General features: G+C 37.7%; 1 protein-coding gene across 1 annotated transcript; it reads right to left on the bottom strand.

The window, feature by feature from the left end:
• Positions 1 to 14382: 14382 nt before the first annotated feature.
• On the bottom strand, positions 14383 to 58461 carry gfra1b (gdnf family receptor alpha 1b). The gene is made up of 9 exons (XM_007259179.4): positions 57816 to 58461; positions 56415 to 56723; positions 55531 to 55614; positions 29331 to 29682; positions 28469 to 28578; positions 27039 to 27173; positions 22713 to 22894; positions 18384 to 18428; positions 14383 to 17450 (listed from the first exon to the last, which is right to left on the bottom strand). Exons 1-9 carry the CDS (start codon positions 57853 to 57855, stop codon positions 17307 to 17309), a joined length of 1401 nt encoding a protein of 466 aa, XP_007259241.2. The 5' UTR covers positions 57856 to 58461; the 3' UTR covers positions 14383 to 17306.
• Between the last annotated feature and the right edge of the window lie 13628 nt (positions 58462 to 72089).

The raw sequence follows: 72089 nt of genomic DNA, 5'->3' as shown, positions 1-72089 counted from the left end.
CCAAGTCATATTTACACACTGTCCTGTAGTGATGCTCTCAGGATGTGTAGCATGTGTCACTTGGGGGCTTCCTGAGATAAAGTAAAGGTCAGAGTGCTGTAAGGAACTTTACACAGCTTTTAAAGGGTCTGTGACAGATATATCACCATGGGCTCTTGTAGATCAAAGAGGGTGTAAAATTGCATTATCATCTATTATACTGTCAATACATCAGTGTCTAAGACATAGCAATGATCTAGTTTAATTATCTGGCAGTAATTTTATTGGACAATTTATCATCCAGAACATTTTATATTGTGATGGGTTTAGGTAAACACATCGTGTGTATATGTTGGGATGTTGAGAAAAGTCTTGTCAGCTAGAGTACCTTCACTGCAGCATCTTTTTGAGAATGCAATTGAAATGCCATCATCTTTTGTGGAACTGTATTTTACCCATAGGCTGAGTAGTCGGTTATTTTTTCCTGTGAAGTGAAATGCACTCGTGGTCAATCACAGGAAGGCTGCTACATAATAGTTTTCTCTCTGCCTCAGATTTTAGAAGCTTTTTTTCTGCCGTGAGGACATTGAATATGTACTTAACTTGTCCTTTGTTCTGTTTTGTTTTCCAGTGGATAACTTTGTTCTTTTTACTCATTCCAGCGCCTCAACCTTGGAGGAATTTCAGATCCGGCTGAGCTTGCTGTAAAGACAGATACTCTGTCTGAGTCTTCGTTCCCCTGCTGTCGCTTCTTTCTTACATCTGGGAATTTTTGTGTGCTGATTGCAGAGGACCTAAACAGAGCCTGGTCACAAAGGCCTTGCTTATCCCTGTGAGTTCAAATGGCCCAAAATGAGCATGCAGGCCGTGCAGCAGAATACTGTGTGTTCAGCCGCTCTCGGGCTAGCAATTACTTTCATTTGTAGGAACAAGGAGTCCCCTGTGAGCTTCAGCTGTCCTCTGAGTCATGTCTCCTGTCTCAGCTCCATGTCCTACAACAGCTACTAGTGCTCAGTCTTTACTACAGATTGGGTCTGTTTGGAGCGGCGGATTACAAGTAACTGGATGCTCTGTTTTGCTGTGTATGAGACGTACACTTCTTCTGAACTTTAGTGAAGTATCTACTGGACTATAGGTACAAATATCAAATCAAATCAAATCAAATTTATTTGTATAGAGCTTTTTACAACTGGTGTTGGCACAAAGCAGCTTTACAGAAACATGATTACAGGACAAAGAGTCAGGCAAAAGATTAAACATAGAAAATACATAATACAGAACCCCCAGTGAGCGCGGAGGCAAGGAAAAACTCCCTCAGAGCTGCAGGAGGAGGAAGAAACCTTGGGAGGACCAAGACTCACATTAAAGGGGGGACCATCCTACCACTGGTCAAATGGCTTTTAAATTAATTTTAAAAAGTCATAGGTTTTATATATTCTGGTGTATAGCAGCTCCACTAATGGCTTATAGAGTAAGATGGATGATGAGCAGCTGATCTGTGGTGGTGGATGGAGAAGAGCTGACTTCAGAAACTTCCAGTCTGGCCAGACAGAGGACATGAGAGCCTGAGGGTCCAACATCCATCGGAATCGGGTCAGACAGGTGGGCAGTCAGTAACTCGGAGGAAGGCAGAGAGATGGAATTAGTTTTGACTGGATTTATGTAAAACAGAGAATATAAAACATTATCAGAGTGTGGATAATGACTCCGGCAGGACTGAATAAAACAGCCTAACTAAAGGCAGAGAGCCAGAAGGTAACATAGACATGGAGGCATCCACCCACTCCACCGTCCACAAACCTGAGTGACCGTGTGCAGTGGGAGAACAGCAGCACCAGCATCTCAGTTTACCACAATTCCCTCTGTCCATGAACCCCTGAATCTGCAGCCTTATCTAAAGGGAAAAACATTAATTACCAAAAGCTAAACTAAACAAGTAAGTTTTCAGTCTAGACTTAAAGATTGAGACTGTGTCTGAGTCCCGAACATATTCGGGGAGATTATTCCAGAGTTGAGGCGCTTTATAAGAGAAAGCTCTTCCTCCTGCAGAGCTCCTCTGAATTTTAGGAACTACTAATAAACCAGCACCCTGAGATCTAAGTAATCGCGGTGGTTCATAATAGGAGATGAGGTCTCGTAAATATTCAGGAGCGAGCCCGTGTAGGGCTTTATACGTTAACAGGAGAATTTTATAGTCTATGCGGAATTTGACTGGAAGCCAGTGCAGTGCTGATAGTACTGGACTAATATGCTCAAATTTTCTAGTTTTAGTAAGGACCCTGGCTGCAGCATTTTGAACTAGCTGAAGTTTATTTAAGTTACTGCCGGAACATCCAGACAGTAGCGCATTACAATAATCTAGCCTTGAGGTAATAAAGGCATGGACTAATTTTTCTGCGTCATGCAGTGATAGGGCATTTCTTAGCTTGGCAATATTACGGAGGTGTAGAAAAGCTGTTCTAGTAACATTAGATATGTGTTTATCGAATGCTAGATCTGAATCTATAATAACTCCAAGGTTTTTAGCTGCTGAACCAGGTGTGGCTGAGAAGTCGGCCAGATTTAGCATTAAGTCTGATAATTTATTTCTAGCAGCTTTGGGGCCTAATAGGAGAACTTCTGTTTTATTACTATTTAATAGGAGGAAGTTGTGCGACATCCATGATTTTACATCTTCTACACAATCCTCGATTTTCTTTAATCTCACTCTGTCATCAGGTTTGGCTGATATGAAGAGCTGAGTGTCATCCGCATAACAGTGAAAATTCACATCATGTTTTCTAATAACTTTGCCCAGTGGGAGCATATATAATGTAAATAATAACGGTCCTAATATAGAGCCTTGTGGAATTCCATATCTTACCTTGGTATAACTGGAAGACATATCATTTAACCTCACAAACTGATAGCGATCGGTTAAGTACGATTTAAACCATGCTGAGGCAGTTCCGGTTACACCGACCATGTTCTCTAGTCTTTCTAAAAGGATAGTATGATCTATTGTATCAAAGGCTGCACTCAGATCGTAGAAGTACGAGTAGGGAAACACAGCCTTGGACGGCGGCCGTAAGTAGATCGTTTGTTATTCTAACTAAAGTTGTCTCAGTGCTATGATAAGGCCTAAATCCAGATTGAAAATTTTCATAGATTTGGTTTCTTTGCAGGTAAGAGCAAAGCTGTTGGGCTACAGCTTTTTCTAAAATCTTAGAAATAAACGGTAAGTTTGAAATAGGTCTATAGTTAGACAGTACACTAGGATCAAGATTTGGTTTCTTGATCAGAGGTTTAATTACAGCTGTTTTAAAGGCTTTGGGTACATGGCCCAGGGTGAGCGAGGAGTTTACTATCATTAACAGAGGTTTAATTATATCTGGCAGTACCTGTTTTAATAATTTTGTGGGAACAGCATCAAGTGTGCAGGTTGTGCTGTTTGAAGAGGAGATAATTTTCTCTAGTTCTAGCTGTGGTAGTGGGTTAAAGACTTCCAACCTAACTTCAGTAACAGGGTTTTGTTCTAGATCAGCCAGACCAGATGACAGAGAGGATGTAATATTTATCTGTTTAATTTTATCCCGAATGTTTTCAATTTTACTATCGAAGAAGTCCATAAAATCGTTGCTGGTGTGAATGGCTGGAATCTGAGGTTCAGTACCTGCCTGGTTTTTAGTTAATTTGGAAATAACACTAAAGAGAACTCTAGGATTATTTTTATTTATCTCGATCTGTGAGGCCAGATACGCTGAGCGGGCTTTATTAAGTTCTTTTCTATATTTTACAAGACTGTCTTTCCACGCAGAGTGAAACACTTCCAGTTTAGTTGATCGATATTTACGCTCTAAATTTCGTAGTGACTGCTTTAAGTTTGATCATTGTACCACGGTGCGAGCTTTTTCTGTCTCTCTATTTTGTGTTTAAGGGGTGCTACAACATCTAAGGTAGAGCGAAAGGTATTTTCTAAACCTTCGGTTAGTTTGTCTAGTTCTACTGGGTCTATAGGAGAATATATTAGAGTTGATTAATCTGGAAGCTTATCTGTAAATTGTTGGGCTGTAAAAGGCGTAATTGAACGTTTTACAGAGTAGCTAGGGGATGTACATATATTATGACTGAGATGTAATTTATCCTATTTATACTGGACTAGTATCATGTACCGTGACTTTTGCCATGTATCATAGAAGCTAAAGAATTTAAAACAAAATTATGGGACATGCATGTGGGTCCTCCTGCATGCAGTGGGAATACGATTGGCTTGTCTCTTCACATGGACAATTCTATAACGCCACCAGTCACAATCATTAAAACTCAGTGTACAGTGTAAAGGGTGACCGTGTCAAAGTATACGTGTGACACTAGGGATTAAGGAATGTTAACTGCTTGCACAGCTTCAAAAATGAAATAACCCCCTCTATGCTCAGGAGCACATTCGCCGGTTCGAATCCTGTTCATGTAGCTTGCCATCGGCTACCAGAGCCCAGAGAGAGCACAATTGGTCTTTTTTCTCTCTGGGGGGGTAGATGGCTCTCTCGCCTCATCATTCCGAAGGGTGATGTCCGCAGCACGAGGCGTCTGTGAGCTGATGTATCGGTACTGAGTCGCTGCGCTTTCCTCCGAGTGTGCTGTGATGCTACTCAGCAATGCTGCATCAGGTCGAAAAGAGGCAGTGGCTAACTTCACAATGTATCGGAGGAGGCATGGGCCAGTCTATACCCTCCTGGTTTTGGGGTATTACTAGTGATAGGGGGAGTCTTAATAAGTGGGCTGGGTAATTGGCTGTGAAAATTAAGAAGAAAATGGGATAAGTTTAGTTAGAAATAAAATGATATATATATATATATATATATATATATATATATATATATATATATAAATAAATTCAATATCCCTTCCATCTGGCACCCACTAACAGCTCTAGCTCCTCCTCAGACAATTCATGGCGTCTCATCGTAAGCACATGTAAACAGTGTTCCACCTCACTCAAAAGATAACACCTCACAACGTATACGTGTGTGTGTTCCTAAGCAAGGATTGATCCTAGTCCTAGACTAAAGTTTACTTTCAATAGGAAATTACCACTCAAAATGGAGTAGAGACCAAGACTAAGATTAATCCCTGTTTGGGAAGCTGCCTCTGTGTGATCAACTACTAAATAATATTCAATGTTTTTCGGCATAATGTGGTAAGAATATCGAGAAGATCTGGATCTAGTTGTAGAAATGAACACCAGTGTCTTGCTAGTGATATTCAGCTTTAAATAAGGGGCTGTCATCCACAAAGAAGTCTTATCCAGAGGATTAGGGCTGTTGAAAGTTAGAAAGGAAAAGAACAGTTAAGTGTCATTATTATAGCAGAGGTAGGAAAAGCCATGGGAGTGTTACACTGGGAAGAGAGGGAAAGAGAAAAGATAATAGGACCCATCACCAAGCCTAATCTGCATAATGTGAATGTAGATCCACTGCTGAGTTTCTGTTGTTGATTAGTGAGTTAACAGTGGCATTTAGATGGGATCTTGAGTTCAAGATCTTTGAGACCCTTCTATACTACAAACAGCTTTTTGGAAAATCTTATACTGCAAGGGTAAGTATGTGAACCCACTCATATTATTTTCAGGGCTATTTTTTATTATGCCAAGAGTTAATGCTGATAAAGTGCACTTCCTTTTAGGAGAAAAAGCTCTTTAGAATAATTATATACTTTTTTTATATAAAAAAAAAAACATTTCAGCTCCATCACATATCAGAGACAGTCACCCCTAGAAGTAATGCAAGGGACACTAACAGCTCAGCAGTGTATGTGCAGGACATCCTTCGGCCATATGTGTTGAATTTCGTGGCAGGGCATCTGGCTGGCATTCTTTAGCAGGATGATGCTCAGACACACACAGAGCAAGGGTTTTTTAGGTATGTCTAAGCCAGACTTTAATACTTCCCTGGCCTGTCTGGGCTCTAGATTTTTTGCCAATCAAGGATATTATGAGATCAGCTGAGATGCCAGCTAAAGAGAAGATCTGCATGACTCCATGACTCCAAGCCCAAATATCCAGGCTAAACAAGTGTACCAGAGCCTTTCAAATATATATATATAATTCTTGGTGTTTCAGAGATGCCTTAAAGTACAGTTACTAAATATGACCATGCCAGTTAATCTTACTGTATTAAACTGAATTGATGAAGGGGATTTATAGTAGAATATTAAGCTCTGAACAAATGCTCTGAGATTAAAATAAAGCCTGTAGAGGTGAAGGAAAAGTCTGTTTCACAATCATCCATGATCCACCCATGAGCTCCTCTCAACTGCATCCCTCCACTTCTTCCATCATCCTCCACTCACAGTTCCAGTTGGAGCTCTGCGAAGTGGGAATTTCATCATGGCTGCAGTCGGGGTGATTGCAGAAGAGTCGTGGCATGTCGGTTGCATTTCTCTCTATTATTATTGCACTCTAGTTCTGTTTTTTTCTCTGCTCTTTCCCTCTTCTGGTCTCTTTGCTGTGAGTGTTCAGTAATTGTCGCCTGATCTTCTGTGGCTTAGCGCATGAAGCGGCAGCAGCTGCTCTTATCGCACATATGAAAGGCTTTCTGTGAGTCATATAAACACTGTCTCCCGCTTCTTTTTGTTTCTTCGTGTTCCAAGTCATTTTGTTTTTCTCTGTCTCAGTTGCCTGCAGAGCATCGTTTCAATTTTTATTTATTTATTTACATTTTTTGGAAAGCATCTCTTTCTTTATGTATCTTTTGCTGTCTCCATTTTTCTCTTTCAGACTCTTTTATCCCACCTTTCTCACACTCAGTCTCCAATCTCTTCCCATTTTTCTCCCTCCCTTATTCCATTCTCTTTCTCCTCTTTCAAACTCTTCATCTTCTCCCATCTCTCTCTTTCCTGTCCTTTCTCCTTCCTGTCCCCTACCTCTTCTTCCTCTTACCCCTCTGTTTCTCTCTCTACCTGTTTTTCTCAAACACTCTCTCTCGTTCTTTTCTGTCTCTATCTCTTTCTCTTTTTCTTCTCTAGCCCTTACATTTTCTCTCTGGCACTTTTCTCTATCTTTTCTTAACAGTCACTCTCCTCTGCCTCTGTCTGTCTCTCACCAAGACTTTTTATCTCTTTTTATTTCACTCTTCCCTCCCTTTTCTCTCACCCCCTTCTCTTTTCTCTCTGAGAGTTTTCTCTATATATATAGCCACTCTCACTTCTTCCTGCTTTCTCTTCTCTTCCTCTGTCTCTCTCTTTCTGTCTGTCTTTACTCCCTTTTCTTTCTTTTTCCTCTCCTTTTGACTCTCTCCTCTTTGTCTGCCTCATATTCTACACTCCATCTCTTTTATCTCAAACACTCTCCTCTCTCTGTCACTTCTCCCTTTCTCTCTCTATCTCCCACAATCTTTTTTTTCTGTCTTTTGCCTTAAGCACTATATCTCTTCCATTTCTCTCTCCCTAATTTTGTAATTATGCTCTCTTTTTCTCCCATCCTCTCTCACTCCTTCCCACTTTCTCCTCTCTTCCTTTCTTCTCTGTCTACCTTGTATATCCCCTCTCCATCTCTCTCTCCTCTCTGTCTCTCTCTCTGTGTCTCTAGAGAGAGAGAGAGAGAGAGAGAGAGTAAGAGTGAAACCCTGTCTCACCTTCTAGTTAGAGTTAGGAGGAGAGGGCTCGTACATTGTCAACATTATCAGTGAGTCAAATCATTATCCCGGCTTATTACCTGTGCCCTTCTCCAGCGCTGGAGGAAATCATCTCCGCTCAGACACTCTCCGCAGATCTTCAGGCCCAGATACACACACCCTGACATTTACTGCACACAATAAGATAAAAAAGCCAGGTAATAATGTTGGAAGTGGCACTTTTCTGTGAAATGGTAAAGGTGAGTGGTACGACGGAGGCCTCGGTGGAAAAAAAAAGCTTTCAGTGAAAAACAGTGGGCGATGTTGTCGGGCGCCGAGTTCAGAGGTGAAGTAATTAGATATAATTTCCTCTCTCATAGCAGACAGTGTGCTCTGATTACATTGTCTCTTCTCCTTGGCTTCTATCCTTTATTTGAAGGAAGTCATTATTTCATGGCGGGTCTCTCTCTCGCAGCACGGCGGTCTTATTGAACGGTTATCTGTGAACAGAACGGACACCCTCCTCATAACATTATTCATTTATTTGGTACCATATCATTTTGCTTTTCATTGGCTTTTGCAGCTCATAATGTGGCGTGATGCTGATCTCTGCAGCCGTTTACAATGAGGCATTTGGATTCCTCACAATAGACCCTCTGATATCATATTAAATCTTGCCTCACTTTGTGTTCCTGCTATATGAATTCTATTTTTTATCCTAATTGGTCACCTCTAAGTGTTCCAGGTACGACTTTTTTATATTTAGTTTTCCCTTGATTTATTTTAGCAAGCTTGTAAAGGTTTTGGTCCCAAAAATAGATGTAGTCTTTTTCTACAACTGTTGCCTTACTTCTTATTATCTCTTGTCTTACTTCTTATTATCTCTTAACGTGCTGCCTCTTTATCACTGATGTATTTAAATGTCCTGTACTTGAATTGGCTACTCTACATTTGCTGTGCCTTATTCAAAAAGAAGTGAAAAAAAGAACCCAGCTTTGTAGCTTCAAACACTTATTCTATGAGTTGCAAATTATATTATTCAGCACATTTTGCAACACAGCTAATTAACTAACTAAACTAAACTATAGTAAAACTAACCAGTTTAAGCTTGCTATGTAATAGAGCAAACCAGTTTTTACGGCTGTTTAACCCCAAAATCCTCATAACAAGAAGAAAGTGTTCACCAAAAAAATAATAAAAATCAAGGCAATAGCTAATATTAGCCAAAGTGCCTAACTAGGATGTTGACTTCTGATAAACTGAGTCAATCACAACGCTCACTTTCAGCTCACCCCAATACTCCTCAGCCAATCACAGCTGCTGCAAACAGTCAGCAAACATATGCTTGTCCTTTTAATTTTGTTAAATGTAGATGTTTAAAGTCCTTCTTATTGCAGAGAAAATGCTACATTTCACAAATTATGTGAAATATTTGCCAAATCAAATAAAAGTGGAAGCCTTGTGTTTTCAATTCTTTCATTTTATTTTATTCATATCTTTTTTTTTATTTGTTCATATTAAGTGATGATATATGGTCTTATACAGTTATTTATACACATAGGCAATACAAAAATGTTAATTCATAATGAATTAATTTAATTTAAAAACGGTTGCTCAGGTGTTTTGTGGGTGTGGCCGAAGAAACAGTGATGGCACTCCAAAACCTTTAAAACATTTTATGTGTAGCATACTGTAGTGTATCCTCTTCTGGAGGAAGAAGCTACATGGAGGATCTTTTTTTATTAGATTTTTTTTGTTTGTTTGTTTCTGGACACAGCCAGTAAAAACACTTGGTCGGGGAAGACTTGCTTTTTTAGCGACACGACCCAAAGCGGACCACGGAGGAGACGATACAGCCCTGTCCCAAATCAATCCACGCGCCCTGCGCTGCTGTCCTCCTAAAGATTCCACGCTCTGGTGATGTCAAGGGTGCGTGGTTAAATTAGGGACACAGCCAATTTATCCACCTGTAGCCCCCGCCCTAAGGTACCAAACGCCACAGAAAAGAAACAGGACAAAAGAGAGGAAATTCCTGCGCTGGGTCTTCATTAAAGCAGCACCTGCACAACTCAGGGCACTACGTGTAAGTAGCTGCAGTCTAGTTTCTTAAACACACTTTATTTCCTTCAGTAAATCACTAACATAACTTTTTTAGACTGTTCTTATTTACCATTCCACCTTAAGTGTTGCTGTGGCGACACACAGTCTTCAGGCGGAAGGTGCATTTTTAGAGTCTTTTTTTTTTTTTTTTTACCGTCTTCAGCTTTTAAGGTGGAACAGAAAAGTACAGGTGTAGTTTTCTGTGGACTGTTTGTAATTTCTGCATAACATAAACAGAAATATATAAATATAAATAACTCTTAAAGCACTTCACATCTTCTACAGGTTCAGTGTACCGTGTGCGCTGTTGTAAGGTGGAATTAAAAATGTAAACATGAACTAAAAGCTTCAAACTCTAGTGGCTTTAGTAGTGAGAAATTAGCTGCTAATATATCAGTAATTCTACAGTACACTTTAATTCAGGGTTTCTGCAGGTATTGGGAAATTAAATTCAAGACTTTGTAGGACTTTTAATACCAATATTAAGTTTACATTATTTAATGTAAGTTTGTAATCATTGTATTTTTTAGCAAACAATATATTTTAAACAAAATTAACTTGCATATCAGATTTAACACTACAAAATGCAGCGTGCTAAAATAAAAGTTAGCATTTTTTAAACCCTCAGGAAACGAATTTAAGAAATTTTGTAAATAAAGTTAAGACTTTTTAACTCTCTATAGCATAATGTCGTCAGGCAACCAAACAGTTTTTGCTTATTACACCTTTCCATACCATTGAAAATATTAATTGAAAAGACAACTACAAACTAAAGCAGTAACGCATTTTTATCTAGCTTTGTGTACTTTATAGCTTTTTGCTAAGTAAAATGTAGATTAAAAGTGCAGACTAAAAACTCAATAAGACTAAACAACCATGCAATATTTATAGCCTATAGTCCTTACTAATGAGAAATAAACTTTACATTATAGTAAAAATATCATCATCAGTTGAGGACGAGCCCTCAATCGTGAAAATTAGTTGCTATCTTGGAAGGGTATTACATTTGCTATTAATGGGGCATTATTTTAAAGATAGAATCCAATGATCTTCTTTTATCACAGGTGAGAGTGTAGCCTTATGAGGAGATAAGAAAAATTTAACAAAAAAGTTAATTTTGCCAGAAAATACATTATTTTAGAAAGGTGACAATATATATCTTTTATATTCTTAATACATTTTTAAATTATTTTTGTAAACTTAGGAGAATAGTGTTTTGTTTTAATTGTTGCTTTGTGCAGTTTGACAACTTTTATTTTATTATTATTTTACTAAGCACGATGAAGCAGTGGTTCCCGTCTCTGCTCCTGGAAACCTCCTGAAAAAAAAAGGATTCATGTCATTAAGGGTTAAGACATTGTAAGAATCTGCAGTGAATCAATACACTGATGTATAACCTTGAAATTAATAATTTTTTATTTTTTGTAAAATACGTAAAATAGTAAATAAGTTCATCTTTATGACAAGAAATCCACTTACAAATTTAGATTTCCGATGGCCTCTGTCTTTAATTTTACATGTCTAAATTGTGTGTGTTTTGCAGGATTGAATAGCTGTTAAATTTGCTGTATAACAAATTGTTTATTGACCCCTAAAGGTTATTGTGTGGTATGTACTACATTAACTGATGGATTTAATGGATTTATCATTTATGTACTGTAGACATTGCAGTAACCAAGCAAAACACACTTGTAAATAATGTAAGACTTTAGTTCACTGAAGCATTTGGCTACACTGTACTGATTTCCCTTTAAACCCTGAAGAAAAACTTTACCCCTCCCCCCTATTGTCATTATATAACTCGCACCCTGGTTTAAATAATCTAAAACCAGTTACGAGCTGGATTATTCAACAGGGTGGTATGTTCTGACAGTGTTTACATACTTTATCAAACTTTATTCACATAAATGAGGAGAAAAAATGTCATTATCCATGCTGTGGTCTCTTTAATAAATCCTTGACCATTTTCTAGAACACATGCTCAATCATTATGTCTGAGGTAATGGCTACCGGCTGGTGTTAAAAAAGGAAAACGCCACGCCTCAGTCTGGAGTTCGGAGTACGTGACAGGGACAGGGACGGGGCCGCGTCCTTGTGTGTGTTATTGTCCCCGGTGGAACGAACTGATGTGATCAGACTGACAATCATGCCGTGTCCCCTATTATCACTTAATCCTGCCTGCTAGGAGTCCTGAGTTAATACAGGCTGATAAGCAGGGCAGACACTGAGGTAGCACTCAATCGGCAGCCGTGCAGGTGGACATCCCAGGTAACACAGCCCTGAGGCACAGAGGCCAGCAATACTGCAAAACTCAATCTATCTCTGCTCCGGCCCTCATCAGTCTGGAAAGGCCAGTTCAATAATGCTCTGAATCAGGCTTAAGGTGTGGCTGCTGAGAAACAAGCACATTTCACGCTCATGCTGCTTTGTGATACCATGTTGCCCCAGTCATTTGAATGTCGTGAGCTTTTCCGTTAAGGTTAAGTGCATCTTTTATGGGACAAAGTGACTTATATTTTCATTTTTTACTGCACGCTTATGTCGCCACATCTAAAACAAACAGCTCTTTAAGCTTTTTACAGCTGCAGCGGAGGAGCGAGAACTTGAGTCATCCGTCAGAGTGATAGGACGTCACTAAAACCAACACAGCATTTATGACATCCCATTTAAGTGTCAGCTTAAATGTTCTAAAATGTAATGTTCAGAAAATAGCACATAGTATCTGACAGGCTTTACAGTGTTTGATCAGTGGTGCCTTCATTTCTCTCCAGAATGATACGACCAGGCAGAAATGGATATTAGTCTTTCACTTAAATCAGTGCGCTGGTGGCTTTCTTCCAGACTGAGCAGATGGGTAACAAGCTAGTAAATTAGAAATTTGTGGGTTCAGAGTTAGCTGTAAACAATGTACACAATGTATACAAGGCTTTGTCAGGTTTACAAGAAAAGAACAGTGAAGGTAAGCCGTGAGATGAATAGCCTTAGCAAGTCACTTAGCATATGCAGGAATTACCCAGAATATTCAAATTAGTGCTTGGAGGTTAATCACATTAACTTGATTAATCAAATTGCTGTTTTAATGTGATTTTCAAGATGCGATAATCGTGATTGTACATGTTTGCATATAGAAGCTGCAAGAGGGAATTTCAGTAGATAGACGTTTGCTTCTGTGTAAAACCTGTAAAGAACTATTTTATGTGGCAGTGATTTTCTCTTACTCTTTTCCGTACCTGAAACACAAGGAGGTTATGTTTACACAGTGTTTAATTTAAAACTGCTGTACAGTTGAAATTCTTAAAAAAGGTAACAAAAGCTTTTGCATCACTTTCAATGGTGCTGTCTGTTTGCAAATAAAAAACTGAAGTTGTTACGTAAGAATGAAAAAATTGAATCCTAATTAAGAACCGCTTATATATTTAAAAAATATTTAGACCATTTTTTTTCTTACAATAATGCCCAGCCCCAATTACCGTACTTTTTAATCACTTTTCGTTCTCTGGAGGAGAGCTAGAGCTACCCAGCATGCATCTATAAACTGTGCCAAACATAAGAGTTCCAGCCTAATAAATTAAACTAATGTCAGTTTACTTATCAGATTGATGGATTTAGTTCTGGACTTTGTATCAGTCATTTACCTTTTTCTTGATAGCTCCATGACCAGAGATGCAGCAAAATGCGAGTAAGCATTTAAGTGCTTACATTCATACTTAGTGCCCTGCATGTAGCTACAGTTACAAGTTACAGTATAAAAGAAGCCAGTATTTGAGATAGGTAAGTTATAACCTCTTTTGCTTTGGCCTTGTGTCTGTGGTAGCTGTTTAAGCTTTTGTCTTTTAGTTGTAGACTAAAGCAGCTGTTCTTGCAGTATATGCACTTCCCATCCATCCTTTATGACAGGGTTCTGGGTTTGATTCCCCAATTCACCAAGCCACTGTTGAGCCCTTGAGCAAGGCCCAAAGGCAAGGAAGGGTTTTTGCATTCAGTGCACGGATTGGTTAAAGGATGAGGCCAAATTTCATCTGTGTCCAACACAAATGATGAATGTGGCTTTCTTTGTCTATAGCACCTTCAATGTGATTGCTACTTACTTGATTTGATTTATAAAATGATTGCCTTCTATGCCTTATTCTTCGACCCATTTTGCAAGAATGTGGTTTTCATTAGGTCCTAAGTGGTACTTCAAAGTTAAGATTCCAAGGAGAAATAGTAAATATTTTGGAAGTCAGTTTGGTTGGATTGAAAAATGTTAAGTCATTGTTAAACAAACCTCTTTACCACCCTGCTATCTGATTTTGTGATGATTCACTTCATAATGTGACTGCTTACTGGAGTAGGACTGTAAGAACTGTAATAATCATAACTAGCACTGGAATAATATTGTTTATTGTATCTTATCAGATAGCATCTCAGTCCACTTAGTTGCATCAACAACACTATAGTATTCCCAATGCTTTTGATTGCATCAGAGCTTTATTGTTAAAAGGCTTTTGATAATGGGCTGGGTGTATGTATGTTTTAATAATACTGGATTTTCTTTTCAGTGAAGAGACAACAGTGTTCATGGTGTGTCAGTCTCATGTACTGAACTTTCATTATCCTACTATATACCATGGTAAATACAGTTTTTTTTCCAGTCTAATGCACCATTATCTACTCACAGTTAACATGTTTATAATAAATGAGTAGGATTTAAATGACATCACAGAGATGAAAGTTACTTCTGACGTGTTTAATGTATTCTTCAGCCCCTTTACATTTCTTACAGCCCTGTAATTCTTGAGTTTTTATTGATTTAATTACTTTTACAGTTAACAGTATCACAACAATGCTAGAATGCTTTCAGGGCACCTCATTTAAAAGAGAGCGAGAGAGAAACCATGTTTTACTTACTGTACATCACATTTTACATATAGGTACACTAGATTGAATCATCAACCTTTGTACACTGTTCAACACTCATGTTCACTGTTAAAACACATCAGATGATATTGTACACAGCAGTGGTAATATTACGGCTATAAATGTGCTAAGTTTGTAAGAAAAAAAATTAGGCTGGTATTGTACAAGCAGGTGGTCAAAATGCTGTTTTCCCCAAAAAAATGCAGTTGATGCTGAACAGTCTTGGCTTAACAGGAAATGCCACTTGACCCACAGTGAATGAACCAGAAGTCCATAAAAATAGCAAATTAACCTAATTATACTGCACTCACTAATGTGTTCTTTTGTAGCAAGGGTGGACAAGCTTTCCAAAATGCTGGAAATAGTCCTATTTAAGCTAATGGGTGGAAATTTTGAACTGCTATGTTTAATTGAGTTTCTAAAAATGAGTTTTCTAAAACAGACACAGGGTAGTAATGGCAACACATTTCTCACCATGCAAATGTAAAAAAAAAAACATGCACTGGCATGCCAAAAGTTATGGGATAGCTGTCGGTAAAAGTGTATCATGCAGCGCTACCTGCAGGGGACATCCAAACCTGTATATGTTGTGAGGTGTTATCTTGTGGTTAAGGTATAGAACATTGGCTAGTTTCCTCATGACAAGGAGATGTGAATTGCAGTTAGATTGTAAATGAGTCCTGATAGTTGGTTTCAGATCGATGAGGCATTCTATTTATGAAGTTGTCTGGAGGCTGAATATTTGATTCAACTCTATCCACAGTGTCACATGTGAACTATATATAATCATGTCCACATTTAATACAAGAGGCCCTACACACACACATCCACAGGTCAGTGCAGCATTCTTTAGCCCTGCCTCATAATTTTTGCCAACATTATAACTATATTTCCACAATTTAATACAAATAAATGATGACATAGTGAAGTGACAAATTAGAGAAGTCTAAATCAGGGGTGCTCGGTTCTGGTCCTGGAGACTAAAGATCTATCTAATTCACCTTAGTCTAGAACATTCACATGTTCCTAAAGGCTTAGTTAATTACCTAAAGTGTAATTAGTGGGGCATGTAACCTCTGCAAGGTGGGAATGAGAATGAGAAACTCTAATCTAAATGATCAAATCCAACAAACACCTTAAGCTTATCATTAACAGAGACTTACACACCATGTACAGCCATGCAGTCCAGCAAATTTTAACACCTCCACAAGAAACTAACATTAGGCAACTTTATCGCTTCATCACTTCATCATTTTGTCACCTCCTCCATTGATTATATACATTCATTTACTGGTAGAAGTATAAGTTCCTTGAGGAAGTTTTAGGGGTTCTTCAAGGACCATAAAGGACCACCCCCAACCAAGCCACTACCTGTTCTCATATCAAACGAGAAGTACAGAAGCTTGAAGACCAGAACCAGTCAGTTCAGAGACAGCCTCTTCCCCAGGAACGTTTAGCCCAAAACACACCTTAAACTCTTCTTATCCATCTTACTACATCTATACTACATCTCCATCCCTTATAAACTCATTATGCACTCAACATGGTACCTACTTACAGACACACTGCACCCACCAACACTTTTATCCCATACACCCTGTCAAATACTTGGATTCGCATGCATTCAGTTGTCTATATTTAGATGGCAGTGTATACTTCTGTATATGTATTATTTTTTTATAGCATTTCTACACTGCAATTATGTCTGTATAGTGTAAGTTATGTGTGAAATTGTAGGTTTCTTATTTCTATTTGTACCTATTGTGTTTTGTTATTGTGGGTTTTAACTACAGTGACCTAGCACCTGTGTACATCTGTGTTAATGTGATGACATTAAAAGAGTTTGATTCTATTCTGCTTGAAACTGTGAAACCTATACTTTCTTGAAGGTTTTTTTAAAGCACCTTAAAGTGTTTCTCCACAGTTTCAATTAGAAGAACCCCAAGAAGTTCCAAAAGGAAATTATACTTTTAACAGTGACGGTAAAACTCGTCCTAGAGTTGCTACAAAAGAGCACATTCGTATGCAGCACATGAATGGGTCATTTCTGAAGGTTCAAAACAACTTTGTCTGTCTGTCTGTCTGTCTGTGTTTTTTCTCCCACTGTGTGTCCTCACCTTGTGTCCTCTGGCTCTGTATGTATCAGCCATGCTAGAGGCAGATTGGAGAGACAATGCTCGAGACAATGCTTGCTCATCATAAAAGAGGCAGAGGCAGAGGCAGTGGACAGGATTAGTTGGCAGATGCTTTTCTGAAATATGCGACTCTGACTGCAGCTGAGCACAAGATGTTACAAGCTTTTCTCTTATATCTCTGAAAGAGGAAATTAAAGTCTGTCTACATTTTGGAGTCTCTTCCTGTTCGACAAAAACTGGAGGGTCCCATTGTTTTCAGTGATCCTTGATTTTCTCTGTAGCTCCTTCTCAACAGCCCTTGTGGAATAATGAAGTTCTCATCCAGGCAGCAGAGGGAAATACTTTATCTCCAAAACTGTAGATCACACTGGGGTTGTTACACAAGTCCAGTTTTCATCAAGTTCACAGATGACCTTTTGCTTCTGTGTCAGTAACTCTCTGATTTTTACTTTTGTCCATCAGAACAGATCCTCCATCGGTCAGAAAGAAAAAGCAGCTTTAGCACATGTAGACATCAACACCTCATACAGCATCACTTGCAGAAGAAGATCAAATACAACAGAGTGGTGAGTATGATACACGAGCAGTCCAGACTGGGGTTGGGCTACAAAAGCAGGGCCTTGTGGGGCAGTAGCTGGAGAGCAGAGAGCAAGGCCAGCAGCAGCACAGGGACGGTCACAGAGTGGATGTGGCCGGTCGAGCTTCCTGCTATAGCATTGAAGTTGCTGGGGTCAGCTAGAGGGGGATCCTGTGAGACATAGCAGGGTAAACAAAATTGGACTTTATTTTTGTTATTTTTTTTATAAAAAATAAACAGTTATCTGTTATTCTCTCAGTACAATAATCCATAATTGGTATATTATCTCCTGGGATCTCTCTACATTTCACACATTTAGTCACAGTAAAAGGCACACTTTTGTACATAAGCTATAAAATGATCACTTCCAATTTTCCACTTCTCACAGCTTATTTCACCAGAGTTACACAGTGCAGTTCTTATTGTGCCAGACCTGAAGTAGCAAGAGAGTCTATTCTCTTTTATAGTCAGTAAATCACCAACATAATTTTAACACTTTAGATTTAAGATGTTGCTTTAAAAGTTACTGTTACTTAAAGATACTGTTACTTATTTATTTGTTTGTTGGTTTGTTTATTGCCAATGCTCTCACTTGTTTAATCATGGTTAATTCTAGCAACTACATTGGATCCCCCCCCATCATGATGCTACCAAGATAACTGTCCTGCTAGCAGATGGCCATGTTGTATTGCAGGGGCCTATGATGGCTCCATCCAGAGACAATAGGAAACTAAAAGCACCCAGTCTTATTTTTGGACATGTACCACTCTGCAGTGTTCAGAAGAATTGTTGCTCATTCTATTAGATGTAAAGGGAAGAGATGTAAATAGTATAAAAATATTAAAAAATGAAACGGTAGTTACATGACTACTTATGCTAATTTCATGGGTTGTTTTTCAAACAGCCTAGCCCTAAACTACATATATTCTCTAATAGAAAATCTCAATTCTTAGTGCTGTCTAGGCTTAAAAACTAGGCTTAACTGAAACTACTGTGCCCATAATACTACACAAAATATTTGGCATGCACTGTATACCCCATATTTTATTGGTAAAATATATTCTGATTATAAAATATTAAAATATGAAGATAAACTGAACTTACCATGCAGGGAACTTCTATTGTGGCATTTGCCTTCAGTTTCTGAGCCTAGACGGAGGAAAAAGAGAAAGAGTAGAAGACATTAGATGTGGTATTCATTAACACAGAAATCTTTTCTGTTAAATGATTGAGATGGTTTCCCCTGCATAAGCTGTTCTATCTGGTTCAGCTCCTGGAACTCTTAGCCTTTCAGTGTGAAACAGCTTGGCCTCCTCCAACTCAGGCCAGCAGGGTAATAGCCCACTCCTCCCAGTGGTGGTCAGTGAGCCTTCAGAGCACAGATCCTCTAAAGAAGTGTAATGTTACCATAATGAGCGCTATAGGCTGCACTGACTACAGTAAACTCTCGCTGGGCCAATCGCTCACAAATCGATCCGCTGCTGTGTGGGGTTGTGTTCCGGTAGCAGTGACTGCATTAGTGTGTGTGACAGACCAATACATTATAATGGGCGTTTTTTATGAAACTTTGCTGTGCTGTTCACTTTCTGTACACACACACACACAGGGAGATGGGATTTGGTGGCATGATAAAGTGATTCCATAGAGAGTTTAGAACATAATAAACCTGCTGCACAATAGAGAGAATGGAACTAATTCTGGGGGGTAGGATTGTGGGAAAGGATGATTAATGGCCTTCCCGGAGGTCTATTCTGCTGAAGAAACTGCGCTCACTAATAAATCATATTATCACTATTAAAACAATATGATGAATAGTTGCGCTAAAGGTATGAGAGTATATCTAAGGTGATCAGATTCAGCTGTAAAGGTCTACATGTTTGGATGGGAGGGGAAACACAGGTTTAATCTTTTTAGACGGGATGCACTGATCTGAGTATTGCGGGCAGACAGCCGATGATCAGTCAGTGCTGATGCTGAGCCACATCTATCTAAAAATGTAGCAACTGGGACTAGTGTGATTACTAGGAAAAATACAGAGAAATGTCACATTTATTATTATAATTTATTATTTCTTTCACAAAAAGGATCTAAATCAGTGGTTTTCATCCTATGGAGCAGTGATGCTAGGAGGTTGTTGGCCCAATGTTTTTAGTCATATTTTTTTGGTTGTTTTTAGATTTTTTAACCTTTTGAGACCCTGTGTCCTCACATAACCCCCCCCCCCCTTTTGAAATAAAATAATTTAAAATAATTAAGCAAGAGTAATATACTTTTAAACATGCAACCTGCACATCTCTGTTCCTAACACTAAAATTGTGTTAAAACAGTATTATTTATTTTGGCTGTAAATTAGCAGCTAGTTGTAACATTATTGTTCCCTTATTCTGATATAAATGCCTTGTGACAGAAGAGCAATGTGGTGTGGATCTGGCGAGGCAGTAGCTATAGTTATTTCGTAATTTAAGACTAGTCAGAGTTCTCACAGTTCTCACAGTTTACTCTCAGGCAACAGAGAGAGAGATGATAAATTCCCAGTGTTTAATTAACACTGCACCATTGCAGTACTGATTAAGTCCTAGTGTGTTAAGTGATAGCTCCACCTTTCCACCACATCCTGCTGTGTAGTCCGGGAGGAGCGTGTTTAAGAACTATGTAGCAGTAAAGGACTCTATCTACTATATTCTTGTTTATAATCTTTACTGTGACTTGTAAGATTCTATTTTTGTGTGTAATGTTCTCACATTTCTTAAATGTGTTCTTCTGTAATACTAAAGCAGTGAATTACTTTAGTAAAGTGTAAATGTGAAAATATTTCCTACAGATTAAAAAATGCTAAAAAAAAGGGCTCATTTTAATCACTGCCCTCCAAAATGTAAAAAAAATAAATAAAATTAACTGTAAAATGATATGGTAAAAATATTGCAGACCACAGCTACCAGTATTTTATTGATTTTTTTAAATATATTTTTTTTATTTTAAATTTTACAATATGTTTTTACCCATTTTGAAATGCTAATTATCAAATTCCATTTATGTGATACCTTCCACTAGCAATGCTCCAACACTACAAGGGTGAAGATTGGAACATGCCTCCTCTAGTACATGTAAAGCCTCTTTTCGAACTGCCGCTGATGGAGCATTACTTGGTAGCCAGTACATTGGAGGAAATCTCTGATTCATCAGCTTACACATCCGTCATTCTCTGATCATAGTGAGAGCATCTTATTTTTCTGTAGCAATTGGAGCCTTACTCACTAAGCTAAACTTAATAAACTGTCCCAATTCACTAGGGGATAATATGATCTAGTATTACTAGATCATAATATTATAAAGTCACCACAATTGCCTTCCTCTTAAATAAAAAACTTTTTCCAGTAGGTTTTCAATATCATCATGCATCCCTACTTTTTAATCATCTTTGGAAGCTCTGAAATCTTGATATACCACTGGGCCAAATAGAAAAAAGGAGTCTTCTGTAAGTCTGGGTATTCTGAGGTTGTCTGTCAGAGGAAGCAGATGAGGGGGGAAGATATGCTATCCTTAGCGGAGTCTCAGTGCTGCTGGTGTGAAGGGAGAAATGTTATGGGTGGGTAGTTCCTGCTTAAGGGTTTTCCTTATGATAATGCGACAGCCAATTAGGCGTGACATGGCAGCTTTGGCAGTTTGATGTATCTCATTTCTACCCACAGGGGTCCTGTGTGTGTATGTGCATAGGGGTGTGTGTGTTATCATTGTGACAGCCTACACCCGTCAATCAAAAGTGAGCCTACGTTTCACTCTCTGAGTGAAAGGCATCATATGCAAAGCTTCATCTTTAAACAGGCTCCCGGCTGTTTGTAAAGTCAGCAGAGGTCATGCCCCGGCTGTGAAGGGCCACCGATGTGTGTGCGTGAGCAGCACTGTAAGTAAGCAGTGTGTGGCATCTCCTGATTGACACAGCTCAGCCTGTACCTGCTGTGCCCTGTCTCTACCTGGGGCAGGTGTAGCAGAGAGTCCAGGGTAAAAGTTGTGAACTGTGCTAGTAGTCAGTCACTCCCTCAGCTTGCCCTAATCGACAGATATTACTAATGGTGTGTCACATCTAGCAGGAATGCAGTCAGTGTGAACTTCACACAGGTTTCTTCACACAAAACAACTTCTATTTCAGACAGAATAAACAACAGTTCCAGTCACTAATTTAAAGTTTAAAGTTGGAGCTTAAAACTCCTCAGAGGTTTGGAATTGCGGCTTTCAGTGGAAGATTTTTAATTTAATTTCAGATACTGCTTCAGAGTAATAAATTAATTAGCAGAGCTGTAGATGATTAAAAAGTAAATGTGAAAGCCACATATGAGAATTGAGAAATAAAGCAGCAAACAGTTTAGCACCAACATATTTAAAATGCACATCTATCTCTTGGCGGATAACTTAATAAAGCAGTACTGTTATTAGTGTAAAGTATCTTTATATATTAGTAGCTTTGTGGTGCCCCCACAATACTTTACTACCTCAGGTTTTTAGAACTGTATTACATCTTGAATAAAAGAGATCTCCAAAGAAGCAGAGTATTTGACACTTAGCAGGGTCAAAAAGATTATGAAATTTGTTCTAAAGAGCTTTTGGCTTCAACCAATCAACTGTGAGATAAACAGTAAATCAATTAAAGTAATTTAGCACCACTTTTCTTCTTTTTAGTAGCGATTATCCAGTAAAACCACTCCAAGAGCTTGGTGAATTAAAGAGCATTTGGGTTTAAATTAAATATGTTTGGTAGGCAAAACCCAAACACTCATTGAAGCATGGGGGTGGCAGTATCTAGATTGTACCAGAAAGTTCGAGAGGTCGATAAAGCTTAGAGGTGTGGAGCAGTGGAACTATGTTCTCTAGAACAGTGTTTCTCAATTCTGGACCTGGAGTACCATCACCTGGCAGGTTTTAGAGTTTACCTTAAATTTCACACTTCTGATCCAATTAATGAACCAACTGAAAATATTGCTGATGGGAACGGTGGGTCTTATAGCAGCACAACACAAAAACAAGCAGGACAATAGTACAACAGAACTAGAATTGAGAATCAGTGCTCTAGAATGATGTCCTCAATTTAAAGCTATTGTTATGAAATGGGCATGAGGTGGAGATGATTATCCCACATCCCGGCCTCACTGACGCTCTTGTCGCTAAATGCAGTTCAATTCTCAAAGCAGTGCTTCTACATTTGAGAAAAATGCTTTAAATAAGCAGGTATTCCAGTTCTTGTGTCCATGTAGCGTATTTACACAATGTAAAGAATAGTTCCAGTTTTATGTCCCTTTCATACAAAAACATTTGTATTTCCATTTCTGACATTTTTTTTTTACTTTTACTGTTGAGTAAAATTTCCAAAATCAAGTACTCCCAGTGAATGCTAACTTATATACTCTGGTATAACTTGTGACTACAGACATGGTCTCTTACCTGAAGGCTTCCACAGAAGCTGTATAGATGGTCATTGCTTGGGTCCAGGTCATTGGAGAGTGTCTGGTCATCCAGCGCATTAGAGTTCCGGTTGTTGGGTTGGGGGGCAGTGGGTGGTATCGGAGGCTGGGGCTGCCACACCCCAACATCTGTACCATTACCAAAGGCCTGGATAGCATTACCTACACACACACACACACACAGAGACACAGGTGCGGATTAACACCCTGCACACGCACAGGCACTGTGCTGACAGAGGAATTACATTCATCTCTGTTTGTTTTGTGTGGAGCTAATATTAATAGGCTGGGTCCTCTCCATTCAGTGGCAGAGCTGATAAGCTGATAACGATCCTCGTGCTGCATAGAGTCCTCAGACAGGAGCATTACTATTCCAACATATAAGCCTCAGGAGGGCTGTACAATTTTTGGATGATAAAATGGAGGATCATTATAACAGAGATGCCTCTTATAAAACAACTTCATTCCTTAAACCACCTTGAAAGGGTATTCTTCTCTTTTCTCTCCATTCTCTATTTTTAATCTGTATAACAGGATAAAGGACATCATAGATGCATTCTACTCATACACACGTCCTCATATTGTAAAAAATAAACAGAAAGCACAGAGCTTACAATGTCACGACCAACAAAAACTTGCTTAAAAAAGTCTTTATAATTCATGGAAATGGAAGAAGTCATTTTTTTGCTTAAAAAAACAAACAAAATATACTTAAATTACAAAAGCTGCAGTGCCTTTATCATAATTTGTACATTGGCAGATGTCATATCACTTAATGTCACACAAGACAAATGAAACTCTAACAGCCATGCTTTATCTTGATTGAAACGAATCATATCTCGATTCAAAAAACACAGTTCTTGTAAGGGTTAGGTGTCACCACTGATTTCCTGATTTGATTTACGATTCACAAGATCTCAATTCAGTTTGGTTTATTTTGAAATGTATTCATTTTGGAATATTTCAGGTACATTTACAGATTTTGTTTGAATATGAAAGATTTTCATAGAACTAATGTTGTAATTGTAGCCATTATTAAAAATATTAATTAGTACCAGTGTTCACACAAGAATAAAGGGGGTAAAGCTAAAAAAAAAAAAATGATTTCAGGTAACATCAATCGGTATTGCATCATTTAACTAAAGGTCGATTTGAATCAGATTTTTTTTTAACCCACCCTTAGTTCTCATTGTTTATGAATGTTCTACCAAAAGTATATTATATCTACATAGTATCACTTATTTTCCTTTGAGTGCTTTATTACTATCATGACATGTTGGATTATTGGCAACCTAAGAAATCCATTGATAACTCAAATTTCCAATATTGTACAGCCCTAACTGTTATTATAAAAAGGATTTTAAATCGCATTTTAAGTATTGCAATATTCAGTTATATAAATATAAGATTTTATAAGTTGCATAATGTGATTTAAAACCATGTTTTTTCAGTAATTCTAATACTGCTTGTATCAAAACACCATAACCCATTAAGTAATGAGCAAGCTCATTAAGTAAGTAAACATACATTCAGTACAAATACAGTAAATAGCAAAAAAAAACAATTAACAATTGAAATCGACCAATAGAAATGATGTAAGTCTCTCCATTGACTTCTATTGAAAGAAGGTTAAGTTTGTAAGTAAGTAAATTTGAGTAAAGTGTGAGTGAAGATATACTAGAGTGGACTGTTCTGTCAATCTTTCTCAAACATGCTGTCAGCCGACGCAGAGACCTGGAATAAAGGGGGTGTATTTAACCTCTGTATTATTGGCCAGATTAGCCTTGTGTAGTTTTGTTTTAAGTGTTGATAGTTAGGCTAGACTACATTTAAACTACATTTTAGGCTATTTCTGTTCTTTTCTTTTCTTTGATAGTCTGTGTTCTATCCTAGGTAAAAATAATTTATTTATGTCTTTAGTTATGTTGATTTTGTTTAATCTTTTTGCTATTTGCAAATCCTACTTTCTTTTTAATAGTTATTCCAGTCATTATTGCTCCCATTATATCTAAATGAATATAATTTTTTTTCATATCTGCTATAGACCAGAGTCCTTTAGCAAAGATGTAACAGTGTTTTTTGGTATAAGGTACAGTAAGGTACATAAGGTTCAGTGTTGCTGAAAGACGCTCTGACTTATAAGCCTTTTGGTTGTATTGTGCTTCATCATTGAGCATCACTGGCTCTGTAAGTGTAATGTCTGGCCCTCGGCACAATAGTCCATCGATCTGTATCTGCGCACTCTATTCCCCTGCCGCCACCTTCCAGTAATCTTATAAGTAAAGTTAATGGTGTCATTTCAGGTATATTAAAGAGGCTTCAGGGCTAAATTATATGATTTGGATTATCCAGATCAACTCGTTTCACGTTTTCTGTGTTTGAGGCTGTTTCTGCTGTTTTGTGACCTTCTCTTCACTTTCATTTTACACAGAGAGGATGGAGAACATTATATGGCTACAACATACTATAACTGAGAATCCTTCACAAGCTCTCCAACTAAAGTTATTATTAATGTGTGCATTGTAATAATTGTAATTACATCTATGCGAAGGATTTCTACTAGAATTCATTTGTTTTGGGTGGAGCATAATCATTCCAGAGAACACAGCTCCACACAATGAAGTGCATTTACATATTCATCCCCACACATATACCTGTATCCCTGTGTTGAATATGAATACTGCATATTCATATACTATGAATGGTGTATCAGTTATTCTGTGACAGAAACCACAAAGGCATGTCTGCCAATACTGTTTGAGGCTAGTGTGTGGTGGTTTAGTATGCAGTTTAGATGATGCTGTTGGTGGGATATAAGTGTATTTTACATTAGCCTCTTTGTTCCATTGCAAAACTAAAGAAACTGGAGACACCAGACAGATCTAAAACTTTTGTAAATGTATCACCTTGGCTTGTCATGGTATTAATTTTTGGAATGATGTATTGTCCCAGAAATAATTACAGTAAACTACACTACTGGTTAAAAGTTTTAAAACACCCTAAATTTTTTCAGTAGTCCACTGGTAGTACTGCAAACCTTAGGCAAGCCTGCCTTTCTTATTTTATCATTTTGTCAAAGGCTTTCTCAATCCAACTCTTTCTGTCAGATTTGCAGCTCAGACTCTTCTCTCTTCAGCTAAAACTGAGACCTGTTTCAGTGCTAAACTACAAGATTTTGTCACGTAAACAGACTATCACACAAGCTGTTAAATTTCAGAGACTGGTTTTCTGACACTCTTGTGCATTTGAGTCTGTCAAGCTTCTTCCGGTACCAGAAAATTTCCCAAGAGTCTTTTCATGGTATACCACTTCAAGTCATTCACCAGACTTGACCAGACAGACCTTTGACCAGTAGAGTGTATTATTAATTATATTATTAAATATAATTTAGTGTATTATTAAAATAACAGCATAATAATGCAATTACTTGCCTGTATAGAGCAAGTTATATTTTATATTATTATTTTTAATAAGAATGTATTATTAGAATTGGAATATAGAACGTTTTAAAATAAAAGTCATAAATAAAACAAAACCACTGTTTAAAAAGTCTTTTTACCGTCTACATTTTACCATTAACATTAATGGGATCTCCTCAATAAGTAAACACAATAGGTAATACTGAGGTCATAAAATATTGAGGTTATGTCCATATATTTTCTGATAAGTTACTATTTCCGGCCTATTTCCGCCTAGCTATTTTTAAAGGACATAATTACCTGTGCTGTTTAGTATTATAACTAAATTCTGTGTACCTCTCCCTTCTGAATCTGTTGTATTTTAAGTGTTTTTGTGTCTCTGATTGTTCAGAGTTGTTGTTGTTTTCTCTGAACAGCTCAAAATTCTACAGCTGTTCTCCCAAAGGCCAACACCTCATAAACACACATCCTCCATCTCATCCTGTCTGTCTTTCCACCCCCCCGCTTCATCTAACTGACAAAATAATACCTGTTTTTCACTTTTCCCCAGCTCAGACAACTGAGTAATACTTTATTGCCTTTTTATGTCAAACTCTTTCTGGCTCGCCCCACTTAAGCGTGATTTCTCTGTCTCGCTTCTGTCTGAGTGTCCCTCACAAGTGCAGAGCATTTACACACTACTCAGGCTTTAGGTTTACAGGTGTGGATAATGAATAATCACCAGGACGCTATAAAGCAGAGCTCCACTCTGCACTTCACATTGTAGTCCTGTCAGTCAGCACACTGTGAGCTACAACTGCCAGCCACTGAGTGAGCCGTCAATCTCGCAGGAGTGGACGTGTAGGAGCCTGCTGGTGTACAGAATTAACAAGAGTGGGGGAACTCACGGAGACAGCGGTTGTTAGTGAAGAATTCTGAGAACTTGTCACATTCTGGCTTCCCGTTGCCGCTGCTGCTGCAGTCGCACCAGGGAGACACACTGATGCTGGGAGAGCGAAGGTAGTTTGGGGTCATCACTGTGCCTGTGCCGCAAAAACAAACAGCAAACATAGTCATCAGTCCGTAAGAGCTCAACTTTTATTCTTAATCATATAATTAAAGGATTACTACAGTCATTTACAACCTAATCTCTCTCAGTCTCAATCTATAGTGTACCATCCATTCCCACGACTGCATTTCCCTGTACTTAGAAAAGAACAAAACACCTGTTGACTTAAACCTCACTTATAATAGATGGCATTGGACAACTGATAAATGTCAACAATAAATCAGATGAAAAAGACATATATGTCCAAAAGTTTGTAGACACTTGTTCCTCCAAGGTTTCTTTTTGAAACCAAGGGTATAAAGAGTGAGTTAGCTTACCCTTTGCTGCAATAACCACTTTACTTCCTCTGCAAAGGCCTTACACTGGATCAGAGTTCTTTAACCCTCTGGGGTCCAGGGACATTTTTCTTTTTAACTTCAACACACAATCAGTGATGTTTTTTTTTTAAATAATCAAGCATTTTGTTTTTTAACAAACAGACACCCTTACCCAAGTGACCTAGCTGAGGATGATCAAGTCCTGGCTTGTGTTTAGGTAACCCGGGGATTTACCCTCCTGATCCACAGACAGGAAGTAACTCCTTCTGCCAGCTTTTTTTGTCCCTTCACCTCCTGGCTCCTGTAACTCTTACTAATTCTGTATAGAATAGGGTATGATAAACTTTTTACAGATTCCTGATTGATTTGGCTTAGAAACCTTGAGGAAAGTGTCTGTCTAATCTCCTAATTGTTTTTATAACAATATTTTGAGTTTACATTAAAAAATTGCAATTCTGTACAACAGCCTGATAGCTTGTTTCATACAGTAAGCGTGTGGACAACTGGCTTTCTTTTTTACTGTCTTTTTTGTGTCTGTCAGCTGCAAATATAGAGTATGACATTATAGTTATTTTACTAAAGTTATTATCTTAAGTTGTTGCGTTACATTTTACTGCATTTTCATTTAGCATTTATTTCTTGCTTTTCTTTTTTTACTGTGTATTTGTGTTTTCTATTTTATCTCACCCTGCTTTATTATTGCTCTGATGCCCTCTGTACGAAGGTACAAAATATATCAAATCCAAAAAAATTATTCTAATTAAATAAAAGATTAAAAATGAACTGTGAAATAAAACAAATCCCCAGGATTGTACCTTTCCAGTAAAACATGAGAAAGCATTAAGATGTAGTTAACAGTTAGGAGTGTTATATGGTTTATCCTATAGCACAGACAGCAGTAGCAGTATAAATCTGGATTTGGTTATTTGCTCCCTCTGTATCTGTAACTCACCTATAAGACCAGAGTAAGCCAGCAGGCAGTCCGCATAGCTCTCCTTCAGACAGCCCGATATTGAACGAGCCTCTGGCTGGCAATTGGTGAAGAAGTCAGCGAGGCGAGATCTAGGGAGCACATTGAGAATGAGCAGAAGTTCTTTTTAAATAAGCTCTCATCCTAGACCCTGAACTTACTCTGTAAGTGACAAGCCATCATTTCCTCTGAAATCCGTCTACCCTGGAGGAAAAGGCAAAGTGATAATGTGCCTTTCACCTCTTCTTTCAGGATCATCGCTCCCTGCTTCTAACCTTAGTTACAAGATATAGTTCTCCTATAGTCTACCAGCCACTAGTGCAAGCAGTGTGTTCACACTGGAAAATGAAATAGGATGTAACTGGTATGTCTTTTATTCTCACTAGGACTGCTGAAAAAATTTAGGCCCAATCCCATTTTACCCCTTGTCCCTACCACCTACCTCTACCCCTCCATTCTCACATAGGGTTAGGGTGTCCCTGTTCTTGTTGGGATAGAAGGGTTGGGATTTTTTAACTAAATAATATGTCCAATATTTTTCGATAATTTTTACATTAGATTTGTATTGCTTTTGACACACATATTTAAGTTAATCTGTGTATATATACACTGTTTGCTAATTCTGCTAATTCTTGCAGTGTTAAATCCGAAACCCCTGTACGGTCAAATCGTATCAACAAAGGACTGCTGTGGCTGCAGGTTTTCGTTCCATACAAATGTCAGTATTTAAACAACTGATCACGTAGTACTGCTTGGCTGAAATAAAAACCTGCAGCCTCTTTGTGTGGATATGTTTAGCTACATTTTAGCTACACTATTGGAGAGCTATTTTAGAAAAGCTGACCTGCAGATGTAGTTGGTTTTGCAGGATTCTTGCAGGTTGAGGCAGTTGGGTTTGTCTTTGTCCTCATACGAGCAGGCCGGTACGATGGTCTGGCGCCTGCGTTCAGAGCAGGCCGATTGGTCACTAGACGGACACGAGCAGAAGAGCATGCCGTAGCTGTGCTTGGCCGGCACCTTGTCGAAGAACTGCCGCAGAGCCTTGTGGCACTTGCGCTTGTTGCACACCTCGGTGGTGGAGACCCTGCTGGTGCAGGGGTTGATGTAGGCTGAGCGGTACTTCTTGCACGTGTCGTTCAGGTTGCAGGCTTTGGCAGCGTTCAGGCAGTTGTTGTCCTTGGAAAATGCCGCTTCACCTGCGCAGAAAGCGTAGAGAAGAACTTTAGTGAAGAGTCCTGAGAAGCAGTCAGGCCTGATCTTACTGATGCTGATATTTGTGTCTCTGCAAATGTCACAGAGCAGTACTGTAGAAAGGGGCTTTTCAGTGACCTTTCTGAACTCAGCTCAGTGTCCTCTAGCTCAGGTTTCTGTAGTGTTTTCAGTGCAGGAGGGTATATGAGTGTCGTTGCGCAGTGTCTACATGAATGCATGAATAAATCATGCGCTTGTAATCCAACACATGCATGGAAACAAATGAGTCCGCTTCCATGTAAATAAAGATTTTACTGCCATTTACTAAACGGAATGCCTCGGAAAACAGAATTGGTTTGCATGTCCGATTTGTTTTGTAAATGTTAAAAGCTGTAATTTCTCTCTCTCTGTTAGCTCTGTACTGTAGCTGCTCTTTGATAGATCCTTCTGAACATGTTCTGAATCTCCTCAGCTGAGCTCCTCAGGCAGTCTGCTCACACTGTAAACCCCAGGACGGATATCCTTCAGCAAATATTGAGTAATGTGTGTACAATGAGGGAAAATATGAATGCGTGGCTCTGTGTCGCAAGTGCCTGCAGGAATTCTCTCTCTCTCTCTTCTGCTTTCTTTTTTTTTTCCTTTTTCCTCCACATCTCGCTTTTTGCTTTTTTACTTTTGTACTTTCTCGGCTTCTCTCTCTCTCATTCTCATTCTCGTACATTAGCTGCTTATCTTTTTCTCACGTTCACTTTTCTCTTAATCATGCTTACGTTTATACTTCTCTATCACTCATTCTCTTTCCTGTCACTTTCTTACTGTCTGTTTTTACTCTTTTTCTACCCTTTTCTTTCTAGGTTTCTATTTCTCTCTCCTTTCTTTTTCAGTCTTTCTCTGCTCCTCTTGCTCTCATAGCCACTCTCTATCACATTTAGAATTTTTGCTCCTTTTTTCTTTCACTCTTACTCTGCACTTTCTTTCTTGTCCACTCAGCCACTTTTTTACTCACACTTTTTACAGATGTCTTTTTTCCATTCTTTGCTACTTTCTCTCTAAACCCTCTCTCTTTTTCACTCTTATAGCCACTCTCTCTGCTTCTCCCTTGCTCATCTTTTCCACTCTTTCTCATTTTCTGCCACTCAGTCTATTATTCATCCAACTTTTACTGCTCTTTTCTCTCTTTCCTTTTTCTGCCTTTATTTCTTACTAACTTGCTGCTCCTTTTTCTTTCTATCACTCTCCACTCTTTAGCCTTTTATCTCCCTTTTCTTTTTCTTGCTCTCTCAATTCTTGTCATTTTCTGCTACTTTTCCTTTTATTTCTTCCTTCACCACATTCTCTTTTAAATACTCTTTCTTCTCCTTTTTTCTTGTCCCTCTTGATCTTCATCTATATCTGCCCATTTTCTTTTTTTCTCTTTTCCCCATCATCATCTCATGTTGTCTCTTTTAATTTCTTTCTTTTTTTTTGTACTTCATTTCTGCTTTTAACCCACACACTTCTCCTCTGACCAATCTTTAAACAGGGCTGTGATCAGACAGCCTGAGGTGAGTTATGTACTATTGCTCATGTGAAATGGTTCAGTGCTCCTCAACCTCACTGTTCATCTCACACACAAACATGATCAACACTCCTAATTCCTTCTGCTGAGAATAGTCCAGCCAGCAGCTCTCCCGGCATGCTTTCACTAGAGAGCCAAACAATAAGAAAAAATAATCCATCCATCTTCTTACTGGTCAGGGTCACAGTGGGTCCAGAACCCTTCTAGAGTGATTGGCCACAAGGCAGAAATATCACTGGACAGGGCACCAGTCCATCACAGGGTACCACACATATCCATTCAATCACACACCTAAACCTAGGGGGCAATTTAGCATTGCAGAGTCATTCACTAGAGTCATTTAGAAAGGTGGAAATGGTCGAAACCAAAACACAATTTTTTAACAGGTTTCTTCTCATTTCTTTCCTCTCTTTTTATTACAGTTATCCCAGCAGACATACCATAAAACACAATATATTTAACTACCTCAGCAGTGCTACTCTAATCATTCATATTTTTTAAACAGTGCTATTCTCGTCATGCATTTAGCTAGATAGCTTACCTACAGTGCTATTCTAATCTTAAATGTACCTAAGCAGTGCAATTTTAGACAAGAGTTACCCCTGCAGTGTTACTCAATTCATATATGAGTGGAATTCACACAGTTTAGCACTGTGCAGCTCATATTTTTAGTTTGTGAAGTGGTAGTAAGAGTAGAGGGTCAAAATGACCGTAAACCTGTGGTTTGTTAGCTATTTTTGGTGATTTGCTGGCTCCCTGTTTCCAATGGGCAGTGCTACTGCAATACGACTTAAATAAACAAGTCTTTTCACGTAACAATTTTTGCCATTTTTGACTGAACCTTTTTTGGTTGCATCTATATAGCATGCCCCTAGACACATGTGGAGAACACACCAAACTCCACACAAACAGAGACCATTACACACAATCTGAGACCCACCATTGATCATGAAGGTAGATTTTATCACTGTGGTTCTATCTTACCTGTACATTAGGCTGGGTGAGGCAGAGAATGAGTCACAGCACTCCATTATAGTCTCTTTTAGCGAAAATGCTTACCGCTTCACTAATTCATCCCTCTCAGATGAGCCGCTGCTTCTGCCTGTGCATGGAACACTGCGTTCTGTAATTATGCTTTTTGATGTGGAATTTAAGTTTATTGTGGCCTTTCATGCATCATGGAGCTAGACATGATTAAATGTGAATGCAGCCTTGAACCAGAGGTTAATCACATATTACAAAAACCATTACTTACATCTGACAAGATCATAAAGGTGGGTTTAACGATTACTACAGGGATGCTTATTGTGTATGATGTGTTCATTATTATGTCAAATATTATTAATTATGAACCAGACTAGCTATCATGCCAAACAACTGAGCTCTAGAGACTTTTGTATGTACATAAATAAAACATAAATTGAGACTTATTATGATATAATTCAAAATCATGCAAGAAGTATCTATCTATATATATTTATATAGGCTAAATTTGTGAATTGTTGTGAATTAAATTTTTTTTACAAAGATTTACAAAACAGATTGCACTATAAAAATATAGGCCCATAATGTGAAATAATGAGACCAGTATTTGATCAGCATTCATATGGATAGATCTAAACCAGGCTTGCATATCTGTATACTGCAACTTTATTCAATTCCTCTGTGCAACACTGCACAAGTTACTTTTTAAGTCCTGGTCAAATTCTCTATTGTTCTTACACCATTCCTGAGCCACTTTCACTGTATGCAAGGCATGCTTTTACAAGCCTTTCCAGGCCTGCTACCACCATGCTTTACAGAGCTCTACACAATCCTCCACCCCACTCCACAAGAATCAGCAGCCAATTGTTCTGTAAACAACCATCCCACCTGGCTTTTTCCACACTCATTTATAAAAACACTCTTGGGGAGTAACCAGTTCACCTGATCGCCATGCTTTCAGACTGTGGGTGAGAACTTATGCATACACTGGGAGAACATTAAAACTGTACCCAGACAAGGAATTGAACCCAAACCCATGCACAATCTTCAAATGTGCTAAATATCAAGCCACCATGCTTGCCACATTCAAACGACTGATCCCCTTCTAATGGTCGAACTGAACATTACCTGAGGGAGCAGGCCAGTGTCTGCATGATATTTGACTGACTGATTCAAATATTTTATAAAATATTTAAGATAAAAATTAAAGTGACAATAAATACTAAAAATACACATGGAACATTTGTTACTCGGTGTCCTAACACAACTGAAAAACATGTGTTTGTGTGTGTGTGTGAGAGTGCTGGTGCAGATGGCTAACTGCATGTGTGCTCTGGCTGTAGATGGCTCAGCCCTATCTTTCTCTGTGGGCTTAAAATAATAAGTGCACTCCACAGCTGGCTCCTTGAGTGGGCTGAGAGTGCAGGCGATGCAGAAAGTGCTGATGGAGGGCACCTCGAGCTCTTCTGGCTGCCACTTAATAATCTCACTGCTTATCCCCAACTCAGGCCAACTCAAATAAAAACACACGCCACTGCGGCAAATCAAATCATACAAGGACTCGACCTCCATAATTGATCTAACGCTCACGCTCTCTGTCTCTCCCTCGCTCCGATGTCGCTCTCGTCTCTCTCCGGCACTCAGTGCTTCTATTTTCCTTTCCCACTTCCCTTTCTCCTCTCCTTCGGCACGTACTCAACCCTCTCTCTTCATTAGTTCCTCTCACACATTCCGGCGGGCAGCTGAAAAAACAGAGAATCTACTGAGAAAAAGAATTACAGCAATTGAGTCGATATGCCTCCGAGTCTCCATCAATCGCAGAGAGTGCTGTTTCAGCACATCGAGGCTTGTTACGAGACAAACTCTCTCTGACCATCTCTTCAATGTCTTAATGAAGAGGCTCTGCTAGTTAAACAGACTGTGTGCTCAAGGCTGCAGATGGATCAGCTCTGTGCAAATGACCAAACCAATAAACAACTGCCTAGGGATGTTTAATGGACCTCTGGAGTGATCCCTGACAATAGCTGAGGTTTGGAGAGCTTATTAGAGGAATTAGCCATTCCTATTGATATCTGAATATATCTGCCTCATGAAGAGAGTGTATTGATTTATTGATGAGTGGCTTTTAGCTGAAAGGATGAGCACAAATATGTATGCTTATGTGAAGCTTTGATTAATCTATATCTTTGATTTTACAGGCCAGATTATCTAAACATAATAACCTCTAACATTTCAACTAATTAACTGTAGTTTTTCATGTGAATTATAACTCTTAAAAGACATTGTTGGAACTGATAAAAGAACAACAATATAATTGTAATCTGCTATAAATTAATTAATGTGTTGGAAAGTACACTGTGTTTAGAAATGGTAATAAAAATGTTAGCACAACACACATCTTAATATATTTACTGTTAAAATCACAAAATTTTGCCTGCGCTAAGTTATGTTTTGTGGTTTGTAAGAAAGCTGTGTGAAATTTGAAACTGTCTTGTCATGTCATAATTAAGGATATTTAACTAAACATTATAAGTACATGAACAGTCTATAGTTTAGGGCTGCACAATGATAGACTATAACTATTATGTATTTTGTTGTTCTGCAACATATACTGCAATAAAAAAGACTTAAATCCTTACAAGATTTCTCAAGATGTCAATGAACCCACATGCCATCTTATTAATAAAGCCCCTTTCTATATCAAAGGTTAGTGTAAAATAAATTATATTGGGCAGATATAATGTCTGGTAGATATGCCTGTATCAAGTAAGTTGTAGCATGTAATACGATATGTATGATTTAATTTGCCCTTACTTGGTGGTATTGAGTTAGTTACTGATAGTTTTCTTGAAATTTTACTTTGTGTTAGTTTGTTTGTGAAATTTACATTCACAGCTGCAGACTGCAGAAAAATGTGAGCCATGTGCAGGTAAATGATAATGGCCACGTCATCCATGTGTTTTAGTATGATGAGCTCACATTTCACATTAAAGGCTTTTGTAATGGAGAATGGTACATCTTCAGCATGACATTCCGTTTCAGATTTTATATTAATCTCCTACAAGCCATGACATTTTATTTCATTTTATTTTCATTTAAATCTTAAATGTAGGGTCCTATATAATCCATTTTATTTTTTGGCAATTTCTTTTTTTGTTTTTTGTCACATTTCAAATATTTAGGTTTTTGATTATGCTGTTAAATAAGTAGTACATGAATAAATAAATAACTGAAATATAACAGCCCCACTTAATGTGCTTAAAATTGAGATGTAAATATTAACAGAATTTAGATATTTGATCATATTTTTAATCAAAAGTAAAGTTTAGCAAAGTTTAAATAAATCAAAATAGTCCAAATAAAAAAAAAAAACGGTATGTTCTTTATTTTAATAAACATGTTTTCCCATTACAATTATATTACGTTTCATAAGTTAAAGCAGCACTATGGAGAATTTGTGTTTCTTTCACCTGGGCACCCCTTTTACAGTCAGGAAGTGTAATTTGCACCTTGAGTTACCAGCATTTCTGGGCAAGTTTAAGAAATCTGTGTTCACAAGAGAATAGGTGTGTAATAAACTATGAACTTTATTATACAATTAAATGTAATTACAATTATAATTATTTACAAAAGTAATTTTATAAGTTAAAGCAGAGAGATTAGGTGTAATTTACTATGTGATTAATTATATAATTAAATATGTAATTACAGAGTTATTATTACTACATTGACATTGTGTTTCTTGCCCCTGGGCACCACCTCCAGTCAGGTAATGTAAAGGATTAAAGCATTTCTGTGTGCACTGAGGATAAAACATGTAGACTAGGTGTTATATTGAGTGTTATTGTAAATTAATTTTTTTGTTTTCCAGCCTGCTTCACCAAAGTTACAAATTGCAGTCAGCTCGGAGTAGCAACGTTAAAAACGTCATTCTACGTATTAAACATCTGTAAACCCTCAACATGATTTTGAAGCTGTTATTTTAAGCTAGAAATGCTTTAAATTGCTGCTTTAAGGTGAATCATAACAATGGATTTGACATTTAGGAGGTGACATTTCTGAAGTGAAGATGACGCTGGTGTGCAGTTCTCGTTTTGCAGTATATGTTATACTATCTTTCCTGTGAAAGGGGGGCTATGTATACTGTGCACTTGGAATTGGAAGCTCCTGATCCATGGATTCTTTGAGGCCGTTAAAGGTCCATGACATAAGAGTGATCCTATATAATTAACTGAGGCTTAAAGCTATTTGGTCATTGATACCCGAGCAGTGCAATGGACTTCAAGTGACAGCTTCAAGATTTACCCTGCTGGGGAGGTTCCATTGTGACATTGTGTTGGAGAGGTGGGTGTCAGATCAATGCCCACAGCTAATTTATATATATATATATATATATATATATGTGTGTATGTGTGTATGTGTGTATGTGTGTATGTGTATGTGTATATGTGTGTGTGTGTGTGTGTGTGTGTGTGTATGTGTGTGTGTGTGTTTGTGTGTGTGTGTGTGTGTGTGTGTGTGTGTGTGTGTGTGTGTGTGTGTGTGTGTGTGTGTGTGTGGAAAGTAAATTTAAGTATATAAGAACATTAGGGATATCTTGTGTATGTGAGTGTGTGTGTGTGTGTGTGTGTCTGAAGCCTGCTGTAATGATGGCTCTAAGGTGACTCCAGAGGCCAATACTGTGCAGAAGGAATGAGGAGCCTCTCCAGCATGAACTCATTTTATTGTCTTCCAGAGACAGCGGCGGGTTTTGTTCCTTTTGTGTGCATCTCCCTTTCTCTCACATACACACACGCACACACACACAGACGCACACAGACGCACACACACACAGGCCAAGAATGTCAAACGTGTTAGATCATCTGTGTACAAACAAGAAGTTACACCACATCAAGTCTCATTTCTGTGATTAAAAAGCATCTAATGTACATGCCTTTCATTCTTAAGCAAAATCAATGTTTAATCAGCTATTGTGTCATTTACTGTTCGACCACCAGTGGCTGTCAAGACATTTTTCTTATTACCCTCGGGTTTCCGCCTTCAATTTCCGTGCATTAGCAGTGAAACACATGAGCCAGGATTTGTTAATCAGCAAAAAATGAAGCCAAGACTGGGCCATTAGTGGAATGAAAAATGAAATATAGTGACACTACTGACTAAGCTCTTTCTTAATGGTGCTGTCCCAGTGCGCTGGTTATTATATAAATGTGTTCTAGCACTCTGACACAAGGGGAATGTGTTAAAATAGATACTGAATACATGATTATAAAAGCTTCTTGCTAAGAGGCGCTTTACTGTCCAACACCATTATAATTTTTAATCTAATATAAACATTTTTATCTGTGCTTGCAGAGGTTTACAAAATAGCAGTTCAAAAGAAATTAAATCAAATAAAATATATAATAACATGATAAAGTAATTGATCAAGGAGTGTTTTTTTTTTAGCAAACTTACATTTATTTAGTCTTCTAACTCACAGTTTTAGTTCACATCTCAGACTGCATAATTTACTAAACTTGTATGGTTTGTATAGTATGTAATACTTGTGTAAGTGTTTATTCCCATCTGCATGTTAGGGGCACTTCCTGTTCTCAGGCTCCTAATCATAAAGTCTTATTGTGTTGTGTTGTGCCACTTCAAAACTCTAAAACTATGTGTTCAAGAAACAAAGAAAATGTCAATTTACTTGGAACATTTTTATGCAGTGTAATTTCACAATTTAAGAGTGAATCAACAGTCTAACCTTATACTTTATATGATGCAACAAACTAAAACTGAGTTTTAGTTGAAGTCAGCTCATCTCATCATACAACAAAATCCATGCATTGTTGACCAAAATGCATGACAAACATGTGAGTGAAAGTAACTTGTAACAAAATTTAATTGAGTTAATTTTCTATAAGTAGTTACTTTATTATTTTAAATAGGTATAACTTTTTGTTTTTGCAATGTACTATTGTATCTAGTTTATTCCATTAAAATACACCTTACACATTCCTTAAAGAGTGTTTTTAGCCTGCAGTAATTCAAGACTCTAGAAGTACTGATGATAGTAAGATAATGACATACTCAGAAATGTATCAATGACATATATCATCATCCTGTCCTCTCCTACCGTGTTAACATTTGTTTTAAAATAAATGAACAGTGTGTACAGTGCAGGAGCCAGATAGGCTTGGTTTATGAGCTAAATCCTGTGTTTGGATTTATGAAGGGGAACCGTCCTCAGGGCTGTCAGTGTCGGCACAGCACATCAAAAAAAAGCTCTTTCCTCCCTTCAGTTACTTCCCAAGCCATATTTATAATGACATGCATTAGATCTGTGTGACAGCCAATACACTCACACACTGCTAGAAGAACATTTTACAAGCTATTGCATTGTGCATGTATGTGATCATGTGTGTCTGAGTGCATGTAATTAATTTTAAAGCATACTTAGAAAAATATGGTAAAAGAAAAAAAATAGGAAAAACATCTAAGAATGTAAGAAATGTAAGAAATACCTGACTTATTGTACATTGACCTACAATTTTCTTGTAAACAAAGACCAATCATTACCATATAGCTTCTATGGTTTATATTTGTGTATTAAAATAAACTACTTAAAATAACAGATTCCATTCACTAAAAGGACTATGGTATTATAGGAAAAAACATTACTTAATATTGAGGCATTTAACAGAGATTACTGTTGTATGTAGGATTTTGTAGGATTTTAGCACAAACAATAATTTCTACATTTTATGTTTTATTACATTGTTAGAATTTGGCTCATGATCGTTTTTATAGTAAATGTAAGTATTTTATAGGTATATACGCCCATGAGTTTGTCCCATGTCCCATGGAAGCTAAAGAATGCTGCTCTGGCCTGTGAGATCTGGCACCCACTATCCGGCCTCACTCCAACTGCCATAATTTACCTTGCTGTGAGCATGCTGATCAGTCTTTACCCTCACTCACAAGATAACACCTCATAACTAATACAAATATGGAATGCAGGCATTCCCAGGCTGTCCCCTGAGGTAACACTTCATGATCAATTTGCTGCTATCCCATGACTTTTGGCATTTCTGTGAAGGTTACTGTTTTGTAAGGGATTTAAGTGCAAACAAATCAGGCCTTCTTTTTTAATGTTTCATAACATGTATAATATTCTGCTGATTCTCTTATTCAATATTAAAAATACTTTTTAATCAAGCTACACAGGTAAAAGCTACACTTTAAAAACATACTTTTTGTGTAGTCATGTGACTTCACCTCGTCCAGTTTGCAGCATGAATGCAACATAACTTAATTACAAAGCAAAAGAAGCAATTTCAAGCAGCTTTTATCAAAGTAAAAAAGTGTTCATTAATCATTTAAATACATGTTTATTAATGATAATCTTGCTGAAATGTTCAGTTAATTGTGATATTAATTTAAAGTTATATCGCCCAGCAGTAATAAAAACACTCCTTTTAAAAAGGGTTCTAAACAGTACATAAAATGAACATATGTATAAACTTGACAAGGTATACATTTGTAAGGTGCATAATCAGATATATAAAGACGCTCTTGTAAAATGGTCTTGTGTTTCTCTTTAATCTTTTTATAAAGCAGAGGTCACAGTGACTTTAACAGCATGGCTCTGTGGACTCACTCAGCAATGAACTGGGAGCAATTCCGCTGTTTATGACAGATATAATGTCCAACATCAGTGTCATATTATGATGCAATGTCAATTGTCAGCGGTGTAAGTACTCAGTGAGATTGATGTTAATATGTGTATGTAGCCAGGCTGTATTATTCATAGTCCCTGAGTGACCCCGGTAATGACGGCTAATTAATCACTCTGGTCTCTGAGTGTTCAGACCCTCTAGAACATGATCCATGTTTACAACAGGCAGCTTTTGTACAGTTTTGAAAATGTAATTGATCATGCCGCATCTTAATAATTCAAAATTCACAGAATGTATTGTCTGAGGCCAGAGGGTGAATTATGCTTAAAGACTGACAAACAAAAGCTGTGAAGAATTCATCTTTACATATTTATGTTTATAAAATCATCTGGCCACTGTGGTGTTCTACTTGATGTCACTGGCATTGAGTTGTCTTCTCAGATGACAAGATTCAGAGCAATAAACAAATAAACTATCGCATTTATCATCAAAGGGATTTACACTCTATTGCAAATACAACTGTCCTAACACAGCAGAGAAGAAAGTTAATCTGCTGTATTTTATCTTTATTTTTTTTTTTTTTACTGTTTTTCACTATTTTAATAAGAATTTAATAGAAATGCTTTAAAATTAATAAAAAGGAAATACATTTGAATACAATTGGAATAAAATCTTGTTACAATGACTTTGATTTAAACTTAATAATGTTTGTGTCTTCTGAAAAGCTGCCATTCTTAAAATCTAAGATTTCTTTGACAGCAACAATTTAAATGTTTATTTCGTATTTATTTAACCTTATTTTACATATTTTAACAAATTAAATAAAATAAGAAATAAATATCAGGTGGTATCAAGCTTTTTAGTAGAAAATGATTAAAAGCACAATAATTTAATATCCCAATAAAGGTTCTTTCTAATCTCTACCTGTTGCTACATGTTCAGATATACCACTTTTATATCACAAATGTCTTTATCACCAAAGGGTTTTGCAACATGCTAACGTCACTTTCCTAATTTTTCTCTTAATTGTAAAATTAAATGGGAAAAGTTTTTAGTTCCGAGTTTTTCATTATTTGACATTGCCTTTGATTAGAAAGCGATTAACTTCTGTACAGTATGCATACAGTTTTTGATGCGAACAGCACATGTCAGTGCTGTGAAATTATTCCACACTCCAAATTAGCAGTTCTAAAGATACCAACCACTAAATATGTAACTTTATTTTAAGAGGTGCTTTATATAGTTGAGAGTTTGTTGCTGAACACAGATGTATGTATTGGTAGATTATCCTCAGCAGACCTTTTTTGCACCGGGTAGAGAAAGTGAGTTTAGTTTTGGAATAAATGTATAATGTATATTGTATATCGTCCCAGGCCTTATGATGAGATTCCTCACTTAAGACTCAAACTCCTTAATATGGTCTTCCATATTAAGTGTGAGTGCTAGGTTTAGTGTTATGAGGTCAAGGGTCAGAGTCTACTGTTGTGCTGCACTGATTTGATACTCAGAACAGGTTCAGTGAGTTCATTACACCGTTTGTTTTATATTACACTAATAAACTCCACACACAGTGATGAAGGACAGCAGAGCACAGTAAGTCACGAACACTCTTAAAGGGCCCATATTCTACATTATACTTGCCTTTAAAAGTGCTAGATTTGTTATATCACAAAATCAATTCATTGAAAATGGGTTTTTGTAGCATTATGTCCATATGTGGACTGAATGAACTGGTGAATAAAGAGCTGTGTCTCTCAGTCTCGTTTATTCTCTCTCTAGCTCTCTCCTTCACCTTCCTCTCAAAGTCTCTTGCTCATACTCCCTCTTCTTTTCTCTCTCTCACCCCTTTTCACTCTCTCTGTGCTTGCTAGCATCATCCCAAAGTCTAGACTGCAGCCTAGACCCGTACTACCTCGACAGCACCCTAGACTTCTCACTTGCTCTCTCTAATATACACCTTCCTCTTTCTCTTTTTCTTCTCCCTGACACTCTCCATTTCTCATTCTCGCTTTCCTTTCTCACTCACCATCAACTTCTCTAGTCTCTGTTTCTCTTACACACACCTTCTCCTCTCACTTCCCCTCCTGTTCTCTCTCTTTTCTTTCTGTCAAATGCTCTTTCTCTCTCCCTCTCTTTTGTCCTCTCCATCACCTTTTTTGTCTCTCTCTCTCTCCCTCTCTTATGTCCTCTTTGTCACCTCCTCTGTCTCTCCCTCTCTCTCCTGCACTCTCACTTACCCTCACCTCTCTTTTTCTTTTTTCCTCTCCCACTTTCACTGTCACCTTCGTCTTTCTCTCTCTCTCTCTGTTTCCCGTCACCTTCTCTTTCTCCCTTCCTCTCTGGTGCTCTCACTCACCTTTCCCTCTATGTTTTTCCTCTCCCTGTCACCTTCCTCCCTTCCTTTCTCTCTGTATCTTTTTTTCTCTGCTCCTTCCTTCAGTGCTCTCTCTCTCCCCCCTTCACTCCCTCTTTATTCTCTCCCTCTCTCTCTTTTTCTCCTCATGTCTTTCTTTCCATGTGTCTCAGGCCTCCGGCAGCTGGCTGGTTGGCATGCATGAACAGCGCAGGCCTGGTGTCCATATCAATGATGGGAAATGAGACTGGAAATCAAATTGCGCTTCTGAACGATAACTGCTGACTGGACCATATTTTCATATTTAATAAAATCTTTCCCTCGTAGGGCTGTGTTAAGATTCATGCCAATACCAGGGAGGTTTGAATAGATTTCCTTCAGACAAACTCCTTCAGTTCTATTGAATATTACAGCAGAAGTGTAGTTCGGATCTGGCCAAACATTTAAGACAATGGAAGAAAGGACTGGGTATATCCAGAGTATGAAGTTATAGCTTTAGGAGTGAATTCCAATAGAGGCAACAAAAGGCTCTCTAAATGTATTCGACTTCAGAATTAAATTAGAGTCGTATCAAAAGCTTTTAAACATGAAATGAATATATGTTAAAATCGTATTCATAGTCATTCAGGCTAACAGTCCCTCACCCTCATTCAGGAGGTTTTTTATTAATCTTCTCAGTGCTGTTCTCATTATTTGCTCGGGCTGTTTCAGGTCTGTCCATTTGCCAGAGCTTGAGCGACAGCTCTACGCTTAGCACTTACAGTTTAATTGTGTCTATTTAGAACTTAAGAGAAGGTCAGATTCTCAGCTCTTTGCAGAAGACTGAATGGCTTGGTCATGCTCTGGATTCACTCCCCTTCTCATAAGACAGAAAGGTCTTGTGGGACTTGTTACAGTGTTGTGGTCCAGCCTGAGAATGTGAATTATTCAGCAGCCTGGTGGGCCCCCAGCTTTCGTCTTAAGAGACTGAGTACGCTGCACTTTATGTTTTTCATTTCTCTGCTCCTCTTTTCACAGAGGCAGAAGTCAGGGGGTCAAAAGGCCATGTTTACCCAGTAACACTGTTTACAGCTCACCCAGAAGACACAGCAGTCAGGAGGCAGCTCTGTGTGACACATAAAGCAAATCTTCACAGTCATAACACAATCTTGTATTTCCAAGATGGAAGCATAATTCAGGCCACTGGGAGCTATGAGAGATTTCCTGGTGGCCTGGTCTGACCATCCAGGCCAACTGCAGAGATGAGATGAAATAAAGTAGAGCACAGTGCAACAGCCTGACACTGCAGAATTCCAGAGTCTGTTACGGCTACAAAGATACCATCTAGTATCTAGACAAAAACTAGTACCATGTCCTATGATGTTGCCATGTCACATTAAAGCTAAAGAACACAACATTGGCCCTTGGGTGATGCAGATGGGGCCTCCTGCATTAAATGTATGTGGATGCGATTTCTGCAAAGTTGTTTATCTGCTCATATGGACAATTTTAGCTAGATGTTGCCAGTTCTGAACTTTCCTACCAACTGTGCTGTCCACTGTGGGAAGTATTTATATGACATATGATGCAATGCAGCCTAGACCATGTCATTCCCCCCTCCATGCTTTACAGTAGGTATTGGTACCTTTGCTTAAATGCTGTGTTTGATTTGCACCAAACACGCCAAATAATTATATTAGAAGTCACGAGTCCAAAGCACACTGCTCCACACCTACTCTTTGTCTAGGTGTTCTCTGTTTTTTCTCTTGTTTGATTGTAGATGGTGCACCTCAACCACAACTGTGGCAAAAGCTACCTGTACTTTCCATAATTAAATTTTAGAATAGTCTGCTCTCAGGCTGAACCTGTAAATGATCCAGTGGACAGTTGAATGGCTGATTTCTGTTTTGAGATTTTTAAAAGCCCTTTCCCAGAGTCGGCTGCATCTACACCCACGTCTTTACTGAAGGTCTCGAAAAGCCATGGATCTGGTGGTGATCCACTCACTTCAACAATCAAAATCAAACCAAACTAAATAGACTTAAGACATACTCCTTTAAAACCATCTCTAACAACATTCTTGTCATCTGCAGTTGATTTGCTGCAGTTGATTCTATTTTAAGACCTTTTACATGATGATAACGAGAATAATGAGAAAAAGAGAATTTCTTTTAATGATGTTTCAAAAATGATTTTTACAAAGATATTTCCTTAGTTTTATTTGTTTATATATATATATATATATATATATATATATATATATATATATATATATATATATATATATATATATATATAAACAGCATCAAGCATCAAGACAGCCAGAAAAAAATGGTAACTTCCTGTACCCACCTGACCACACTCACATATCATTAGCTAACTACTGCTGTAGGGTGTTCCCCTCTGTCAGACAAGATCAAATTACCCCCTCCACTAATGATCTCTGTAGGTGATGTTCAGACTGTGTCTAGCTAACAGTTTTCATTAATGTTGGCACATTTTGTGTCTATTTACTAAAATGGCCCTGATTCTGCTTCTCAGTGCAGCCATGTCCTCATATCTGGTTTTACCCAAACAGAACCCAACAGAACTGTCTGTCTTTAATCTTGTTGCTTCTTGCTCTCTTTTTTCACCTCAAACACAATCTTACTCTCTTTATTTGTTTTTTCTCTTTTTGTCATGCTGAACAGCCCATCTGTCTGGTTTATTTCGAGTTTATGCTCAACATTAACTGCACGGCCCTGCTACCTGTTCTCCAGACCAACCTCACCACCCCAGACTCCCAGGTATGTGCCTTTCACCCTCAGGCCAAGACAGAAAACCTCACCAGCATCCTTCACTCACCCCCCTCCCAGACCTGGGTCTCTATGTGTGACAGTGGCTATTGTTTAAAGTGTGTAAACAAACACTTCACTTCACTTGAATCACATTTTTGTTTTCTGTTCAATTGCTTATATTAAAGTCTTGACTTTACACTTGGAAAATCTCTACACACTTATTATAGGAGCAGATCATTTCATATTTAGTATATTGGCATTATAGGTAGGTAACTGCTAGGCTGTTTGGTATTACATTAAACACATATAGAATGTTGTTTAGAATCTCTTTTTTACATAAATTGTTGTTTTATTTTTATTTATTTTAATCTAGACACTAAATAATAATAAACACAGACAGCTAAGATTATTTGTAGCTGATCAACATTGTCAAAGTATTTTATGAACAGCAGTAAAACATTTTTATGAATGTTTCTTTTTCTATAAACAATGATTACTCATTTATTTTGTGTATAATATGGTGTATAAAAGATACAAATTTTCAGCTGGTTTTCTGTGGGAAAATCATTTTGATTTGAATTATATGTACAGATGGATATATCAATAGTAATTCAGGCACTAATGCTAATACTGCTCAAATTAATGTAACTGAAAAGTCTCCATTTAGCATCATTTAAGTGACATCATGCTAATCGGTGGCTAATGGATGCAACTTATTTTTTGTAACATTAACATGTTTGGTTGAACTATATCGTCAATCTGGCTATATTAGATCATTTTATTCATCCATTTATCATGTAATCATCATTATAACAACAACCAAAACAGACTGTAATTAGGGAATTTAGATATGGATTTGAAGGGAGTGATTTGCTGTCTGGTTTCAAAGTGTTTTCAGCCATAACCCAGCATGAATCCATCTGTGCAATTTTGGTTCTGCACTGAAGGGATTAATGGTGAATCACTGTTGATTTATTATTGAATTCTTTGCAATCTGGCTTGTATTTTCAAATTGTGTACTATAAACATATGAAAATACCTGGTGTGACAATAACATAGTATTTTAAACCTCAGATGGAGCACTGAGAATGTAAATATTATGTATATTAGGGATTCACCAAAATCAAAAGTTGTGCTCTAAATCAAAACCTAAGTAAAAAAAAAAATACTAAAAAATAAATTACCTAGCCTATGTGTAATTCTGTCTTACCTTTTAAACGAAACAACAATTACAAAACGACAATTAAAAATATTAAACACTGAACATTGTTACATCCCAGCATACATACCAACAAAGCACAGTACTGTTTAACTGTATACGTTATCTTTATATAATCTTTTCACTTATTCAGCAAAACTCTGAAAGTGCTTTTTTTGTCTATGATATTTTTGGACAGTATTTAACCAAATCAGTGTTTAAATGTCTGTTTTTGTCATTTTACATAACTACTAGTGTCAACAGTAGTCAGGCTGGCTGATTTAATATCTTCCTACCTACTTATGGTTGTACTTACTAGATAATACCTGGTATTAATAATATTTAGTGACAATACTTTGATGTGCTTACACATGTCTGTCCTCACAATCTGTAAAGCCAAGCAAAATGACTATTTATACAAATAGTGGACATTTTTTCCCTTCTCCTCTAAAGTGGCTATTTTGAATGTTATAGGGAAGAAAGAACATATTTTCCCCATCAAAATAACTTTAGTTAAAGTCTAATTACACAGATGTCGATATTTTAAAAGTAATAAAGCTTAATTAATTCATAATTTGAGGCTTTATAATAATATATAATAATAATAATAATAATGCATGGTCATAACTTTTCGAGTTTTTCTTTTTGCAACAAGCTGATTTCAGTATACAGAATTCTGTTTGTTGTGAATGTACTAGTATTAGTACACTTTCTTTGGCGTATATAATATATATAATATATTTTTTTTCAGAATAGTGGCTCAACAGTAGTATATTTGGTTAAATTGGAGTCATTGCAGGGTCACAGATCCTTTTCTCCTCAAGCCTCAGCATCACAAATGTGAACTGAGCAGTGATACAGTAATGCTGACCTTTGCTTGACAGAATAGAAGATTCCATAAATATGTAAAAGCCTTGTTATACAAGCCCACAAACCTCCTGCTGAAGATTGATTTGACTGTTCAGATTCCAGATTTTGTTAATAAATAATATCATTCTGTTCATGTTAAAATTGGCAATCTGCGTTTTGACATCTCCACAGGCTAGTTATGATCTATAAATAAAAAAATGTATCTGTGCAAAGAAAGTCAAGTATTTTTATTTCATTCACATACATATATAGTACTGTGCAAAAATCTGAGACCACATTTCATTTCTGTAATATTCAGTTTGACAGATCCAAATGTCCACCCTTTCACCATGAGAAGACAACTCAGTACTGTGGGTCAGAAATGTGTGTAACTGATGATGAAAAACAAAAATCAGGGGAAAAGAAATCAGAGGGAATAACATCCACAAAGCATCAACTACTTATGCTCCTACAACAATGGAATAACAACTTAGACCTCAGACCTCAACATCACTGAATGTGTTTAGGACTTTTTGGATGATTATTGCAGAAAATATTATGGACACATAATATACTGGTTTTGATGCTTCTGTGCAAATGACTGTTTAAATATACTGTTTTTATATCTGCATATTGTAATGCTACTTCATTTTTTTTTAGAATATTTTAAAAAACAGATCAGTGTGCCCGAAACGCAAGAAATCCTGATCCGAAGCCTTGCTGCCCACATTACCTCATTTACAAGGTAAATGTAATGGTTAAGGTCTCTGTATTTGAATTAAAAGAAAAAAATAATGTCCTGACACTGCTATGGTATGAACAGCATACTGCTAAATATTGTTGACATTAGCTGATAGCATGTTCACACAATAAAATAGAAGGCTATATTACTTAACTTTTGAATATGCAGCATTTATTCTATTTTAGACATGGAGTTGTCTCCTACTTTTGCACAGTACAGTATAGTGACATCGCTTTCATCTTTCCAATAGTGTTGTAGAGTTCAAGTGAGGCCTGATACTGAGTGATAGATGGACAAGACATTCCATTTTTGAAGCAATACTGTCCCAGTCATGAGTGTAAAGGGAATACATCATTGAAGGCATTACCACCCACAGTGGAAAGCGCAGTGGGTGGAAATGATTGTGACCAGTCCAGAATTACCCAGTTAGACTCTGGCAAAAATCACATTCACATTCAAAGCAGGAGACCCCACAGACATAACATGCAGGTCTATGCAGTACTGTTACTTTCATGGGCCATGCAAAATTCATAGAAATAAATACATTTCACCCAAAAGTAGGAAAAAAATGGTTTTCTCTCCTTATAGTCACTAGGAAATTCAGCTATAGTGCTAGTTATAATACCTTGACACATAGTTACACACACACTGACACATACACAAACAGCCTGGAGGAGGTTCGGGTTGGGAGGGCAAATTAATGGGGCTTTGTGTCTGCTCCATTACCGGCCCAAAGCAGAGACACAAGGAAATCAATTAACAAGGCTTGTCATGAGATTCATCACAGTCCCAGCAGCCGAGAATAGTCAATTGGTAAACACGATTCTTTCATTTTGCACACAGCCCATCAGATCATCCACACACACACACACACACAGCGAGAACACTGGATCAGTTTCAGTGAAATGACTTTATTGGATAATTTATTGGATTGTATGACCTGCAAATGCCCGATCTGTTTTGTCCTTCTCTCTCTTTTATGCTCTTTTTCTTCCCTCTGATCTCCCTATTGTCTCTCTCTCTCTGTCTTTCTCTTTCTCATTCTGTTGGAATGACAGCGTGACTCACGCTGGATGGTGACGGAGCGATCATTTCTCTTCTTTCAAGGCTGGCTCCCGCATTGATTTATGAAGGAGGCGTCTTTTAATTCAAACACTTCCTCGCGAATTTATTCCAGCGGTTATTGGTCTGCCATGTCACACGCTTCTCGCTTTGGATTAATGGTGTAATAAACACCTCGGAGAAAAGGCCTGAGCCACGGCCCCTCTCCCCTCAAAGGGGAGAGAAAACAACTGACCAGCTACACCAACACAGCCCCTCACAAGCCATAATGTAGCCAGTTGGACATTCCCTCATTTCTCTGTGCCCAGGTCCATGGCAATGCAGTGCAAACAGCAGCAGACTTATAACACCTTGCAGCACTTTACCATAGAAACCCTCAGGCTCGTAATTGTCTGTAATTGGGCAACCCACTGGCAACAAGCGCACGTTTCAATTCACTTTAAGGCTTTTTGCTCTCAGCTCTCAGGCTGTTCTAGTTCAACATGAAGCTTGTCTCTCTTGCCATCTCACTCTCACTCTCTCTCAGCTTATTTTCTCCCCTCATTCTTGTGACTGAGGGGGATCTGTTACTAAAACCTAATGCTGACAAAAGCTATGTAGAGCTGGCGGGGGCGGCGTCACATCAAAGAGCAGAAAGTGGAGATACAGCATGGGCTCTGAGACCGCCTCGCTTCTACAGCAGCAAGTGTGGCTCTTGTCCTCTGAGCTCGCCGACTTTGCTCTATATATACACTATGATATCTGAGCCACCTCTCCAGCCTCAATGCCAGTCTAAATTACATCCTTTTATTAGTAAGCTATAAAAGAAAAACAATCTCCATCACAATTCATCACAGCCTATTATTTTGGGTGAATGATGAACGCGTAGGAAGGGCATTAGGTTGTTAGATGTTTGTTAGGCTCTTTTATACTATGGAAGTTAACATAAAAGTCTTGCACAGCAATAAACTCATCCTTAATGCAGCTATTTGTATTGATCTCGTCTGTGGCATTCCTTAGAGGAAGTGTAACTCGAACACTTTACTGAAATAATGGCGTTTTCTTTCTGCATTAAGGCCTTTTACTGTAGCAATTAGAGGAAAAGGCATTCCTGATGATCACACGTACAAAAAACAGTTAGCGACAGCGGATGCTCCGCATCTGTTTCTTCCCTCAAGAAGCTTCAGGTTTCCTCTAAGGACATGCTGTATTGACCGGCATTACAAAGCATGCTTCATTACACAGGGATACATTGCTTTAGTATGTATAGAAGAGGGCTTTAAGAGACGTCCCATATGGGGTGGGCATAGCGTAGGGGATTAGGATCAGTTACCTATTGTGTTCCATGAACCCATCTGCTTGTCAGGTGGATGGATTTAGGTGGGAATTGGACATAGAGTATGCAGAGTCAGACTGCATTAGGCTATTCATCATTTGTTAATGGTTATCGTGGATATTGGCTCCCTGTGATGCTGACATTACAGAAGTTTAATATGTAGATGAACTCTCTATGACAAATTACAGGCCAACCTCAGATGTTCCAGATGTGTTCCATCGGGTGCTTTGAGCCATACCAATGATCCAGCCAAACTAGATGAATAGATTCATATATGAGCAGCACAGTATACATCGAGTTAAGCATTGGCATCGCAATGTGTACAGGTGCAATAATCATATCGTAGGATGTGCAAAATCATCATTTAATGCAAAACGTATTAGATACAAAAGGAGAATTCAAACTGGCTGATTACATTTGTTTACTCCAATGATCCACAAAGTGCATTAATAATATCATGAGACATATTGAATTATTGGCATCTGCATAAATCCATATCACAATATTAAATCTTTTTGGAGAACACTAAAATATCTTTAGTTGTTTTTTCACAATATTGTGCAGGCCTGATTCATGTTTTAATATATTAAACACCACATTAAAATTATATAACCAGTGCAAGAATATATATTTATACTGTACATCTACAGAAACCCAGATCCAGTTTATTTTATAGAAAGTATAAAAAATATATGGGCTGTATCACAAATCAGATGTACCATACAAAACATATTCTATTTTTTATGATACCCCCTGGTGCCAAAAATCTGTAATGTCACATTAATGTTACACTGGGTGTTTATGACTAATATATGAATTAACTGAAAATAAGTCAGCTTGACTTTCTTTAGTTAATAATCTATTTGCCTTTATATTTATAGTTCTAGAACACTGCTGCTTAAGCTTAAAAACTAATGTTTGCAGGTTTGTTTTGCAACAGCCTAAATGTGCAAACTGTACAAAAATGTAAAACTAGTTAAAAAGAGAATTTAAAAGCAATGACGATTTAATGTAAACGTTCTTTATTCTACCCTTATGCACCTTATTTTCTAAGACTGTAGGCCTGATATGTTTTTACAATGGCCTCTAAAGAAAGTCTCAAATTGCTCTGCACTGCTAAATGTATTTTAAAGATCTAAAGACCTAAATTCTTAGGGTTTTTTTTCCATTATGGTTAAGCCCTAATGCACAGATTAATTCCACATATAAATGAGACTTCTAAAACATACTCTACATCTAAAGCTCTCTTCTGCTATACATGGGTAGCATTTTAATCTCATCCATCCTCTCCATCCTGTTCTGCTGTCAGTATTAGCTTTTAGAGTTTCAAGTACCCTTTCAAACAGAGGCTGGCTGCCTGTTTCAGTTCTATATGTAACGTGTAAAAGTGCTGCCTCCTCTGTGGTGAGAGGGCTGTGGATAAGCATCTCGCCGCTGCAGTCATGTACCGCTTTGGCAGGTGGACTCTGAGCAGAGATATGTGCCTCTAAACCAAATCAATCCTTTATTGAAGCCGTGATGGCAACAGCCGTAAAAAATGCCGCTTGCTCCTGCGAGGCCCAGCTGTGAGCGATTACTAAAGGATGCTGTGATCGGCCAAGCCCACTGCACCCCCTTTTCACTGCCCCTTTATTCACTGAAATCATGCTGGACTTTAGAGGGATAAGCAAACAGCCCATGATTGGGTTTGGCTCTAGATTAATATGTCTCTGCGCAGTGCTTCCAAATATGGAGATAATTCTGCTAAGTGCATTCTCTTTCTCTGCCTCACTCTCTAAAACTCTGCTGATTTATTGCACCTGCATGCCACTGGTTGCGCACAGACTGTATGATTTTAATAGTACTGAGGCCTGAGCGTGCAGCAGCAGCAGCAACAGCTCACTGTTGATGTTTGGTTGATTTATTTTCCACCAGTGGACCTAATGCAAATTACTGTGCATGTAGAGGAATGACCATTTAAAGCTGGGTGTTTTTAAACCCAATGGGTTTTTCACTGCATTGTTGTGCTCCAGGAATGATAGAAGGCTTCCATAAAGGTGAATAGCTGTGATGACAACTCTCCTGATAATCTCACAGAGATGGTGCATTTGGAAAACTAATACTCAATACAAGTCATTCAAAAGAGCAGTTTTTATGCTTTTCTTCCATGAACTTTTGCCTTTATTGATTACTGCATAAGCTGCTCTTTCGCTGAATGCCTATTGATTGTTATGGGTTTGGGTTTATAAACCCTCCAGGCCCAGGAAAAGTACAGTATCCACCTTTTTTGCCACACCTATTTTTATATCCACCTTTGTCTTAGAATGTTCAATACTTTCCTATCAGTTTAAATAGTTTATGGCTATATCATATTCAAAGTGGCCCCAGACTGAAGAAGCTACTGCTGTGGACACTGATCATGAAGTAGCTAACTATGCTAACCCAACATTCCAACAGACCTTTTATGGTATTTAGAACATAACTAACTAGCTTTTGAGTGTTGTGGGACATACAGCTTATAGCTAATTTATTTCCCCTACCTTTTTAAAAATAGGCCCTGCATTTATACCTAAAAGTGCCATGTTGAAAACGTGCATTTACCATTCTCTGGAGGGTTAAATTTATTACAAAGCTCCGGTGTAGTGGATGCATCAGATGTTTGGAAGGCTAGGTTAGATGATATGTTGGCCTAAGAGCAGCCTAGGAGCCTCACAAATTAGCTTCACCAAAGCTTCAAAAGCGAGTCATTTCTCTGGTTAAGAATGTTCTGGTTTTATTTAAACTTTTTCAGCCATTCCCAGAGAAATACCTTAGTTATGAAACCCTGGCTTATTGAACGCATTGGGTTCTTCTGAGGCTATTTAGGCAAACATTAGCCTAAGAAGCCTAAGAAGCCTTACTAATAGCCTTACAAACACCAAAAGCAGTTTTACCAGAGCTTCTGGAGTGAACCATTTCTTTGGGAATGGCTCTTTGGTTTTTCTGCCACAAAAGGGTAAGAGCGGATGTACAGATGTTTTGGTGGATATATATATATATTTTTTTTTTTTCAACCACAAATGAAGGTGCTTTTGTTCAGAAAGTGGGAAATGTACCCTTCTTTTTGTGTTGTGTTAATAACAAGAGGAATTTAACTCTTCTTGCAATTGTGTAATAACTTAACCTTAGTTTAACTAAGTAACTAACTAAGCAGCTGAGTTTATTATATAGTATATTCTCATTTTATATGTTTATTATCACTATGATTGTGATCTAAATCAGTCCTAAAACGTAAGACGTCACCACTTGTCTTCATGGAAAATGGCCTGAATAAGGAACTGATGTCAATTGGCTGAATAAGTTAAAACAATGACCCATTTATTTAAGGTCATATTGCAAAGTTTATTCTCAAATTAGAATTGCTTTCAGTGGTGGTGGCCCTTGAAGGTAAAAAAATGGAGGTAAAATTGCTGTAGTAAAAAAAAAAAGACAGAAGAGCTCCCTATAGCCACAGGGCAGTGTGAAAACTGAGCTGACACAGGTACATCTGTCACGAACTTGGTGAGTAATCAAGCTCAGAAAAACAGTTAGCTAGTACCGCAGCTGGAACCTGTAGCATTATCTTACTTTACCTGGCTGTTAGCAATCATGGGTAAACTGTTTCCGCCTAGCAGAGGCCAGTTGCCATGTCTGCAACTCTTGTTTCAAATTAAAAGCACTCTAGTCTGTTTTTTTAATTGTTTTGGCCACCACTTTATTGTCTGCTGCAATGTTAATCTTTTGTGTTCAAGAAATATTTTTAAATTGTAGTTTTGTAATTGCCTTTTCTTTAAAAATGTGACAAATAAAAAACCTGCAGAAATCCGTGTTCAGTATGTGGTATTTGTATTTGTTTAGGCCAGACATTTTCATTTTGGTGCATCACTATACAGTATTTGTTAAGATGATTTTGGGAAATATGCAGAGCGAACAAAAAAGGCCTTGAGAAGCCAGTCCTCTGAATATTTTGGAAGAATACAGTAAAAGGGTAGAGCCTCTCAGCATTTCTTGTTGTGTTTGCTCTGTTAATTAGCTGTAACTCCTTCATCTATTGCTCTATACGAATGAGTTTATGTTGGGCCCGATATGCAATTTTAGCTCCAAAAGATACATCTGAAAGCGTTTTACATGTTATTTAAACCATGATGGTGTTTCCTGTTTATGGTTTACTACGTAGAGTCACTTGATTGACTGTACAGTTTTTATAACTGTATAACTGCATTTAACAGCTCTATTTAGATTTGAGTTTATAGTGTTTAATAATCAGTACTGAACAGCCTATGTCTTCACTGTCATTTTCTATTGCACAGTGTAGTAGAACTGAGAACCATCAGACAAATAATTAGTGACGTGCAGGGGAAAACTGTATGTATTTTGAGCTGTAATAACTGTAATGTATTATTTATAAATGTACTTTAAATTATTAGAGTTTAACAATAGTTTTGCATTGTAAGATTTATAAATGTAATTTACTTATTTGTTTTAGACATTGTGGCAAAACTAGTTATATGGAACATAAAACATTTCATTAAAATTATTTTTTTAAATTGTTAAAATAGTTGCATCAGAAAAAAAAATACTTTATAGGGAGCTAGTTTTATCTCTAACACTATCCCAGCACACACACATCCTGTAAACCTATGGATGTTCAGTATAGGCACTCAAGGGTTAAAAGGGTTTATACTCTCTGAACCCTTCCATTTAAAGTCTATTTAAGGATCCAACAAGTGGTTCTTCTTCAGCATTGCTCCCCAGAATCATTCCTGTTCCCTTTATCTATAAGCCATTTAATAAAAAAACAAGAACCTGGAGTCCAGTTCCAGCACTGAAAGCTTAAGAGATGGATGTTCAATGTGGCAACTGACAGATTACAGTCAGAGTTGTCCTCATACTCTTCTCCACACTTATTATTCACATGGGCAGTAGTGTTCCAGGGGATGAACAGCACCATCTGCAGAGCATTCATATCCTCTGAAATAGAGCTCCATCACTGCCTTTGGTCTGCTATATTTCCACATAAAGTACGAAGATAAACAGCCTGTTATTACTGATAACCGCTCACACTCTTCAGAACATAATTAATTGCTTCAGGTCCACCACACATATTACATAGCCAAGACCATGATAAATGACTTCATAGCGAGGGCCTGATCTGTGCCATTGTAATGGCCAGTTAAGAAGATGAAGCAGTGGGGGAGAAACCAAACAGACTCGATGCCAACAAAAACTGTCATCCGCATTGAGGTAATGAGGGTGAATAGGCCCAGAGGAGCAAAAAAAAAAGGTCTCCTAGTTCTACTCAGACTCCGTCCTTCGCCGAGACGGTTGCTCTGTAAGGCTTTCTGTTTCAACAGGCTATGTGATAACCACAGCCGGCTTACCTGATATGATGGGCGCCAGGCGGAATATGTCAGACAGACGGCTGTTCACTGGTTCATATGGAGAGTCCTCCAGCAAATCATTGCCTGGAAAATGAGAACAAACAACTCAATTAGCGCACTCGAAAAACAGCACCAGGAGAGGATTCAGCAGAGCTAGATAGTATTGCGTGCTTCCAGGGCATTACATACATGAATGCGGCTCGCAGGTGTGGGACTCTGATTTAGATGTAAATTTGCAATTTGCTGCTGAAGAGTACTCTTGTTGTTATCAGCGGTGTCTTTTGAAAGCCGTCAAAGTCAAGGTCAAAATTAACTTTGTTTCTTATGTTCCTATCTAGCCATCTATCTATCTCGCTATATATATATATATATATATATATATATATATATACATACACACTGATCAGCCTTAGTGAGTAACTGCTATTGTGTAATTATGCTATATGTGTGGTTGTGAGGTGGGTCATTCTTAATCTCATCAATGAGCCTCAGGTTCCCATGACCCTATCACCTTCTCACTGATTCTACTTTTGGTCGGTAATGAACAATGCCTTCCAAAAAATGGCAAAAGGCCCGTCTAATATTTAGAAGATGCTCTAGGCCAGTTGTCTAGTGATCACAATTTGGCTCTTGTCTAATTGGCCAGGATTTTTATCCTTGCCCACTTGTTTTCCTGCCTCACAGACTGTTAACTTGCTGCCTAATACTTTATATCCCACTCATTGACAGATGCCACTATAAATGGAGATACTCATATTTTGCATGTTCACCAGATGGAGTAAAATGCCTTCTAGATACAAGATTCATTATCTATATTATTATCATTATTATTATTATTATTATTAGCTGTTTTTTACATATAGTATATGGCTTAACCAGCCTACCCTGCAGACTCTGATAGATGCTCCAGAAGATGCGCAGGCAGTTCTTCTCCTTCTTCATGCCTCTTCTGCACTTGCAGTTGTAGAGAGGGCTCTGTTTCATGGCCTCGATGGCACTCCTGCACTCATCCTGTGCTTCAGGCTCGGCCAGCATGCTCATGTTGCTCGCCCTGCCGGCCACACACTGCCTCATGGTGCGGTACTTGGTGCTGCAGCCGTATTTGGCTAGACACTGCTCATGAGCTCTCACACAGTCCAGACGAGGCACACGAGACTGACTCAACTCTTGAGCCCCAGCAAAGGACACCACGTCTGAAATGAAAGAACAGAGTGTACTTAATAATACTTTAAAGGAACTATTTAATCAGCAGGAGTTGCATAGGAAGCAGTCATTATCATAACAATATCTGTGTGCATTAGTTTAAATGAATAAATAAAACTGATATTTTCTGGTGCACCTGCTGCCAGAAAATAAATTATTTTTTACAGACATTTGGCGCCTAAACTGACAGAAAAAAGTTTTTACAAACACTTTTAGTTTTATAGTTACAGTTCTACATGTCATCAGTTAACTTGGTGATATGATAATTTTTAGCTGAAAATGAAATCTTGCCTCTTTTTTTTTGTCTTTTGTCAGCAATTATGAATTAAATTACGATACAATTAAAATATTGAACACAGAACATTTTTAGCATCACAGTAAGTTGTGGTTTGATTGTTATCAAAATTGTTCAGTATAAATTATTCAGTCTTTGTACTTATTTGGCTGAACACTAAAAGTGCTTATTTATTGCTAATACTGGCTGAACAGCTTTGGTTGGTCAAACAAAACAGATAATAATAGTGTGTTTTTTTGTCATTTTAAGGTGACTTTTAAGAGAAAGAATAATATTGCTTGTAACAGTTCTGTACAGTGCAGGACACAGGTTGTGAATAAATGGGGTATGTGAGGGTTTCCAGCTGACATTTCAATGCTGAATCAAGTTGATGTTAAGGTTAAATCAGCATTGGTAAAGAAATGGTGCCAAATGAAAAAACAAATACTGCAAATAGAAGTAAAACTACTTTTTCATCCCTCAATTCAACCATTTTGAAATTGTATACAGATTAAAATGGCAGAAGGTTGAGGACATTATGTTGATTCAGCGTTAAACTTTTAACGTTTGCAAAACCAATTAGTATTAAAGCTAGTTTTAACGTAGTTTCAATGTTGAAACCACAACAGACACTACTTCAACCATATTTCAACCACATTTCATTAGGGTTCAGTTACAATGCAAATACAGTGAGTATGTTTCTTGTTTCTGTGTTATTTGTTTAAGGTGCCAACAGTGCGAATAGTTTTCCCTGATGTATCCTACTTTTAACGCTAACGGGTCTTTGCGCACATGCGTTCCAACTTACCCAGAAGAGGAAAGAAGGTCCAGAAAGTGAAGAAGAGCATGGTGACTTTGTCCTGATCCCTTTTATGAACTGTATGAAAAACCCTTTACTTTAGAAATCGCAACGCTTGACTGTTTCCCCCATAAATCCACTGCGCGCTGAATGCGCTCCGGACCGGACCGCGGGAGCGAGCATGGTGCAGCCGTACATCCCCCAACCTGCTGCCGCTGCTCTGCACTGCTGATCACCGCTGACCCGCTGCTTTATACCGAGAAACAGAGAGAGCACACACAAACACGCGCCCTCAGCTTTTAACAAGAGCAAAACTGCAGGAGTAACGCAGCCAGGAGCGCGTGCGTAATGATGGCCATCCCTTGCGCGCCTCCACGCTCACTCCGTGTTCATGGTCCTGGGTCGTCTCCCAGCAGGTGAACTCATTCCTCACGTGTGTGTCAGAGATGTGAGTGTCGGGGTGACTGTCAGAGTGAAGCAGTCACAGCCTTTTCCCTCTTCTGATAACTCAATCACTCCTCTCATTCACACGCACATCCAAGCCAGTCCAGGAGAGTGTAATCCTCCCTCACTGCAGCTCCCGCGCGCGCTCTGTGAGTCTGAGCTGTCCCTGCCGGACTCTCTGAGGGACTGAACAGCAGCTGGACCACTTTACTCCCCTTACTCTCCCCCCCAGAGCTACTGACTCAATTACTCACTCAGGCTTCTGCCTCCAAGTTGGGTTCACTTCCCTCCAGTTCAGGGAAACCAGAGCAATAGCGCCCCCTATCTGCTGCACTGCGAGCCCCACTCTAATATCTGCACATCCTCCCTGTATGACAAGCTCACAACTCGTTTCTGTTCGTTCCAATAAGAATTGAGCAACTTGCATCACTTTTTGGCAAAGAAGCCAGGTTCAGTAAGGCACGAACATATATATAGATCTGGAAAAAACTAAGAAAGCACTTAAAATTATGAATTTCTTTAGTTTTACCAAATTGAAAACCTCTAGAATATAATCAAGAGGAACATGGATGATCACAATCCATCTTACCAAGCTGAACTGCTTTTTTTGCACCAGGAGTGATAGTTATCCAAAAGCAGTGTGTAAGACTGGTGGAGGAAATCATGCCAAGATGCACGAAAACTGTGATTAAAAACCAGGGTTACTCCACCAAATATTGATTTCTGAACTTCTTAAAACTTTATGAATATGAACTTCCATTACTTCTTTGCATTATTTGAGGTCTGAAAGCTCTGCATTTTTTGTTATTTCTGGTATTTCTCATTTCCTGTAAATAAATGCTCTAAATGCTCTAAATTTTGGAAAAATGGTGTCTGTAGTTAATAGACTAAAACAACAATGTTCAATGTTCATCTGTAATGAAATCCTTGTATAAAATGTAAAGCTAACGCAAATGTGTCAACAATAATATACAAAATAATAACTAAAATATGATTATGAATATTGACTATACATTTGCGGTCAGGAACTGACACAATATAGAAATAATTTAACCAAAAAATGTGTATTTAGGTGTAAAGTGCTAAATGTGTCAAAATTAATGTGCACCATAATGGAAGAATAGGACGTAGGATATGACAGTTACACATAAACCATGTCCAAAAACATACATGTCCAGTTTTCTGTTTTTGACATAATTTAGAGTCTAGTATTATTTACCGTTATCATATCAATCAGTTTAAAATCAGGTAAACTTGTGCTGGAACTGATCACAACACGCTAGCCAGGGGCATTTCTTCAGAATGAGAAATTCTTGTTACTTTTTATGGTATTCATTTATTTTTACTAAATTAAGTACTATAGAGATGATTAAGATAAGTAATATAAGTATTTTTTTTGTGCTTTAAGGAGCCTAAATCTGCTGAACTCTGTTTGAACCTGACTGTTGTCATTTAAACTGTGTCAAAATTTCCCTATAAATGGACCAGTAGAAAGACACCGAAATGGTTTTGAATAAAATATATAACAAAGAAATGACACTCACAGTAATTATTATATAAAAACAGTATCCAGCTTCAAATGAATATGTATCGACTGTGTGTTCGATCCGCGTCTGCACTGGGTGTTTTCTGTCTTGCTCTGATTGCCTGTCAACAATATGTTAACAAGTTCAAATTTATCTGAGATCAATTTTTCTTGTGTTTTATAAAATGTACAAAAAGCATAAAGCAGATATGATTTAATATAAGTCTCACTTGATGGCTTAAAATGGGATAAATTACGCAAATGAGAATTTATTGAACACACTGTGCTTGATTGAAAAGTCAATAAGTGATCAATACTCAAAGTCAATAGAGGAAGTGAATGTCTTCCTGATGGAAATCCCATCTAGGAAATGAAGTGTGTTGGATTGTAAATCAACGACGTTGATAAAGAGGCCAGTAGATGATGGGACAAAGAGAGCTATAGAGTCAAGACAGATTTCCTTTTGCTTCTTTTGTGCTGCATTAACCTTTAGTACATTTTGTAAACTTTTTACCCCTCTTTTATTCCTTCCAGCCTTTTTTATTTCTCATTATTATGGGCTTTTTGTTAAATCCACTTAAAACAAACCCATGAACCCATGAATATGCTGCAGATGATGGTGCACATATGGCATGCAATTATCCCCCAGTAATACACAGACAATGAAGACACGTGTAAACAGGGAGTAAACACTTGCTATTGATCCATTCTGTTTAAATGCTGCTGAATTTCAGTTAACTAGGTTGTTTGCTTTCATGAAGCGAACCGAGCACTCAACAGGAAGCGGCAGTGTCATCGTGTCAGTCAAAGCCCAGCACATTTTCATTATACTGATGCTGTGTGTTAAGAGCTTGATTAACTTCATAAAAGAAAACAATCTAGCTAATTGAAAGCCAACTGGATTTAAAACAAAATGGATCAATTGTGAGTTTGAGTGCTAAATCGATTGTGTGTATCCGCTGGATTACATTAGTACAGTAATAAGGGAGAGCGTTGTTGTGTTGCGCAGTAATTTATGTGGGCCATGGATTCTTTAAATACGACAGAGCACATTAACGTCCTAATTTATGTGTTGCAAAGGCCACTGAGATGTATCTAAACAACTTCTTGACATGGAGATTGGCAGGTGAAGCTTGAGTCTGAGAGAGTGTGAAGAGGATGGCATGGTTCAGCTTTTTTTGCAGTCAGTGGTGTCTATTGTGCTTTGATTGAGAATCTTCAGTAGTACATTATACAAATTTGATGTCGCCACACATCCAGCAGCATGGTACCAGGCCACCGTGCCAGCCAGTCTCATCAAACAGAGTGCTGCGGTGGCTTCCTGTTTGAGTGTTGATAAAAGGAAGATCAATGGCAGATTTGTGGCAGGAAATATCGTATATAGTGCTTCAATTATCCCAGCAGGGTAAAAGGGAAGGGGCTATTCTGCATATGTCAAACCCACAAATCTTAGGCCTCGCCGGGCCTCCTGCGTCCACTGCAGAGGAATGAGTATGAGAACCTGGCTCTAGAGAATTATTCTCCAATGCAGTTCTCATTAATCACACTCTGAAGCGTATGCTGTATGAGCGGCCCACTTTTTCAGGAACTATCGATTCTGAGGAATTTGAACTGTATCATCTGTATAACTAATTGATCACTCGTTTCAAATTCTGAATCGACATGTAACCATATCTGGCCTTTAGTGGAGCCTATTAGGCCTGCGCTTTTGATCCCCCTGAAATGTATTAATTTAAAAGGGAAAAATTAAATGCCATTAATTTCCTTTTTCATGTTGTGTCCTGTACAATCATACACTGAAAATTTCTCTCTTCAAAGCAATTGTTCGTAATTAATGCAATTACATTTGAGGAACAGTAATTGCAGTCTCTGATAGCCCCCTTTTGATGCATGATCAAATCTGTAGAAGACAAATCTGCTGCACTTTCAGCCGCCTCACTAATTGACTCCACAACACTGGAATACGTAATACAGAGGAATTAAATGGTGTTTTGTAATACAGAGCGCTGCTGTTTTTGATTAAAATGCACAAAAATGGACCAATTAATAATTGTGAGTTAGTGCTGATTGAACTACTGATAGGTCCATTACATTCTCCTTATTGTTAACTGAGGCTACTTTATACAGTATGATTGGCATACATGTAATAAAAGAGATTCCATGAGTGATTCCACTCAAGAACCACATTTTGCTTCATAAAGAACATTCAGTCAGACAGTATTTTAAAGTTATAATTGTTATACATTATATATGAGACGGTGAATTTCTTAATAATATGAAAAAGACATACTTGTAAAAATCTGTCTCATCAGATTATTACATTAACCCATCAGTTTATCCATTACAAAATAACTCACAGGGAAAATGCAGCACCTTATTGGAAATAGCAAATGAAATGTATTTTGAATTATTTTTGCAATATTTGTAACTCAGCACCTGGTACATTTATTTATATATTCTGGGAATTCAGAATAGCAGACATAGTATGGACCTCTACATTATCTTAATAATTTATTATATGAATTAATTACTTGCTTGCGTAACACTCTCACTACACGTCTTCTAAATGATAACTCAACATTTCAGTTTTCTTTGAACCAGCATAAGTTGTTAATGGAAGGTTTTACAGCTAGCAAGAGAAGTGATTTTTTATTTTACTTTAAACTATGCAATCCTGGATATGTAGTTTTAAAATACAAAATGCAAAACATAGTTTGAATTAAGTAACTAATAGCTAAACCTAACTAAACAAAGCCTTGAACAATTAGTAATTAAGTGAATTTAAATAAATTAGTCCAAACCTTTTGCTTTCATTTTCCATAAAAATTGGGACACCAACTAATTCATTATTTCTACTGAAGTCAATGTTATTAAAAAGACTTCATGCTGTTTCTGGTGGAGTAATGGATAGTGATAGTGATAGTAATAGTGATAGTGGTGTCAAAGTTGTGACCAAAATTTTGCAATGTCCTGTGTAGTGAGCTTGGAGGGAGGTCACCAGATTTTACCCTGTCAACTTGAAATGTTGTAGGCCTAAATTAAATGTAAAATTCTAACTTATAATCAATACTGAGAATTCCACAGCTGAGACTGATTCATGTTTGTATCCAGTGCTTTCATACAGAACAAGCTATTCTCTATAATAGTATAGTAGGATATTTGTAGGATGGTAATTTATGTATGCTTTGTTTATCATATCTTCACTGGGTCCGCTTCCAAGGCTGCCACTTTGTTGTGCTGGAATCCATGTATGTGGCTTTAATAATTCAGCTGAAGTCCACTGTGCTGCAGCAACGTGCCCCACATATCCAGCACACAGCAGCTTCTCCAGCATAGCCCTCCACCTAGTGGCTGTGCTCTGATTAACACTTTGACTAGTGAGACACAAACACGCATACACACATATACTGTACATGCCTTTTACTGTACTGCATTCTAATGTATGTTGCATGGTTAAATAAAAATATGTATGAAATATATAAGAATAAAATATGCCTTTATTCAATGGATAAGAACCAGCACGCATGCAAGCATATATTATGGCCTCCTTGATTGTGAACTGTAAAGGCATAACATATTTAGCATTATGTGATATGTTTATAGTATAGTAATAGAGTATTGTGTTTAAGTGCTTAACTCTATACTGCAGTTGTGATGCACTAGTATATTAATATGCATCAATAATATAATAGACAGATAAAGACAGACCTTTTTTTTTTTCAAAGCACTCACATCATTCAATAAACCAAATTGGGACTGGCTAAAGGGCCTAGATGCATATTGGAAATGTCATATTTCAATAGCAGTGTACCAGTATTACAATATTACAGATATAATACATCTACATCTATATGTGGCAGCCAGTATACAGTCTTTATTGTGCAACGCGGCTGCATATTCAGTATGCATTAGGCTTTATCGCCCAGGACCGTTTGCATCTAATGTCAGTATTTGGCCTGTGACACAGACAGAAAGTGATCTGAGGATGCAAGTGTCTGTCTGTGGCATCCTGCTGCCGACAAAAGACTCCTCCAGCAGCCTTAAACGGACGCCCCACAGAGACAAGAGGCATCCCGCCACCGCTCTGCTGCACGACGCAATCACACTCCATCTCCAGGCCTGTCTCTTTAAGTGATATATTGTGATACACAGCGTGTCCCTTTCTTCTTTCATGTTTTTAAAGGAACACATCTTTTAATATCTCTCACCACCTCTCACCCAACCCAGTGGCATGATGGCACACTGCCAGCAGATGGCAGTGTTGTACAATCTGGCCACAGGATCTGCATTCCCATCACGAGTAAGCATGATGCAAGAAGACATCTCCCATATGCCCCATTCACAGCCTGCCCAATTTCTCCTTAGCTGTTAATTACTAGGAGCTTACAGTTGTGAATTGTGCGTATTTTTGACGTAGGTTTTTTTTTTTTTTTGCTGCTGTGTTTTTCCTGACAGGCCAAGGCCTGACTGACTGTGTGTAGTGTAATCAGCTGTCCCTTCTCTGTAGTCTGAAAATAACATGAGATATCTGCTTGGACTTCAATATATAAACTTTAAGCATAAACTCTTGCACTGATCCAACATATGGATGTTTAAACTGCCTGGACTTTAACATTAACACTGAGCATGTGCTCATCACCTACTCACACTCATAATTCATAACCTGTTTCTACATTAGCTATAGCTCTCCATTATCTTTTTAACATTAACACTGAGCATGTGATCATCACCTACTCACACTCATAACCTTTTTCTAAATTACCTATAGCTCTCCGTTATCCCTCGATACAGTTGTTTTTGTTCTGTTATTTGTTTGTGCTGTCCGTGTCGACCAGAGGAGGATGGGTTCCTCTTACTGAGTCTTGTTTTCTCCCAAGGTTCCTTCCTCTTAGTATGAGGGAGTTTTTCCTTGCCACTGTTGTCACTATTACTCTGGTGCTTCCTCACAAGAGACTTGGATTTGTTTTTGTAAAAGCCCTATGAAAATAAATTTAAATTTGAATCTGAAACTATACAAACAGTTCACCACCATAATAACAGCGACTCAGTTTACCACAGCTTGTCTTTCATTATGATGTTCAGATAAAGGACTACTTAATCATTTCTCTAATCTAGAGCTAATCTCCCACATCTATATCTTATGGTCAATTACCGCAGGCAATATTGTTGATGCATGTCCTTCTATTTAAAGAGGAACTGAATAGCCTTTGGGCCCTATCTTACACACTGCACAAGGCACATTGTGAGATTCATTGCTAACTTACACCCTCAACAGTCTATTTTCACGCCTTGCGTCTGCACTGTTAAAATAGCGCTGGACTTTATGAATATGTCTACGCTGATGTGCATGGTGGTTTGGAAGTGAGGTATGATCAGGTAAATTTCTGGTGTAGTGCTATTTTGGCGGTGGAAAACAGGTGCGCCACTGACTGATTTAAACCATGTCAACAGTCAACAGTCAGACGTCCATTTCTGTCTTGGCTACACAGCATGTGTAAACCCCTGCGTGTTAGAGACATATACACAGACACACACATGGACCCACCGCAGCACGCAAACCCTACTTTTACATCAACAATAAACAGAATACACAATAAAAGTATATTGCTGTTCCTGTAAATTACATGCTTGCAGACCTTCACAGCGTGAATGTGCAGTTCAGTTTCCTGTGCTGAGAAGCACATAAACACTGCGCCATGTGCCTTTTGCATGGTTTGAGCCGTGTAAGGAGTATTTTTGTGTTTTCACAACACAAAATACACACTGACACGCCCTAAATCAAGCTGCGTGGTGTGATTCAAAGCAACTACCCACTGTCGAAATCTACATCAGTATTATGACATATGTGCTTGTATTTGCTTATTTTTGTGTATGTTACACATTGAGTGGTAAAAAGGTAGTTGTAAAAAAATACATATTATATAATATTTTTCCATTTTTATAACAATAATTATAAATTCAAGCAAGTGCACAGAGTTTAGCCTAATCATGTACAACATTAATAAAGCAGCAAAGGTAGCAGCTAGTATATACCAATAAAAATTACAAATGTAAACTTAAAATGTAAACCTCAACATGTCTTACAGTCATTTCAAATCTCTGTCAAAATTGCATAGGTGGGTCTAAAGAAGAAATGTCTTCTTAAGAACAGTTGGTGAATAAGATCCAATAGTCTGAATACAGGAAAACACTGTGCGTGTTTGTTTTGTATATTTTCCAACCCTGCAGCCAGACACTATTGAAGTTAATGCTGCATTTTCATCACACTGAGCTGAATTGCCTCCCTTGGTTACTGCCGGCTGCTTTGGGAGCACAATGCTGAACAACAAGCACATAAAAATATACTGTATGCTAGTTCTTTGACTCAGAGTAACCAGATGTTGTTTTTCAAACATGAAATTTCCAATTAACCTCATAGTGACACATATTTTTTTTTTCATGCATTATATCTTCCTGATTATAGGTTAGATCAATGACTGTAGAAAAGCTTGGACTACAACATGCCACCAGAGGTCTTGTATGATATGTTGCTCCACCCATTCCCATATGTTTTAATGAAAAAACGGCACGTTTTTAATCCAGTTATTTCTCCTCTAAACTGTTTTCACCTTCAGTGTCAATTCTAACAGTTTTCTTTGTGCTAATATTGGCACATTTTATATTTCCTGCTCCCCCCAGAAAATGGTTTAATTAATTTTTCTGCAATATCGCAAGAATAAGTCAGAGACCTGTCATCTGCATTGCACACTTTCTGTTAAGCTTTTAGTCCTTTAGGCTATGTTTTTAACTCTGTAAAAGCAGTCTGAGACATACTTGGTATGGGAGGAGAGGCTGGGTCTACCAAGTAAGTCCAGCTCCACCTCTGGTCTCTCCTGTGGTGGACAGTTTTGGTTTAATTTCTATAGAAGGAAAGGAAAAGTCATATCAAATCAGTGGCTTGTTTTAAATAGTACTGTTATCAAACTTTTGGCTGCACCATTTACCTGAGTGCTTGCCAGTTTTAGGCTTTCTCAATGGGCTTTAGAGCAGCCAACATTAGCAGTGTTCAGATGTCTGAAAGTCCCTCAAACTTTGATGAAAAGACTAATTTGTATTGGCTATTTGTGTTTGTTTCAGATAAAAAAAATCTGGCAGGTCCATGTAAACTTCAGTCCATGTAAACCTTAGCAACATCAGCAAGCCCCCTGAACACCACAGCTAGCACAATATCGTATTTCTACATTAAACTACTCACCACAAAATTGTGCTGACAGTCCTCAATGATAACAATCTGAATGAATGGTGAATTAATTAACGTTAATGTTGAGTTTAGAATTTTTAATCACCTTTTTAATCTCATTTTAACCGGAATTGAAGTGAATGCAGGGCTTAATGGTGGGTGCCTCGTTAAAAGTGACACATGATAAGTGGACTTTTTCAGCTGGAGTTGAACACTTTATTCCTGATGGAGTGAAAATGCTGGTGGTATATTTAAGCACTGCCATTGGTTACAACACAACCGAAAGCTGTTTAACACTACTATTTTTGCTTCTGCTTTGATTCGTGCAAAACTGTACTATATTCTATAGTATAATCCTTTATAATAATAAATAATAAAATAAATTAAAGATGTCAAACAACAAAAAACAATATATACTATAAAGGTATGCAATATTTTTATCAGATGATCAGAGTGAGCAGGGAGTGTATCAGGAGTTTGATGTGTTGGTTGTACGTTTATACAGTAAGAATTTTTAAAGCATATTACAACAAGTGGGTTGTGTGGGATGTAGCCCCCTCAGTGTCCAGGCAGTCTAAACTCTTAATTAGGCACCATGTATGGTAAATATTGGTACAGTTGTAACACCCATGAATCCAGTTTATTACCAGCATACCTCAGCAGTTATCTTCCATCTATTTATCTCCTTCTTATTCATAATGCATTTCCTCCATGGCAACCGCTTTTACAGATCCTTCACAACCTGCAATGTGATACATTTATTATTTATAACATTAAAGTCTTAAAAGATCAAAATAATTCCACTCTAATGCCACAGCCACCCGTGGCTGGAAACCCAGGAGAGCATAATTGGCCTTGCTCTCTCTGGGTGGGCAGGAGGGAGGGTTTCTTTCCACCATCGTTCAGTTCAGTGTTAATACAAATGGTGTATGTTACATGTCTGACGTAACAGAATTGGACAATTGGTTCTTCTCCGTGCGTGCTGAGCTGTCCAGTGATGATGGATTAATGGCAGTTTGAGAAGATGCAGTTGTGCTTCACGTGTAGGAAGCAGCATGTGTTAACCTTCATCTTCCTGATGCCAAGCTAGTGGGAAGATTGAGATTCTATTTATAGAGTATATCAAATTGTGTATTTCACCAAAAGGTTCACTTGACAAATACAAGGGTTTTTGGAACACTTTGACTGATTCATTACACATTAGGGATATTAAAATAAAAGATGCATCTTGGTTTTGTGGGACCAAATTACTCTATTGTTCAGGGAAAGCTTTCTACTGAAATTTCTACTAGGAGCATTGCTGTGATAATTAGATTTCATTCAGCGACATAAGAATGTCGGGATGTTGGATCACTACCACAAACCCCACCTTATCCCCAACTTCCCAACTAATCCCCATAGAAAAAAAATAGAGAACCATTTTCCCAGAGGACACGGTTCCACTGCTCCACAGGTCACTGCTGGGGTGCTTTATACCCCTCTCATCCATTTCAGGCATTAGGCATGGTGCCAACAGGTTAATGTTTATCTGCTCCAGACTCCTATTGTATTGTTATTCATTCTTGATGTTAACTAGAAAAGCTGTGTGGGTGTGTGCATTTGCACATCTGTATCAGCAATGGCTGAATGCATTCCATAAAATAGGGTCTCTCCAAAAATTTGGATTTAGAGAGGGAGATTCCCAGATAAGGGACTAAGCTTAGGGTTGTAATACACAGTAATTCAAATAGAGATTTTTCATTGAAAAAAAAAAAAATATATAGTCTACATCTAGGCTTAATCACTGTCTGTGAAACTGGCCCATTGTGCTTATAAATGATTCATTAAAAAATCAAATGAGCACAATTTCTCATGTACCCCAGATGCAATCAATCATTCAAGACCTGTTTAATATCTGATATTGGTTTATTTTGTTTAGAATAGAGGGTGCTTAGCTAACATTGCTAACAAACACTGGACTTAGACTGTGACTAATCTCATCAACCTGCTGAAGATGTACCCAGCTCTCTGTGGGACTGTCACAGAAAAAGACAAACGAGAAAGAAGCTGTTCTGACAGGAGGTGCTTAGCTCTTGTGTTTCCTCCTCCCTCCTCTTTTTTTGCTCTCAATATCACACTCTATATTCACCCCACACTCCCAATTATCTGTGATGTGATTGCACACATACTATGACACACAAGGGCAAAAGGCTTCTCCCCATGGAGCAGACCTGCCTCTGTCCCAGGCCTTTCCAGAGGGTCTTCTGGGATTGCATCAAGCTGGTCTTATTACGGGTGATCTTAAGAGGAAACGCTCTGGGTAGAAACAGTTCAGAGTTCTTCAGCTTGCCTCTTTATGCAAATCCGTTTTGGCATCCTCCAGACACTGTTTCATAACTCTTTGGCGCTGTTACTGTTTGGCGTGTATCAAAGAGAAAAGTTTTATGAATATTCTGTTTGGGTCATGGTATCTTTCTCCAGTAAACCCAAACAGTGGGCTGGTATAGCATACCTGTGGTATCTCTACAAATTGCTTTTCTATTAATTATATTTTTAAATGTTCTCATGTTCTACAATGTTCATTATTCATTCTGTTCTGCATCCCTGTCCTAATGTAATGTTCTAGTCGGTCTGTATTTATTCACAACATCTTACAATGTTCATATTCTTATTACAGTCTAATCAGTTTGGAGTAGAAAGAAAAAGTTCAAGACCCCAGATGCAGTGGATCAGCCAAAACACATTTGATATATTTAGTTACATGAGTAGTAATTATTAATGCTAATTTGTTGTTGATTAGGAAGTTTGTAGAATAGATTAAACTTTAAAGTTTAAAGTTGAGCTTAAAAGAAAAGTGGATTAAAGCATATGTTTAGTATACTTAACATATTTTGAATATAAATTAATACATACTTAATACATACTAAATGTACTTTTCTGGCACAAATTATGGCAACTTAAGTATATTTCGATTTTAATTAAGCTATATTTAATACAACATAAAAGCATTAGGTTGTGCTTTTAAGTGCTTTTTTGATATAACTGCAAATGTAAGTATATTTAAGTATGTGTTTTTTTAACATAATGTTTAATACACTTGAATTATATTGTAAAACAAAGCTACACTAAAATGCACTTTAAGCAGCATTTAATGCTACTACATTTATTATATCAATATAATGTTTAATTTAAAGCATATTGCTTGAAAATAGATTTTTATGGAAATACACAGAATTGAATGTGTATTTTCATAAATTATATTAAATAGAAAATGTACTTTCAGTATTCTTTACCTAATTTGAACATACTTTTAATGCTCTTAAGTATACTTCCTTTTCACAAGAGTCACTACACTCTACACAACACAATAAGATACTACTCACGTCTGGGACAAAATTGAAAACATTGCAAGTGAAGTAGAGATGGCGGCTAAAGAACTCTAAATTAATATTTAGGTTACTAACCTACCAATCCCAGACATTCAATATGTGTAAATACCTTAAATTATTACTGTGGAGTATACAACTAGAAAAGAGCCTTAGATTGTCACCAGCCTCATCTCTATAAAAAAAGATCTGTCTATTGAAACTGTTTTTCAATGCTGTCACACTTTATTTACAGAAGTAATTGGGGGAACACGGTGTGACTTTAATGTATTAAAGCAAGAAGAAAACTTTCAACGTTGTTTGCATTGCTGGATTTTGACACTTTAATGTAGCCGGAACCAATTTTACCTCAAACCATTCAGAACCTGTTTACATCTAGTCGCTTCACCTGGTGACTGGTATTTGGATTATATGATTAACACATGCACAGATGTGTCTCTGGTTAGTCAGACTGAAAGCTGATTGCTGTGCACAGATGTGTCTCTGGTTAGTCAGACTGAAAGCTGATTGCTGTGTTTAATGGAATATGTTAATTCCCTGATTGTAAAGCAGTTATGATGGTTGTACTGGGAGAGGTTTTGGTGTTTGATGTGTTTGCACTGCTATAACATGTGTCTCGAATGCCTCTCTGACTAACTCCCTAAGGGGTTTGAGTGATAAGATTTGTATTGCATTTTAAATGTGACTTGAGTGCGTTTACACTGTAAATGTGTAAATGGGGTCTCAGATTACTTTCGTCAGTTGCCTGCAAACAGTGGGTAAGCAACTATTACATAATGGGTTAAATAATTTCCCAGCAGTCGCCATAGGTTTCACCTAGGAACAGTGCCACCAGGCACCACTACAGGAGATTAGATTCTAAATTGGACTTTTCTTCATGTGTGAAATCAAGACATCGCAACTGTAAGTATCTTTCGCGTCTCTGTAAAAAAAAATACACACGCGCAGTAGCATAATAACATTAAATACACACAGTTAAACTCGGAAGACTGAATCTGCTTCTCCCTGTGGGAAGAATGTGTTAAATGTGTTTGTTAAGAAACTCCTACAGTATGATTGGGTTTGTATAGGCATGAGGTGTAAATAAGTTTTTTTTGCCTGGCTGCATACTGTATGCACACTATACCAGTGTGTGTGCTGCTCCATTTATTTCCAGCACAACATTCAGTGATTTTGCTCTCGACCTGGGTCTGTCTCCACTTTCCCACTTTCATAGTATTCTACAGTATTTTCTCTCAGTCACTCTGGTTCATTTGGCATGTTAGCTTTTACTCTGAAACAGTAAAAAAAAAACAAATGCTATCCTAACAATGTTGGTATTTGTTGACAAACGTTGGGTCACTGAGCCAGGGCCTTAAATATTTAGCAAGGTACAGTTTAAGAACCAACATGGTTCTGGCTGTGAAAGCATTTTATACCCAAAGCAGTGGCTTTTTTGTGTCATATCCTAACAACCAGGGGATCTCACTTTCATGCATGCCCTGAGAGAATGCACTGCAGTGATGTTGCTAAAATATGGAGCACTGCTACTATTTAATCTTGTTTCCATTCTGCACCATTAAAGATTCTGAAACTGTAGACTTGTAGTTGATGTAAAGCACTTGTACCACTGCTTCATTACTAAACTCTTACCTTTTTTTAAATTTACACAAACAAAATAAACTTTCAACATTTAATTTAAATTGGCAGAAATTTGGTTTATCTTGGTTTATGCCAAGAATTTTCTAGAA

Source organism: Astyanax mexicanus, chromosome 15, assembly GCF_023375975.1.
Source record: "Astyanax mexicanus isolate ESR-SI-001 chromosome 15, AstMex3_surface, whole genome shotgun sequence".
Lineage (NCBI taxonomy): Eukaryota > Metazoa > Chordata > Actinopteri > Characiformes > Acestrorhamphidae > Astyanax > Astyanax mexicanus.
This window is presented reverse-complemented; position numbering and strand designations above follow the sequence as displayed.

Excerpts from the sequence above, each read along its gene's own strand:
- gfra1b (XM_007259179.4), bottom strand. The coding sequence starts at position 57,855 with ATGCTCTTCTTCACTTTCTGGACCTTCTTTCCTCTTCTGG. Across the intron at positions 29,683-55,530 it reads CCTGGCGCCCATCATATCAG|GTGAAGCGGCATTTTCCAAG; the intron begins GTAAGCCGGCTG and ends CTTTCTGCGCAG. Across the intron at positions 18,429-22,712 it reads GCTTCTGTGGAAGCCTTCAG|GCTCAGAAACTGAAGGCAAA; the intron begins GTAAGAGACCAT and ends TCCTCCGTCTAG.